The 64,056-nt window shown below is 45.7% G+C and overlaps 2 protein-coding genes and 2 pseudogenes across 4 annotated transcripts in view; 3 read left to right on the forward strand and 1 right to left on the reverse strand.

Annotated features, from left to right (window-relative positions):
- The first annotated feature begins 15,412 nt into the window (after positions 1-15,412).
- On the forward strand, positions 15,413-15,797 carry LOC100594352 (annotated as a pseudogene).
- An 8,150-nt stretch (positions 15,798-23,947) lies between these two features.
- On the forward strand, positions 23,948-24,989 carry LOC100594702 (olfactory receptor 13J1). Its single transcript, XM_012508859.2, is given in 3 exon segments — positions 23,948-24,586; positions 24,588-24,670; positions 24,673-24,989. Coding segments are annotated over 3 exon segments (924 nt in total). The 5' UTR covers positions 23,948-24,062.
- Positions 24,990-34,511: 9,522 nt separating this feature from the next.
- LOC100592078 lies at positions 34,512-35,526 on the forward strand (annotated as a pseudogene).
- Positions 35,527-38,270: 2,744 nt separating this feature from the next.
- Positions 38,271-64,056, reverse strand: part of TMEM8B (transmembrane protein 8B) — a 26,961-nt gene continuing 1,175 nt past the window's right edge. Inside the window, exons 2-13 of one of the 3 annotated variants that reach the window (XM_030817474.1) lie at positions 59,868-60,057; positions 59,260-59,467; positions 53,284-53,417; positions 52,757-53,025; positions 51,824-52,149; positions 48,436-48,529; positions 48,123-48,246; positions 47,893-48,035; positions 47,509-47,687; positions 41,544-41,690; positions 41,261-41,377; positions 38,271-41,013 (exon numbers count right to left, since the gene is read on the reverse strand). In XM_030817474.1, the coding sequence (XP_030673334.1) occupies positions 40,678-41,013; positions 41,261-41,377; positions 41,544-41,690; positions 47,509-47,687; positions 47,893-48,035; positions 48,123-48,246; positions 48,436-48,529; positions 51,824-52,149; positions 52,757-53,025; positions 53,284-53,417; positions 59,260-59,467; positions 59,868-60,057 (2,267 nt within the window). In that variant the 3' untranslated portion in view covers positions 38,271-40,677. Of the gene's footprint in view, positions 41,014-41,260; positions 41,378-41,543; positions 41,691-47,508; positions 47,688-47,892; positions 48,036-48,122; positions 48,247-48,435; positions 48,530-51,823; positions 52,150-52,756; positions 53,026-53,283; positions 53,418-59,259; positions 59,468-59,867; positions 60,058-64,056 lie in introns of those variants that run through there. The other 2 variants (XM_030817472.1, XM_030817475.1) reach the window with 2 other exon arrangements.

Here is a 64,056-nt window from a genome sequence, read left to right on the forward strand (position 1 = left end):
CTCAGGGGGCTGAGGTGGGAAGGTTGCTTGAACCCAGGAGGTCAAGGCTGCATGCCACTATACTCCAGTCTGGGTGACAGAGCAAGACTCTGTCTCAAAAGGAAAAAAAAAGAAAAGAAAAGAAAGAAAGAAAAAGAAAAAAGAAATATAAGGCAAATACTAATGAAAAGAAAACTGGTATAATTATATTAATAATAAACAAAGTAAATTTTAAGGCCAAATGAGATAAAGAGAGTCTGTATGTAAATATAAAAGATAATTTTCACCAGGAAGATATACCAGTTCTAGTCTCATATGCACCTACAACATAGTCTTAAAATATGTAAAGCAAACACTTATAGGACTATCAGGAGAATTTGACAAATTCACAATGAATAAAAAAATTCTAGCACATATCTTTAAGTAATTCAGAGCCAAAAAGTCAGTAGATATTTAGATTTAGGCAAATTAATTATAAAGTTTGATAAAATGAACATATACAGGAATATTACTCTCAACGAACAAGACACATGATTTTGAAGCACACAGAATATGTTTATGAAAAATGACCAGACAGCAAGTCATAAAGCAAGAATAAAAATGTTTTTTCCTATTGCTGCTGTAACCAATAACAAAAAGAAAAAAACTTTTTAAGCATGGATGTCACACAAACCACATTCTCTGACCACAAGGAAATTACATTAGAAATTCAGCTAAAATAAATTTTAAAAATTAAAAGGTTTACACAAAAATATTATTCGTTGAGAAGTTAAGAAATATACTTCTGAAATAATTAAAAGAAGTAATAATGGAAATTACAAATTACTTGGAACCTGACAGAAACAAAATACTATATATCAAAGCTCATAAAATTAAAATTAAATGAAAATACCATTTATATTGGGAAAAAAGAAAGTCTGGGATTTAATGAGTTTAAAAATTGAAAAAAGACCAACAGAATAAATACGGGAAGATAAAAGAAAGGAAATAATTAAAATAAGAGCAGTTAACAAAACCAAAAATTGATTCTTTGAAAAGACTAATAGAATTAAGAAAGTCTGGGAAATATTTATTAAGAAACAAAAAGAAACCAAGCACAGTGGCTCACACTGATAATACCAGCATCTTGGGAGATAGAGGTGGGAGAATCACCTGATCCCAAGAGTTCAAGACCAGCCTAGGCAACATAGTGAGACCCCATCTTCACAAAAAATTTAAAAAAAAAATTTTTTTTAATTAGTCAGGCATTGTGACACCTGCCTGCTGTCTCAACTACTAGGGAGGCGGGGGCAGGAGGATCATTTAAGCCCAGGAGTTTGAGTTTGCAGTGAACTGTGATCATGCCACTGCACTACAGCCTGGGTGAGAGAGCAAGACCCTGTCTCACAAGGAAGAAAATAAAATAAAATAAAGAAGGAAAGAAAAGAAACAAAAAGAGTGAAAGCACAAATAAAATTTTTTAAAAAGGATTTCACAGATACTTCATATATTTTAAAACAAATGAAAAGATATAGCAAGAGGAAGGAAGGAAATAACAAATATTGGAGTAGAAACTAATGAAATAGAGAACAGAAAAACAATAGAGAAAATTAACAAAACCACAAGTTGGATTTTTTTTCTTTTCTTTCTTTCTTTTTTCTTTTTTTTTTTTGAGACAGGGTCTCACTCTGTCACCCAGGCTGGAGCACAGTGGCACAATCTCAGTTTACTGTAACCTCCACCTCCCAGGCTCAAGTAATCCTCCCACCTCAGCCTCCCAAGGAGCTGGGACTATAGGCCTACAACACCATGCCCAGCTAATTTTTGTATTTTTAGTAGAGATGGAGTTTCACCATATTGGCCAGGCTGGTCTTGAACTCCTGACCTCAGGTGATCCACCCACCTCAGCCTCCCAAAGTGCTGGGGTTACAGGCGTGAGAAACCGTGCCCGGCCAAGTTGGATATTTTTAAAAGTCAACTAAATTTCAAATCTTTAGCTAGATTAACCAAGAAAAAAAGGAGAAGAGACTCAAACTACTAGAACCAGAAATGAGAGACATCACTACCAATCTTACAGATATAAAAAATAATTATAAAAAACACTATAACAATTGTGTGCCAAAAAATATAGATAACTTAGATGAAATGGACAACTTTCTAGGAAGGTAGAAATTACCAAAACCCACTCAAGAACAAATTAAAAATCTGAATAGACCTATAAAGAGATTAGATTAGTAATTTTTAAAACTACCCTACAAAGAAATGCACAGGCCTACATAGCTTCACTGGTGAATTTTACGAAACATTTAAAGCATTAATACGAATGTTTTACAAACTCTGCAAAAAATTAGAAGCAGATACCAAGAACATTTAATGCAAAAAGAATAGTGTTTTCAACAAATGGTGCTTGGACACCTGGATATGCAAATGCAAAAAATAAAGTTGGACACTTACCATATGCCAAATACAAAAATAGATTGAAGATCTAAATGTAATAGCTAAAACTATAAAATTCTGGGAATAAAACATAAGCATAAGTCTTTATGATCTTGACTTTGGCAATGGAATCTTAAATATGATACCAAATACACAAGCAATAAAAGAAAAACTAGATAAATTGGACTTCATTAAAAATAAAGTTTTGGCAGGGCGGGGTGGCTCACGCCTGTAATCCCAGCACTTTGGGAGGCCGGGGCGGACGGATCACGAGGTCAGGAGATCGAGACCATCCTGGCTAACACAATGAAACCCCGTCTCTACTTAAAATACAAAAAATTAGCCGGGCGTGGTGGCGGGCGCCTGTAGTCCCAGCTACTCGGGAGGCTGAGGCAGGAGAATGGCGTGAGCCCGGGAGGCGGAGCTTGCAGTGAGCCGAGATCGCGCCACCGCACTCCGGCCTGGGCGAAAGAGCGAGACGCCGTCTCAAAAAAAAATAAATAAATAAAAATAAAAATAAATAAAGTTTTATGCTCCAAATACACCAGTAAGAAGTGAGAAGAGGCCGGGCCTGGTGGCTCACGTCTGTAATCCCAGGAAGGGATATTTTGGGAGGCCGAGGCAGGTGGATCAACTGAGGTCAGGAGTTCAAGACCAGCCTGGGCAACATGGAGAAACCCCATCTCTACTAAAAATACAAAAATTAGACAGGCGAGGTGGCATGTGCCTGTAATCCCAGCTACTCGGGAGGCTGAGGCACAAGAATCACTTGAACCCGGGAGGTGGAGATTGCAGTCAGCCAAGATCGTGCCACTGCACTCCAGCCTGGGCAACAGAGTGAGACTCTGTCTAAAAAAAAAAAAAAAAGTAAGAAGAGAATCCAAAGAATGGAAGAAAATATTTGCAAATAATATATCTGATAAAGGACTTATATGTAGAATATATAACTCTTACAACTCATTAATAAGAATACAAACAACCCAACTTAAAAATAGGCAAAGGATTTGAATAGACATTTCTTCAAAGAAGATATAAAAATGACCAATAAGCACATGATAAGATGTTCAATGTCATTAAGCATCAGGATGCAAATCAAAACCACAATGAGATACCACTTCACACCCATTAGGATGACTAAAATCAAAAAGTCAGGTAATAGTTAAGTATTGACAAGGATGTGGACAAGTCAGAAACCTCATACGCTCCTGGTGGGAATGTAAAATTGTGCAGCTGCTTTGGAAAACAGCCTGGCAGTTTCTCAAAAGCTTAAACATAGAGTTACCACACAGCCCAACAATTCCACTCCTAGATGTACACCCAAGAGAAATGAGAAATGAAAATCTATGTTCACACAAAAACTTGTACACAAATATTTACAGCAGCACTATTGTAATCGCTAAAAGGTGGAGACAACCCAAATATCTATCAACTGATAAATACATAAATAAAATGTAGTATAGCCAGACAATGAAATATTATTCAGCCATAAAAGGAATGAAGTATTGATACATGCTAGAACATAGATGAACCTTAAAAACAGCATGCTAAGTAGAAAATCAATTACAAAAAATCATATATTATATGATTACATTTATATGAAAAGTGAAGAATAGGCAAATTTGTAGGGTCAGAAAGTAGGTTAGTGGTTGCTTGGAGGATGAGGGCACAGGAGGATAGCTACAGGGTACCAGATTTCTTTTTGAGGTGATGAAAATGTTCTAAAATTGCTTGTGGTGATGGCAGTTCGACTCTGTGAATATGCTAAAAGCCTTTGAATTATACTCTTTATTTATTTATTTATTTATTTGTTTGTTTTTGAGAAGGGGTCTTACTCTGTTGCCCAGGTTGGAGTGCAATGGTGCAATCTTGGCTCACTGCAACCTCCGCCTCCCGGATTCAAGCGATTTTCCCACCTCAGCCTCCTGAGCTGGGATTACAGACCACCATGCCTGGCTAATTTTTGTGTTTTTCATAGAGACAGGGTTTCACCATGTTGGCCAGGCTGGTCTCGAACTCGTGATCTCAGGTGATCTGCCCACCTCAGCCGCCCGAAGTGCTGGGATTACAGGTATGACCCACTGCGACCAGCCCTGAATTGTACATTTAAAACGGCTGAATTATATGGTATATCTAATAAAGCTGTTCCCAAAAAAAAACAAAAAAGAAAATATAACAAATTAACTTGAAAACCTAGATGAAGTAGAAAAAGTCCTAAAAATACGTAATTTGCCTAAACTGATTTGTGATATGATAGAAAACTTATAACCATTTAAAAAATTGTCAGTAGTTAAAATCCTCCCACAAGGTGAACACTAGTTGCAAATAGGTCCAACTTGCACAAACTATCCCAGTATAGAAAAATATTATAAGCTAGCATAACCTTGAAACCAAAACCTGACCAGACCCTACAGAAAAGGAAAATTATGACACAACAACCTTTATGAATATATATGTAAATCCTGAAAACATATTAACAAATTAAATCCAGACGTGTATGGAAAACCTTATAAATCATGACAAAGCCAGATTTCTTCTGGTAATACAAGGGTGATTTACCATTAGAAAATCAATTGACATAATTCATCATATTAAAAAAATTAAGAAGAAAGATTATATTATCATCCCAATAGATGTGAAAACTATTGGACAAAATTTAACATTCATTTTTGATTTTAAAACTCTTAGAGAAAAAAAATCAAATAAAGAACAGTAATATATTATGTCTTCATTTGGGTGAAAAATAAAGGGGGAATGTGTGTGTGTGTGTGTGTGTGCGCGATGACTGTCGTTACAGTATCCAGAGCAGAGAACTAGGTTATGAGGTGACATGAGTGGAAGGGAGAGTTTGTCTACATATCCTTTTCTGCCTTTTGAATATTATGCCGCAAAAATGAACAGACTATTAAAAATAAATTTTAACTTAACAATTAAATTACATTTGTAAAAAATGCTTAGCAAATTAGGAATAGAAAGAAACTTTCTTAATCTGATAAAGAATATCTAAAATCAAACATCATTCTTAATATTAATATTTGCAGCTGGGCATGCTGGCTCATGCCTGCAATCCCAGCACTTTGGGAGGCTGAGATGGAAGGATCCCTCAAGCCCAGGAGTTCAAGACCAGCCTGGACAACATCATAAGACCCTGTTTCTACCAAAAACAATTTTTTTTTAAATTATTGGGGCTTGATAGTGTGTGTCTGTAGTCCCTGCTGCTACTCAGGAAGCTGAGACAGGAGGATCACTTGAGCCAGGGAAATCAAAGCTGCAATGAACCATGATCATGCCACTGTACTCCAGCCGGGGTGACAGAGCAAGACCCTGTGTCAAATAAATAAATAAATAAAAGATACTTGAAAGCATTAAAGATCAAGAGCAAGACAAACCTGTAATCCCAGCACTTTGGGAGGCCGAGGCAGGTGGATCACCTGAGGTCAAGAGTTTGAGACCACCCTGGCCAACATGGTGAAACCTGGCTCCACTAAAAATACAAAAATTAGCCATGCATGATGGCACATGCCTGTAGTCCCAGCTACTCAGGAGGCTGAGGCAGGAGAATCACTTGAACATGGGAGGTGGAGGTTGCACTGAGCCGAGATCACACCATTGCACTCCAGCCTGGGTGACAGAGACTCCCGTCACATAAAAAAAAAAAAGCAAGACAAAGATGGCTGCTCTTACTGCTTCTTTTCAACATTATTCTCAAAGATCTTAGCCAGCACAGAAGCATAATAAAATACGTAAAAAGGAATAAGGATTGAAAAAGAAGAAACAAAACTGCCATTATTTGCAGATGATGTTTGTCTACAAGAATATCCAAAATAAACTATAGATAAATTACTACAATTAATGTGATAGTGGAGCAATATTCCAGGCCTTAAAATCAATAAACAAAAATAACAAAAATTAATTGCATTCCAGTATAACAACAAAAAACACTGAAAATGTTATTTCTAAAATTGATTCCATTTATAATAACATTAAAATATATAAAACAGCTGTTCCAAAAATAACAAATGTGAGCAATATACCATGTTTATAGACTGGAAGACTCAATATAATAAAGATACAAGTTATCTCAAAATTGCTTTATAGATTCAAAGAAATTCCAATCAAATTTCTGAAAACTTTTTTTAGAGTTTGTCAAGCTAATTTTAAAATTTGTATGAAATCATCAAAGCGTTCATGTAAAGAGAATACCAAAGCGGGGATACTTGCCTGACCAGATAACAAGAATTATTCTAAAGCTCTTGTAATCAAGACAGTACAACATTGCTGCAATGACAGACAAATCTCCCACAATAAAGAACTCAAGGGCCAGGCCCTATTCTTTCCATTCTATCCACCTGGAATTTCTATTATCTGGATTGGAAATGATGAATATATCTTTCACATTATCTAATATTTCTTTCCATATATTTGCCCTTTTATATCACATTCGGGAGTATTCTTCAGCTTGACCTTCTGGCTTGATAATCTGCTCCTCAAATGAACACATTTGTCATATATACATATATGAATATATATATAAATGAACACATTTGAGGAGCATATTATCATTAGAGGAACTAATTCACTGAGGTTTTTTGTTTGTTTTTTCTTTATTTCAACAATCAACAGAATCTCTAATTGGTTTTTGTTTTCACATAAACTTGTTATTGTTCCATGGATGAAAAATCCTTTCTTGTCCTTCCAATGATATAAATCACACTTCTTTCAAAGTCTCATTTACTTTATTCATGGTTTTCTTCAATGTTAGTTTCTCTTTGTTGGGTTTGGTTTCTCACTTTTATGATGTTAGTTTTCCTTCAGCATGTGCTTATTCTTATTGTCAGGCTTATCTTTTTATTTAAGATTCCATATTGGCCTGTCTGTGGATGTGGTTTTCATTGACTATTTCCAGAAATTATAATGGGAGGATATTGTCTGTGCTCCTCATTCCTTCAGAGATTTCTCTGAGTTTCAAGTTCAAGCATTGGCAATGACTGACTCCACTTAAAGGTCAATATCTCTGATGGTCACTGCTTCAACCTGCCCACTTGCTGCCAATTACAGCCCCTAACCAGTCATCGTGATGGTTGCCTCAGTTCCCTCCTTCATTTCCTTGTAACTGTTGCCTCTGAACTAAGAACGCCTCCAGAACCACTCCCCTTATTGCAGTAATCCCTTCCTTACTTTGTTTGGCTGTGGTTTCTTCCAACAATTCAACCTCATCTGTTACCATTTTTCAGGAATTCCTGAACATTTCTTGTTGGCCGGTAGCACTTTTTCTTGCTTTTCAGTACTGTTAAGAATTTATTTTCTAAAACACCTAGGAATAAATTTAGCCAAGAAGATAAAAAGATCTCTGCAAGGAAAACTATTAAACATTGATAAAATAAATTGAAGAGGACACACAAAAAATAGAAAAAAAACTCATGTTCATGGAAGGAAAGAATATTGTGAAAATGGCCATAGTACCAAAGTGACTTACATATTAAATGCAATCCCTATCAAAATACCAGAGATGCAAGATTTTACTTTCTGGACCATATTTGGGACATAGTTTCTGATTTATAAGTTCACTGATATGAAAAGACATCCACATTCATAAAAGTGAAACTATATTTGAGGGTTTCCCTTCATTGAAAATGACATAAAGGTAATTACAAAGCTTAGAGAAAGGGACAGGTCAGTGAATGGACTGTTGGATTCTGAGAGAGCAGATTCTTTTAACACAGATATGGTCTTTTTCCTCAGGGTCTCCTAGCAAAGAGAAACTAACAGAACCCAAGGAGGCAAAACAGATAGTTACATAACTCGGGCACACAGATTTCATGTCTACCAGATTCCTAGATCTGTGATCCTGCTGCCTGAGTCCTGGAGTCCAGGATTTCACAGCCATTCCAAACCCCATCCCCAAAGGTCATAGAGAAGGGCCTGATGGCCACCAGGGGGAGCCCAGGAGCCGAAGCAGATCAGCTCACCTGAAATCAATCCAGCATCCATGCGTGGCAAGGATAAAACGTAAGGAAGAAGGGTTTATCTCAGAAATACAAAGATAATTCAACATTAGGAAAAAAACACATTAATATAAATCACTTTATTAACATATTAAAAGCAGAGGAGCCATATGGAGCAGAGGAGTCATGACAAAGTAAAAGACCTGAATTGATGGAAAGACAAAAAGCAATGTTCTAGGATGAGAAAACTTGATTTTGTAGTGATGTCAATTCTATCCCAAACTAGGCAATAAATTAAAAGCAAAATCCCAGGAGAATTTTTGTGAAATGTGACCAGCTGATTGCAAAATTTTTCTGGAAAAGAAAATGTGCAAGAATAGCCAAGAAATGATTGAAAAAGGCTGGTAAGAGAGGATTTGGCCTAGCAGATACCATAAAGCTACAAATCACTATAAAGCTATAGTAATTAAAACAGTGTGACATGAGGACAGAAAAAGACAATAAAATTTCTTTAGAACGTAACACTGGGTCCAGAAAGAGACTAATAAATTTGTGAGAAATTTGTTTATGAAAAAGGTGGCATTTTTAAATCAATGAGAAAAGAATGACCTTCATAATAAATTTTATTGTGGCAAGTAAATAAGCTTACTTATCCTACCTCACTCACTCAATAAGTAAATTCCAGATAAAATAAAAGTTAAATCGAAAAGTAAAACTTTTAAATCATTAGAAGAAAATACAGAAAGGAGAATGTACTTAAAACCTTGGGGATGTTACACAAGAGACAAAAACGAAAATGAAATTTGCTACCCCAAATAATTAAACTTCTATATAACAAAAGATATCGTACACAAATAAAAAAGGCAGCTGACATAAAATGTTTGCCACATATATAATACACAAAGAAATACTGTAGAGAATATATAAAGAACTTCTAGAAATCATTATTTTCAAAATTAGAAAAATGAGCATAAAATATAAAGAGATAATCAACAGAAAAAAATTTTAATGGCAAAAAATGACAAATAGAATTATTCTTAACATTTTTAGTGATCAGGGAAATGTAAAATAAAACAGCAAGATATCCTTTTCACCCATTGTAATGCAAAATTTAAAAGACTGAGGCCAGGTGAGGTGGCTCAAGCCTGTAATCCCAGCACTTTGGGAGGCTGAGCGGGGAGGATCACTTGAGACCAGGCATTCAAGACCAGCCTAGGCAAATAACAAGACTCTGTCTCTACAAAAAAAATTAAAATAACCATCAGGGTGCGCTGGCACGCTCCTGTAGTCCTACTTACTCGGGAAGCTGAGACGAGAGGATCACTCGCGCCCAAGAGTTCAAGGTTACAGTGAGCTGTGATTGCACCACTGCGCTACAGCCTGGGCAACAAAGCAAAATTCCGCCTCTTTAAGAGTTTAATTTAATTTAATTTAGTTTAAATTTAAAAAATAAAAGACTGACAACACCCAGTATCAGTCAGGATATGGAAAAATGGGTACTGTTATATTCTTGGTGGAGATTTAAATTAAGACAACATTTCTGAGGGCGATTTAGGGCATCTTTCAACAATTTAAATAAACGTACCTTTGATCCAATAACTTCCTGTCAAAATATTTATCCTAGAGAAGTATTTGTACATGTGCCAAAGAGTCAGGTAAAATGATATGAGTTGCAGCATTGTTTGCATGGCCAAAGAAAAACATTAGATATAACCTAAATGTCTAACAACAGGAAATACTCAAATAAGCTATAATATATTCACACAATAGAATATTACATATAACTTTCAAAGAAACAATTACATAAAAATATCTACGGTCGGGCGTGGTGACCCACACCTGTAATCCCAGCACTTTGGGAGGCCAAGGCAGGTGGATCACCTGAGGTCAGGAGTTTGAGACCAGCCTGACCAGCATGGTGAAACCCTGTCTCTACCAAAAATACAAAAATTAGCCGGGTGTGGTGGTGCGTGCCTGTGGTTCCAGCTACTTGGGAGGCTGAGGAGAATCGCTTGAACCTGGGAGCCAGAGGTTGCAGTGAGCCGAGATCACGCCACTGCCCTCCAGCCTGGGCAACAAGAGCAAAACTCCATTTCTCTCTCTCTCTCTCTCTCTCTCTCTCTATATATATATATATATATGTATATGTATGTATGTATATATGTGTGTATATATATGTGTGTGTATATATATAGAGAGAGTGATATATATGTATATGTGTGTATATTATATATATATATATATACACAAGACTTGGTATATTGTTAAAAGCAAGCTCACATATTAAAGAAAGACACAGAAGATTTTTAAAGACCTAAATAAAACTTTTAAAAATAAAAAAATACAATTTTCAGATTAAAAAATCAAATGGATGAATGCAACATGATATCCTGGATTGGATCCAGGAACAGAAAATGATATTTGTGGGAAAACTGGGAAAATTTGAATAAAGCCTGTAGTTTAATTAATAGTGACAATTATGTTTAGTTGTGTCACTGCTAATTTCTGAGTTTTGATGAACATTTCATGGCCATATAAGATGTTCACATTAGGAGAAGCTGGTTGAAAGTTATACGGGAAATCTATATCCTATCTTTAGAACTCTTCTGCCAATCTAAAATTATTTCAAAATTTAAAACAAATTTCAAATACATTAGATGGAATTAATAGCAGACTAGAACCTGCAGCAGAAAATATTAGTAAACTTGATATCATAGCAATATACATTAACCAAAATAAAATAGAAAAAAAAATAAATAAATGAACAAAGTATCAGTGAGCTTTGGGACTTCAAGTAGCCTAATATGTGTACAACTAGAATCTCAGGAAAAGAAGCAATGGAGAGAAAAAAAAAAAGGAAAAAAAAATCAAAATTTTTCTACACTTAAAAAAAACCTACAAAATCATAGATCCAAGAATCTCAACAAAGCCCAAGCAGAAGAACATGAAGACAGCTACACCAAGGCATATTATAACATGATTGCTTTAATCAGTAGTAAAGAGAACATCTTAAAAGCAATCATAGAGAAAGACACGTTATATACAGAGGAACAAACAAGAACCACAGCAGTCATTCTCAGAAACAATGCAAGGCAGAAGACAGTAGCCAATATCTTCAAAATGGTAAAAGGAAAATTAAACTGTCAGAATTCTATACTAAGCAAAAGACCTCTCAAAACCGAAGTTAAATAAAAATATTTTCAGACATACAAAATTTGAGAGACTTTATTACCAACAGACCAGATCTATAAGAATGTTAAAAGAAGTCCTTCAGGTGGAAGAAAAATGTTATCAGAAGAAAATACCTAGCTATACCAGGCAATAAAGAGCCCTAGAAATGGTAAATATGTGAATAAGTATAAAATACTTTTACTCTAATTTTTAAACCTTTTAAAACATAGCTTGGATGTGGCCAATAGGAAGCTAATTTTTTTTTAAAAGGAAGGAATATATAACATAGTTGACTATTGGAAGCAAAAGTAATAGAATTTTAACAGATGTGGAATTACAATATATAACAACAATAGCTCAAAACCCAGAAGAGGGGAAGTGAAAGTGCATTGTTGCAACATTTATATACTATAAGTGAGGTGGTATTATATTAATTAAAGGTAGATTAAAAGAGGAACAACAGATGGAACAATAGAAAACAAACAGCCAGATGAAATATTTAAATCCAACTATGTCCCTGGTCATTTTTAATGTAATTGGTCTAAGCATCTAAATTAAAGAGCAGAGATTGTCTGATTAAATTTTTAAAGATCCGGCAGGGCACGGTGGCTCACGCCTGTAATCCCAGCACTTTGGGAGGCTGAGGCAGGCAGATCACGAGGTCAGGAGATCGAGACCATCCTGGCCAACATGGTGAAACCCTGTCTCTACTAAAAATACAAAAATTAGCTGGGCCTGGTGGCGCGTGCCTGTAATCCCAGCTACTCGGGAGGCTGAGGTGGGAGAATGGCGTGAACCCCGGGGGCAGAGCTTGCAGTGAGCCAAGATCACACCACTGCACTCCAGCCTGGTGACATAGCAAGACTCCATCTCAAAAAAAAAAAAAAAAAATTAAAGCTCCAACTCTATATTAATAGCAGACAAAGTAGATATTAGAGCAAAAATATTAACAGTGATAAAGAGGGTCATTTGAAAATGACAAAGATGGCAATTCATCAAGATAACATAACAGTCCTGAAAGCTTATATATCTAATGACAGAGCCTCAAAATACATAAAGTAAGACCTGACAGAACTGAAAGGAGGAATAGACAAATCTGTAATTGCAGCCAAAGATTTCAACATCCCTGTCCCTGTGGTTGAAAAATAAGTAGACAGAAAATTAGTAAGAATATGGGAGATTTGAATAATACTTTCATCCAACTTAATTGATATTTATAATACCCTTCACCCAATAACAGCAGAATACCATGGAAAAAGACAGCTAAGAAGAATCCTCCTGGGGTCAAAACAAACCTCAAAGACTGGCCTCAAAAATACTCCTCCCCAAATTTAATTGGATCAGACTGTGGCGCAGTGTATTCCCCAGCGCATGATCAAAAACAGTAAAGCAATCAGATTACAATTTGTGGAGCCTAACACTGGCTGTGATACCAGCAGAAGTAGATACTTTTATAAATAGATCAGGAAAAGCAACAGTCAAATGGCTCTGCTAAAACCACCGTTATCCCAGGGTGAATGTGCACATATCCAAGGCTACATACAGCCTCTGAGGAAAGACAGAGGCTTCATGCTGTGGGATAATAAACTAAATAAAATAGTCTAGCCAAGTCAGTAATAAAGAAGTAAAAAATAACAAAAGCAAGCTACAAAGTGGCTACCATATATTACCAAAAATATACAGTTTCAACAAAATATTATGAGTCATGCAAAGGAACAGGAAAGTATGCATACATGAAGGGGGAACAGAACGCAGGCAAGAGAAACTGCCTGCAAAAGGCCTCAAGTCATATTTAGCCAATGAAGATTTCAAGCATCCACCGTAACTATGTTCAAAGAATTAAAGGAATTCATGCCGAAAGAATTAAAGGACCTACATATTTAGTGCAATCCCTATCAAAATCCCAATGATGTTTTTGTAGAAATAGAAACATCCATCCTAAGATTCATATGGAATCTAAAGGGACCTTGAGTAGTCAAAACAACTTTAAAAAATAACAAAGCTGAAGGACTCACACTTCCAGATTTCAAAACTTACTACAAATCTACAGCAATCAAAACAGTGTGGTGCTGGCATAAAGACAGACACATAGACCAATGGAATAGAATGAAAAGCCCAGAAATAAACCCTCATATCAAGTGATTTTTGTCAAGAGCAATGAGACTATCTATTTAGGAAGGGACAGTTTTTTTCAATAAATCGTGCTGGGAAAATTAGATATCCACATGCAAAAGAGACTCTTTTATGCAGTGCCAAATACCAAAAAAAAAAATTCAAAATGGACCAAAGACCTCTCAAAAACTATCGAACTCTTAGAAGAAATCACAGGGCAAAAGCTTCATGAATTTGAATTTGGCAATAATTTCTTGGATATGACTCCAAAGGCAGAGGCAAAAAAAGAAAACAATCAACAAATTAGACTTCATGATAATATTAAAATTTTGTGCATCACAAGACTATGTCAACAGAGTAAGAAGGCAACCCACAGAATGGGAGAAAATATTTATAAATTATATATCTGATAAGGGATTAACATCCATAATATAGAGAGAACTCTAAAGACCCAAAACAAAAAAAAAACAAACAGTGCCATTAATAAAAGGGCAAATAACTTAAATAGACATTTCTCCAAAAATCTATACAAATGGACAATAGGCACATCAACTAATGTTTACCACTAAATCATTAAGGCAATGCAATCAAAACTACAATGAGATAGTCCATCTCACCCGTTAGAATGGCTGCTATAAAAAAAAAACAGAAAATAACAAGTGTTGGTGAGACTATGGAGCAATTGGAACCCTTGTGCACTGTTGGTGGAAATATAAAATGGAAAACAGTATGGTAGTTTCTCAAAAAAGTTAAAAATAAATTACCATATGATCCAGCAATTCTACCTCTGGTGAGGGGTGGGGGAGTAAAGGAAGCTATGATGACAATTTTTCATCAAATAGAGAATATTAATAAAGAGAAACTATTTTGAATGGAAATTCCAAAATTAAATGTACAATAACCAAAATGAAAAATTCACTTAGAGGTGTTCAACAGTAGATTTGAATTGGCAAAAGAATCATCAAACTTGAAGATAGATTGATAGAGATTATACAATCTGAAGAACAGAAAGAAAAAGGGATAAAGAAAAATGAACATAGCCTCAGGGAAATGTGAAACACCCTTAAGTGTACTAACATATGAGTGAGATAGGATTACCAGGAGAGGAGAGAAAGAAATGAACAGAAAAAGTATTAGAAGATATAATGATTGAAAAATTCCCAAATTTGTTGAAAAACATTACACATCCAAGAAGCCCAACAAACTCAAAGAAACTCACCCCAGACATATAATAGCAAAAGTGCTTGAAAGACAAAGAGAAAACATTGACAGCAGTGAGAGACAAATAACTCACCACACACAAGGGAATGATAATAAGATTAGCAGCTAATTTCCTGTCAGAAACAGTGGAAGTCAAAAGGCAGCAGGCTGACATATTCAAAGTGCTGAAAGAAAAGCCTGCCAACCTAAAATATTAAAAACAGAAAAACTATCTTTCAAAAACCAAGGCAAAATAAAGACACACCTACTACATAAACAAAAACTAAGAGAATTCACTGCTAGCAGATCCACTTTACAAGAAATACTAAAAGAAATCCTCTAGGCTGAAAGCAAGCAAATACAGATGGAAATTCAAATCCACATGATAGAACAAAAAGCACTGATAAAGGTAATTATATAATTATAAAAGGCAGTTTTAAGTGCATATTTCTTACTTCTTCTCCTATTTTTCAAAGAAATCATGTAAAACAATATGTGTATAATTATATTCTTGGAAAAAATGCATACTCTAAAAATTACAAAATATTGTGGAAAGAAATTAAAGAAGATCAGATTGGCTCATTGGCGCTGTCATGGCAGGTGTGCTGAAGAAGACCACTGGCTTCATGGGATTGGCTGCATGCAAGAGTCCGCACAGGACAACCAACTAAAATCAGTCTGCTAAAATGTAAAAGGCTAAGAATATTGTACACAAAGATCCTTGATGTTCTTAAGCAAACCCCTTAAAAAGCAGCATATAGAAAGTATACAGAACAGATTGCAAATGAGAAGCTGGCTATGGTTAAAGCAGAACCAGATGTTAAAAAATTAGAAGACCAACTTTAAGGTGTTCAAATAAAAGAGGTGATTCTTCAGGCTGAAAATGAACTAAGTCTGGCAAGAAAAATGATGCAGTGGAAACGATAGGAGATGTTCATGGAAGAGCCTCCTGCCAATCAATGGAAATTGCCAATGTAATTAATAAATGACTGGTGGGTTGATGGGAAACTGATATAATTAAATATTCTGTTATATTAAGAGCATGCCCATATTATTGACATTTTACAATCAAGAAAAGTAATATAGAAAATATTTAAGAGACTGTTAAAATTGGTGATTATGGTAATACAGTCTTGTGAATCAATTTTTGATTTGTAAAGTATTCACACAAATTATTACAAAGATTGTATTTCTTAGAACAGAGAGGTCATGGAAAGATTTGAAAATTAATTTTAAAAAATCCTACAGATCTTCAATGCAGAGGCCATAATCCAAAAGTAAAATTTCTTTAGTAGTATCTTCAATACATCATTAATTTTTTTTATCATCCTGAAGAAGAAAAGGTCCTTAATTATTATTGTCTAAACAAATTTATAGATCACTGTTTAAAGTAAATAGTAAGAGTGAATATTTTCAAATGTGATAAAATAGCACAAGTGGCTGGTAATACAATTTGAAATTATAGTTAACCTCCTTGGCTGTGATCTTACGTATGTAAAGTAAACTTTAAATATATAAATAGGTCAGGTGCAGTGGCTCACACCTGTAATCCTAGCACTTTGGGAGGCCAAGGCAGTTGGAACATTTGAGATCAGAAGTTTGAGACCAGCCTGGCCAACATGGTGAAACCTCATCTCTACCAAAAATACACAAAAATTACCTGGGTATGATGGCGTGTGCTTGTGATCCCGGTGACTCGGGAGGCTGAGGTGGGAGGATCACTTGAGCCCAAAAGGCAGAGGTTGCAGTGAGCCCAGGTCACACTACTGCACCCCAGCCTGGGTATCAGAGTGAAACCCCATCTCAAAGAAAAAAAATTAAAATTAAAATAGGCTAAAGAGCCTATTTTTTTCTCCAAAGAAGATATACAAATAGCCAATGAGCACTTGAAAATATGTTCAATGTCATTAGCCATTAGGGAAATGCAAATCAAAATCACAATAAGGTACCACTTCACTCTTACTATGATGGTTATATATATACACATTTTTTTTTTTGAGACAGGGTCTCACTCTGTCACCCAGGCTGGAGTAGGGTGGTGTGAACATGGCTCACTGCAGCCCTCAACCTTCTGGGCTCAAGCTATTCTCCTGCCTCAGTCTCCCAAGTAGCAGGGACTACAGGCACATGCCACCATGCCTGGCTCATTTTTGTATTTTTTGTAGAGATGAGGTTTCACCATGTTGCCCAGGCTGGTCTCGAACTCCTGGTCTAAAGTGATCTGCCCACCTCGGCCTCCCAAAGTGCTGAGATTACAGGCGTGAGCCACCACACCCGGCCAAGATGGCTATAATTTAAAAAGCAGGTAATAACAATTGTTGGTGAGGATGTGGAGAAATTGGAACCCTCATATACTGGGGAAATGTAAAATGGGAAAGTAAAATGATACTTTCCATTTTGGAAAATGGCAGTTCCCCAAAAATATACACATAGAGTTTCTATATGACCCAGAAATTCCACTCTGAAGAAAATATCCAAGAAAAACGAAAATATACATCCACACAAAAACTTGTACACAAATGTTCATAGCAGCACTATTCATAATAGTCAAAAAGTGGAATCAACTCAAATGTCTATCAACTGATGAATGGGCAAATAAAATGTGGTATATCCATACAATTAAATATTACTTAGCAATAAAAAGAAATTAAGTCCTGATACATGCTACAATATAGATGAACCTTGAAAACATTAAGCTAAGAGAAACCAGTCACAAAGGGAAACATATTTTATAATTTCATTTATGTAAAATGTCCAGAATAGGCAGCTCAATAGAGACAAAAAGTAGATCAATGGTTTCCTAAGACTGGAGGAGGCTGAGGAGAAAAGAGGAGTGACTGCTAAAGGGTATGGGCTTTCTTTTGGAAGTGATAAACACGTTGTAAAATCAACTGTGGTGATACTCAAAACTATTGCATTGTACACTTTAAATTCACCCATTGTACACTTTAAACTCGCCCATTTAAAGTGTACAATGCAATAGTTTTGTATTTGAATTGTACATTTTAAATGGGTGAATTTAAATGGGCGGCTGCATGGTGTTTGAATTATAGCTCAATAAAGATGCTATTTTTAAAAAGAACTAACCATTGATTCGCACAACATGGATGACTCTCAAAATAATCACGCTGAGTGAAAGAAGCCAGATTTTGAAAAGAGTACATTCTGCATAATTCCCTTTATGTAAAATGCTAGAAAATGAAAGTAATCCACAGTTACAGAGAGCAAATCAGTGACTGCCTGGTTGGGGAAGAAAGGAATGGATTACCAAGGGGCATGAGAAAAATTGTGGGTATATTAGATAAGTTCATTATCTTGATGGTGGTCATGGTTTCATGACTGTATATGTTAAAACTAATCAAATTATATGATTTAAATATAGTTGTACATCAATCATCCTTCAATAAAGCTGCAACAAAAAAGCATACTAAAAAGTCACAAGACCTATTTCTATGTATAGATATACATATGCAAATGGCCAGAAAAGTATCTGGATAGATATACACAAAACTAATAACAATAGTTACTTTTGGAAAAGTAAAAGCATAAATTTATTTTGTGTAAATAAATAAAATTCTAATAAAGTTACTTTTAATTTTAAAACAGTGAAATAAAAATCTAACAATGCCTAGTTCCAAAATAAAATGACCCTAATCTTTAAAGAGACCCTTGGCTGGGCGCAGTGGCTGATGCCTGTAATCCCAATACTTTAGGAGGCCGATGTGGGAAGATCACTCGAGGTCAGGAGTTTGAGACCAGCCTGGCCAACATGGTGAAACTCTGTCTCCACTAAAAATACAAAAGTTAGCCAGGCGTGGTGGCACATGCCCACATGCCTGTGGTCCCAGCTACTTGGGAGGTTGAGGCAGGAGAATCACTTGAACCCGGGAGGCAGAGGTTGCAGTGAGCCGAGAATGTGCCACTGCACTCCAGCCTAGGCAACAGAGCAAGGCCCTGTCTCTAAATAAATAAATAAATAAATATAAATAAATAAATAAAGAGACTGTTAAGCCTGCAGAGACATGGACTCTGAAAATTGTCGAGAACCTCACGGAGGAACCATCAAGATGGATGCTGTGAGCACAGGGAAGAAGGACCAAGTGGAGACGAGAGAAACCCAGTCACTGGCTACCTGGGCAGACAGGCTTTGCATTGACTGAGGGAGACAGGATTCAAGGGTGGACAAATCAGTGTCAGAGTCAACCCAGGGCCATGCTCCTGCCTCATTAAGTGGGGTTGAGCTAGCTCCTTCACTTCTCTAGGGCAGTTCTCCCACCTGGACAGTGAGCATGGGTTAAGATGGCCTGTAAGCACTTTCCTGCTCTGATAGTCTGTAATTCTGCTGCGCTTCTTCATCCAGTTCAGTTCACACCCCTATTCACTTTCCTAGATTTTGCACTTTTGTAAGATCCCTGTGAGAGTTGAGCCAAGACCTCTAGCTCCTCACCTGGAAAGCAAGTCTGCCTATCATTTGTTCACTCATTCATTCATTTATTTTTACATTTATTTATTCATTGAAAATTGCTTATGTGTTCATTTAATTCCTCATCATCCATTCACTTATTCATTCTGTAAACATTCCTGGATCAGCACTGGCTGGGGCCTGGCCTAAGAGGATGGTTCCTGCCCCTTAGCCACTTTCTCCAACTTTTCCACACTAATTAAGATTTCTAAATAGATTCTGTGTAATTGGGTCTTTGGGACATTATCCCTGAAGCACCCCAAAGTTTCTAAGCTGGGCACATTTCCTCTCTTTCCTCTAAATTTCCTCAGGGATCGCACAGTCCCTCGCTGCACAGAGCACTTTGAAAGGTGCTACCTCCATATGACCTACCTTCTCCCCCGGAGACTGTCGGCTGAGATGGAGCTGGGTGCTGCCAGGTCAGGGGGTCCCTGGCTGCTCACAGTAAACCACTGGCCTCTCCGTTTCCTAATTTTACCAAACCTGACACGTTGCCAAGAAACCCACTGAATTCTAAGCAGTTTGTATAATTCTGCCAAAGTCCAAAAGCTCCATTTAATTCTATCAAGTTGCAAACCCTTTGCTGAATTCTATGAAAGTTCAGGCATGTTTTCAGGGTTTGGAAAGCTGGGCTGGTGTGAAACCCCGTGTCCCGTCCACCAGGATTCTCTATGTTTAGGAGGCTCGGGCCTGCTTCTTTCAACTGTGTCCCCCTGGCTCCAGACAGAAAAGGTCCCCGGTCTCAAACCCTCTGAAACATCCTCCAGTGAGCCAAGGAAATGGATCCAGAGAGCCTGAAGGTGAGTGAGAAATGGGGATATGAAGGTAGAGGAGGGAGCGAAGAGCCTGAGAAGAACGGAGGCCTTGGCTTCCCCCTCCGATCGACTATGCAAAACTGGGCAAGTCTCTTCTCCTCACTGGGCCTCAGTTTCCCCGTGTATAATAGGGGGGCAGTCCAGCTGATCTGTGAGACCCCTCCCAGCTCTGCCAAGGTGTCACCTAGGCAGGGACCAGCCCGTGGTTGGCATCCAGCGGCTCACTCCCAGTTTGCCTTAGCCACAGGACGTCACAGCAAGACAGGAGGAAGTCAGCAGTGGCCAGGCTGGCGGTCTCAGCTTGGCCTTCAGAACCTGGGAGAGAAGAGGAAGGGTGACATCCCTGCAGGCTGGCTGGGATAGGAAGCAGGTAAGAAGTGAGAGAGAGAGGTGGGCGTTACCCAAGAGGTCCAAACACAGGGCCATGGAGTGAAAAGGAAAGAGGGCTCAGCGCAGCCTTGGGGTGGATACAGGAAGGCCCCCTGTGGAGGTACCATTTGAACTGATTTTTCCATAGCATTCTGCCAGGAGGGAGGTGGGGGCAGAAAGAACATCATGGGCTCTGCAGACAAAGCTTTCTGGCCCTGATTTGGGAACCAGAGTCCACAGCATGGGTCACGTTCCTCCTCCTCTCGCAGATCCCAACCCCCAGCTGAAGGGCAGAAGGAAGAGCCGGGGGCCCCAGGTCCTTTTGCAGCTTGCCCCTGCTCCGGGGCTGCCGTGTCCTTCTGGGTCATTGTAGGCAGAGATTGCTCCCTTCCCTCAGAGCCGCTCCTTCCTAGCGATGCCCCTGCTGCCCCTCCTTGCCGTGGTTTCCACACGCCTCCTCCCAGGGAATAAGGCATCTGCCCAGCCCTCTGAAGCACCCTGGCCCCAGGTTCAAGGGGATGCACTGCCAGAGCTGAGCATGTATGTGCACAAGTATGTGTAAGAGAGACTGAGTGGTACCTAATGTGTGTACGCTCATGTGAATGACAGCACAGGTACACACATGAGCCTATGTGTGGCTTATACTCACAGGCACACATTTTTGCACCTGTATGTCACATGGGTATTCGTGCATTCTCCGGTAGGTGAGTGCACGTGTGGTGGCCTGTATGTATATTCCAACAGGTAGCCAACGCTGCAGATGCTTCCTTGTGACTTTTGGGAATAAGCTGTAGTACGTGGAACCACGCAAAGAGGAGACGGTGCCTCGGCCAGTCACTGGGGCTGCATGATGCCATCTCTGTGTCTCACCCTAGCCATGGCACAGTGCTTGTTTCTGTTTGTGCTCTGTTAAGTGGGGGTCCCTCTCCAGGAACCCAGCCTCAGAGTTTCCCGGCTGGGAACTCCACAGTCTTGAAAGAAACTTCCTGCTCACATGCACCTGGGCCCATGGTGAGTCTGGACACAGTCAAGTGAAACAAGACTTTTTCTCTCAGGCCCTAGCACTGGATCAGATATCTTGCTGCAAGGCGCCCCCGAACTCCCTGAAGGAGGGCCTCCGTGTGTGGGGCTAAGCTCTGAACCTGCACTTACACTCTGGGAGAAGAAGTAGTCATAGGGGCCACCCACCTGGAAACCTCATGAGTGGTGAAGGCCCCGTGAGACCTAGAGAGACTCCACTTGTGACCCTTCAAGTAGCCTGACAGCAGAAAGAAAGGAAGAAAAATATGTACAGGAACAATGAGCTTCCTGTCACTAAAGGCAAGCACACAGAAGCAGGATGCGACTGGGTATGGAAAAGTGGGAGGAGGGTGAGGCTGGGTACGGGAGAGTGGGAGGAGGACAAGGACGAGGCTGGGTATGGAAGAATGGGGGAGGGGGAGGCTGGGTATGGAAGAATGGGGGAGGGGGAGGCTGGGTATGGAAGAATGGGGGAGGGTGAGGCTGGGTATGGAAGAATGGGGGAGGGTGAGGCTGGGTATGGGAGAGTGGGGGGAGGGTAAGGCTGGGTATGGGAGAGTTGGGGGAGGGTAAGGCTGGGTATGGGAGAGTGGGGGGAGGACAAGGACGAGGCTGGGTATGGAAGAATGGGGGAGGGGGAGGCTGGGTATGGAAGAATGGGGGAGGGGGAGGCTGGGTATGGAAGAATGGGGGAGGGGGAGGCTGGGTATGGAAGAATGGGGAAGGGTGAGGCTGGGTATGGGAGAGTGGGGGGAGGGTAAGGCTGGGTATGGGAGAGTTGGGGGGAGGGTAAGGCTGGGTATGGGAGAGTGGGGGGAGGGTAAGGCTGGGTATGGAAGAATGGGGGAGGGGGAGGCTGGGTACAGGAGAGTGGGGGGAGGACTAGGCTGGGTATGGAAGAATGGGGGAGGGGGAGGCTGGGTACGGGAGAGTGGGGGGAGGACAAGGCTGGGTATAGGAGAGTGGGAGGGGTGGGTGAGGCTGGGTACGGAAGAGGAGGGGGACGGTGAGGCTGGGTATGGAAGAGTTGGGGGTCCTCTCTGCCTAGGAAGGGTTTGCACTCAGCAGCCTGGGAGCACACCTGTCATCGGTGCTCCCTCGCATCTGGCACCACCTGGCATGTAGCAGGTCCTCAGTTACTTCTAGGTTCTGGAAGGAGTAAGTGAGGGTGGAATAAAAGACGGAAATGGTCTCCTGCAAGGAAGGCACTGAGAGGAACTGTGCTCCGCCCAGGCCCAGGATTTGGCATCGTGTCCCATGGGATTAATGACACCGTGCCAGATACCCTGGAACACTAAAGAGAGGTGACTCATGTTCTTTTGCTGGTGAGAGGATTGTGGCAGCCCCCGGAGCACAGATATCCATCTAGAATGGTAAAAGAACAAGCACTGTTTGAAACCTAAAAGAAGCATACACCTGCTCCGAGCACGGTGTAAGTGTCACACTGTTGGGAGGGCTGGATTCTAGCTTCACCTCACCAGAGACCTGTTGTGTGACCTCAGCATCCCCATCTATACAATGGGAGATCCAACAAGTTGGCCTCTGGTCATGTTCCATGCTAATACCCTAGGAGTTCATGAAGTCAAAGCAGTCATCGCTCTGGCCCACAGAACATAGGGGTTTGGAATTGGGCCAAGAGCTCCATCAGATTTTAGCTGGGAAACCCACAGGAAGGCAGATTGTGAAGGTCCAATCCACACAGGGTAGCTAACGAAACAGGCCCTGGGCAGGGGACAGGGGAACATGCCTAGTGATAGGCTTCAAGGTCAGCAGCCCTCTAACACACAGCACGGTGTATGCTTTGTTCATGGATACTAGAGTAGGCCTGAAGAGACAGGTGAGACCACTGCAGGCCGAGGACATTCCAGACAGAGGGAATAGCAAATGCGATGGCTCAGAGGCTTCCTTAAAGCCAGGAGAATCTCCACCTGCTCAGAGACCATCTAGCCCAATAGTTCCTCAAAGTGTGGTAACTGCGTCAGCAGCAGAAGCATCACCCAGACCCACCGACTCAGAAACTGGGTTTGGGGCCCAACAATCTGTTTTAACAAACTTTCCAGGTGATTCTGGTGCATGTTAAAGTTTGAGAACTGTTGATCTAGCCCACTGTTTCCCAGACTATGTTCATAGAACACTTACCTGCAGTAGGTTAATGGGTGTTCTGTAAAAGGGGATCCATGATCAAATAAGTTTGGGGTACACATGTTCTACATTGCTTTGCAGGAGTCATAGATCACATTAGCATATTAAAGGCTCTGAGAAGTCCTGCAGTAAAGAGCTTTATTTTTAATTAATCCAATGTTGTCTCAAATTGATTTTTCAGATTGCTTACTAATGTTCTCTTTAACATTTTCTCAGGGAATGCTGATCTAAATCAATCCTCATTTTTCACATGGATAAACTGAAGCCTCGAGAGGATAAAGGGATTCCCTGACGTCACAGAGCGTGAGTGTGGCAGTGCTGGAAAAGATCCTGACAGTCCACCTCGTCCCAAAAAGGGCTCTGTGAGCTTCCCCGTGCCCTGCACCCTCTCTCCTTCCATCCCAACTGTGGATCATCCCTTCAGAACTCTGCAGCATGGAGCCGCTCAACAGAACGGTGTCCGAGTTCTTTCTGAAAGGATTTTCTGGCTACCCAGCCCTAGAGCACCTGCTCTTCCCTCTGTGCTCAGCCATGTACCTGGTGACCCTGCTGGGGAACACAGCCATCATGGCGGTGAGCATGCTAGATGTCCACCTACACACGCCCATGTACTTCTTCCTGGGCAACCTCTCCACCCTGGACATCTGCTACACGTCCACCTTTGTGTCCCTGATGCTGGTCCACCTTCTGTCATCCCGGAAGACCATCTCCTTTACTGGCTGTGCCATCCAGATGTGTCTGAGCCTGCCCACAGGCTCTACGGAGTGCCTGCTCCTGGCCAACATGGCCTATGACGGCTACCTGGCCATCCGCCAGCCACTCAGTTACCGCGTGCTGATGAGCCACCGGCTCTGCGTGCTGCTGGCAGGAGCTGCCTGGGTCCTCTGCCTCCTCAAGTCGGTGAATGAGACGGTCATCTCCATAAGGCTGCCCTTCTGTGGCCACCACGTGGTCAGTCACCTGCGAGATCCTGGCGGTGCTGAAGCTGGCGTGCGGCAACACGTCAGTCAGCGAAGCCTTCCTGCTGGTGGGCTCCATCCTGCTGCTGTATCCCTGGCATTCATCTGCCTGTCTTACCTGCTCATCCTGGCCACCATCCTGAGGGTGCCCTCGGCCACCGGGTGCCGCAAAGCCTTGTCCACCTGCTCGGCACACCTGGCTGTGGTGCTGCTTTGCTATGGCACCATCGTCTTCATGTACATGAAGCCCAAGGGCAAGGAAGCCCACATCTCTGATGAGGTCTTCACGGTCCTCTACACCATGGTCACGCCCACGCTGAACCCCATCATCTACAGCCTGAGGAACAGGGAGGTGAAGGAGGCTGCCAGGAAGGTGTGGGGCAGGAGTCGGGCCTCCAGGTGAGGGAGGGTGGGGCTCTGTACAGACACAGGTCTCAGATTAGTAGCTGAGGCCATCGTATGCCAATGCCAGTGAGGACATGGCAGGGCTAGGGCTACAGGTCTGGTATCTTCATCCCAGCAAGGCAGCACCAAGTCCCGCTGATCCTGCCAGAGAACAGCCCCCATATCACCCTCTGCTCTCAGCATCACCTTGGCCTTCATGCCAGCCTCCTGGCTGGTCCCAAGACTTCAGTCCTGTTCCTCCCTCCAATTTCTCCTTCACGGGGCATCTTTTTGAAATGCACATGTGAACGCATCACTTTTCTCACTGAAATCCCTAGGTGGCTCCCCAGTGTTCTCAGAACAAAGTGGAAGCTCTTCAGTGGGGCATTTGAGGCCCTCACAAGCTGGCCCTGCCTGACTGGCTCCCCAGCCTTCCTCCCCTCCCACCCCATCTCCCTCCTCACAGCCACACACACCAGCCAGATGTGACCCCCACATGCCCTGCACTGCCCAGCTCCGTGCTCTCCTTTTTTCTCCCCACGAGGCAGCACCCCTCTCCCATCCCCAGCACACTTCTCCATATGTAAAAGGACTGACTGCCTGACCCTTCAGGCCCAGCTCAAACACCACCTCCACCAGGAAGCCACCCCGCCTTGCTCCTCTTGCTGTGCCCCTCTGTGTTTTCAGCATACTCCAAGAGCAGGGAGTGTCAGATTCTACTCTCTCCCAAGGTCCAGCCTTGCCCAACCCTAGGCCCTGCACAAGTTTCTTAAATAGAGATATTAACATGTCAATGTAGGGGTGACAATGGCAGAGCCTAGAGTTCTTCCCAAATCTGAGCAGAGCTGAGACGGAGTCCACAGATGACGGGAATGGCCCAGCTTCCCTGGTAGGTGACAGTAGAGGCAGCGATGAGACCTGTATTAGTCAAGGTTCTCTTAGAGGGACAGAACTAATAGGATATATATATATATATAAAGGGGAGTTTATTAAGTATTAACTTACACGATCACAAGGTTCCACAATAGGCCATCTGCAAGCTGAGGAGCAAGGAAAGCCAGTCCGAGTCCCCAGACTGAAGAACTTGGAGTCCAATGCTCAAGGGAAGGAAACATCCAGCACGGGAGAAAGATGTAGGCTCGGAGGCTAGGCCCATCTCTCCTTTTCACGTTTTTCTGCCTGCTTTATATTCACTGGAAACTGATTAGATCATGCCCACCAGATTAGGGTGGATCTGCCTTCTCCAGCCCACTGACTCAAATGTGAATCTCTTTTGGCAACACCCACACAGAACACACCCAGGATTCATACTTTGTGTCTCATGATCCAATTAAGTTGACACTCAGTATTAACCATCACAAGGCCCAAAAGTCCAAGATTCCAGACCTGTCAGGCCCTGGGACACCAATCATCCAGCCCAAAGCCTGAAGCCTCCCCATTCCTCCCACCTCATCCCGCCCAGCAGCAACAGCAGCAGCAGCAGCTTCCAGTGCCCCCTTTCCTGGGATCCAGGCCTCACCTGGCTTGAGGAGGCTTGTTTTACCCATCCTCACCTCATGCCCTGGGACCCCGCCATACCTGCCCCTGCCTGATGCTCAGCCTCTTCCAGCTTTTCTTTCTGATAACTCAGTGCACAGGCAGTGGACACCGACCTAGATTCACGGAGCATTTCCATTCCCTGCCTTGCCCTGGCCTCCATGATACCATCTGTACGATGGGAGCACTGGGCTTGCCCTGCAAGCAGCAGTCCACCTTTCCTGCCCCCGGCCACAGGTAAGCACAGCCCCTGCATGAGGCCTGAATCCCACCCCCCCAGGGCTTTCTCCCTGCTTCCTCTGCTGGCCAGAACAGAGGCACAGAGAAGCATGGCTGGAGGAGTGAGAGACACCCAAGCCTCTCTGACCACACCTGAGAGAAGGCTGTCAGTAGCCCAGTAGCCATGCCAGTGGCCATGCCATTCTGCTGGGCCTTGGATACATGACAGGAGTTTGGATTTTATTCTGTGGGCTCTGGGGGTTTACAATCAGGTTGACTTTTAGCAAGGTCACTGATTAGATACCATTCTCTCTTGTTTAACACGATGTCCACTGTTAGGTACCGTGCGGTGAAGTAGGCAGTGTCATACACTGCTGGTGGAGATGGGGATAATTTAATATGAACTTCCTAGAAAGTAAGTTGGAAATATGAATCAAGGGCCTTCAAAACTTCCAGACCCCTTAACCCAACACCTCTACTTCTAGGAATCTAGTCTAAGTAAATAATAAAAGGCACAAAGATTTAGACATAAGGATATTAATAACAGCATTATTTATAGTAACAAAAAAACTGTAATAAGCTTAAAGTTCAACCATAGAAGAATATGTACACAAATCTGGTGGAGTCCAATGAGAGTATGTGATACAGCTGTTAAGAATTTTTTTATTTTTTCAAGACAGGGTCTCACTCTGTTACCCAGGCTGGAATGTAATGGTACAATCTTGGCTCACTGCAGCCTCAACTTCCCGGGCCCAAGCAATTCTCCCACCTCAGCGGTCTGAGGAGCTGGGACGACATGCATGTGCCACCACGCCCAGCTAATTTATTTTTAATAGAGACGAGGTCTCGCTATGTTGCCCAGGCTGGTCTTGAACTCCTGGGCTCAACCGATCCTCCTGACTCGGTCTCCCAAAGTGCTGGGATTACAGGCATAAGCCACCATGCCTGGCCAGGAATCTTATTTTTTGAAGGGTATATGGTAATGGGCAATGCTCATAATGTAACTAGAAAAAAAAGCAGAACACATAACACTGTATTTCAGTATGATCTCAATTTTAACTTTTTAAGTATTTTTCTTACATATCTATAAATAAGTGGGTATCTAGGAAGTACTGGAAAATGATGACCAAATATTAACTAACAGTTGTTTCCTCTGGGTGACAGGGTTGTAGATAAGTACTGTTTTTTAAATTATTATTTTCAATATTATCCAATATTTCTATGATAACCATGACTTTGAACTTAAAAAATAGTGGCATGTGGAAGACCACCTTGCCCACAGTAGAGGACAGACGAGAAAGGCTTCCTCCTGAGGGCAGGGAAGGGAGTAAGCTGCTGCAGTCACCCAGGCCCTCAGTGAGGCATGAGCCGGCTGGGTAGCAAAGGACAGGGTGTCCCCAAGAAATATTGGGGAGATAGAGATGCGAAACAACATTTGGGAGCTAGAGATACAATATTTGGGATTACAGTTAACCCCTGAACAACACGGGGGTGAGGAGTGCCAACTCTCCTCACAGTAAAAAAATCCATGTATAACTTTCGACTCCCCCAAATTTTAACTACTAATAGCTTACTGTTGACTGGAAGCCTTATCAATAACATAGAAAGTCGATTAACACATAATTTGTATGTTATATGTTTTATATACTATATTCTTACAATAAAGCTAGAGAAAAGAGAATGTTATTAAGAAAATCATAAGGAAGAGAAATAGACTTCCTATCTATTAAATGGAAGTGGATCATCATAAAAGTCTTCATCATTGTCAACATCACGTTGAGTAGGCGGAGGAGGAGGAAGAGGAGGGGCTAGTCTTGCTGTCTCAGGGGTGGCGGTTCACCTGCAAGTTTTTTCAAACTGTAGCAAATCTCAAAAAAAATTCCCAATATATTATTTGAAAAATACAAGTATAAGTGAACTCGTGTAGTTCAAATCCATGTTATTCAAGGGTCAACTGTATATATATGTAAAATAATATTTGGGAGATATATTTGGGATTATAGAGGTGGAGGAGGGAGAGTGAGGACCGTGGGTTGGTCCCAGGTTTCTGGTTTATTTGGGGTGGGCTGAGACACTGAGTGAGGAGGAGGAGCACAGTAGATGGGGGAAGTGGGGAGATGGTGAGTTTGCCTTCGACCTGCTGAGTTCAGGGTATCTGTGGGGCAGCAAGAGGACAATATGCTATGAGCAGATAGAAAATAAACAGTAACTTCCTTTCCATTTTATACTTCAAACTACGTTCTTGATAAAAAACTCCAGAAGACAAACCATAGCATCATAAGAAACTTTGCAACTTCTGCTGCTTTATTGAAGGATGATTTTTAGTCTCTAAACTGTGTCAAGTTGTTATTCTTTATTGTGAAAGGACAGGAAAGGGAGGGGAGGGAACAGGAATAAAGAAATCTGTAAAAACTCAGATGCCTGATTAAATCCCTGACCTAATAAAGTCCCTCGCCTGTACTTGGTGTCTCCCACCTTACAAAGCAATTTACTTTAAGCTTTGATGAATCCAGGTCCTTATAGCAATCCTGGAAGGAGACACCCCATTTCACAACCCAGACACCCAGGCCTAGTGAAGCCGGGCTCATGGGCCTGCAGCCTATGGCATCCAAGGAGCAGAACTGCAACGTGACCCAGTCTTCAGATTCTCTGTCCACTCTCTCTCCTATGCCCACTTCATCTCAGCAGGGCCCTCCTGGGGGAGGCTGAGGAACCTGGAGTCTCTGAAGCCCAGGTCCCACAGCTGCCAAGCCTGCGACTTTGTGTAGTTCAAAGTTTGAACTTTAAATTGGGCAGAGACCATGAGGTCCCTGAGAGCAGGGAGCAAGCAGACTGTCTACGTGGCAGGGGAGCAAGAGGCAGGTCCTGGGAGGCAGTGGCGGGGCGAGGTGGGGGGAACCTAGCCCATCCCAGCACCATGCACTTGCTCGTAATGAACTTGGCACTTCCCAAACCTCAGCTCCCCTTACCTGGCTCCAGCTCGCTGCAGACATTTAGACGATGGCCAGTAGGTGGGAGGTAAGGAGAATTCATCTGACCCATTGCTTATTGTCATGAAATCATTTAAAACATTTAAAAGCCAAAATATTTGCTGGGGGACAGGGACAGGCTGGTAATAATATCATCTACCGCTCACTGACTATTTACCAGTGCCAGGCTCTGTTCTAAGAGCTTCGCATCCTTCCTCTCACTGGATCCTTAAAACAAGCCCACAAGGAAATACTGCCGTCTCCATGGTACAGGTAAGGAAGCTGAGGCTGAGAACATTGTTAACAAGTGGAAGAGCTGGGGCTTGGACCCTGGTCCCGTCTGACTCCAGGGCCATCCTCATCTTCTCTGCCACACAGCCAGGAAGCGGTGAAGCAGGAATCCCAGATCCAGGCATTTCGAGGAAATTGTAACTGAAGCTTTCTTCTTGTTATGCCCCTTTCTTTTCTTTTAAAATAATTTGTGAAGCCTAAAATAAGTATTAAGTGGTTAAAATTAGATGTACCAGACAATGAGACTGATATGTCAGTTAGCTTGCCAAGTAACCCTGGGTCTATCAGACCTCAGGTTGGAAGTTGCTAGAAACATGTGAGGAAATGTTTCAGAGATGACAGCATACCGGAGATCGCTTAATTGGCTCCACTTCTCAGGAGGAGAAATCTGACCAAAGTCATACAGCAGAAGAGGAACAAAGGCCCCGATTCAAACCTGGGACAGGCCCTCCCAGTCCAGGGCTCATTCTAGGCATCACTCTGCCTCTCAAGAGATGTAAAACCGGGGAGTGAAAGCAGGCAGTTATTTTCAGAGACACTCCAGGTCCTATCCCTCTGTGACTCTGATCTTCCACGCCATGACCGAGCATGACACTGCGTGACACTGGTAGATGGCCGCTAGAGTAGCTTTCTGAGAGTCATAAGACGCCATTGCATCCACATGCAGAGGGGCTGCTCAGCAGTCATTCTGGTTCTCTTCCTTCTGAGCAGGTGGTAGGATGCCGCAGGGCCAGTGGGCTGTGGGCAGATAGGACAAATGTCTCCTGTGGCTCAGAGCAGCAAGAGGCTCCAGTGTGTGCTTCCCCAGCTGTAACAACTGGTGACGTCCCACAGGGTGAAGCCTCCATCTGCCAGGGGCTCTGAGAACTCTGAGCCAGCTGGAAAGCCACAGTAGACATGTAGCATGAGAAATAAAACTTTGTCATGCTAGCCACTAAAATGACGAGGTTGTATGTTACTGCAACATAACTTAGCCCATCCCAACCCCACCACCATGGGAACCAGCTCCTCTCTGATGTCCCAGCCTGTGCCCATGTTACAGGCAAGACTGTTGGCAACCTGGTAACATGGCATTTTCTGGACACAGAGTTATTTCTTTAGGGCCATAAGCCAATGGTTTCGTGTGCTGGTTCTAGTTTCCATGAATGTGTTACCATCAGACTTTTAAGTTGTGAGGAAAACCCACCACGTTACTGATGTAGCTCTTCAGAAAGAGCAGGTGTTACTGCAAATAGGAGACTGGCACCCCCCAAAGCCCTTCTCCTAGCAATCACAATAGCTGCATCATTCTGTTGCGGTGTATGTGTTGGAGGGGGAAGGGGGAATTGATTTTGAGGCAAGACCTTGGGTTCAGCGTTCTTCATTTGCTTTTTTAGAGAAAGGGTCTCACTCTGTTGCCCAGGCTGGAGTGCAGTGGCACGATCATAGTTCACTGCAACCTCAAACTCCTGGGCTCAAGTGCTCCTCCCACCTCAGCCTTCTGAGTAGCTGGGACCACAGGTGCAAACCACCGTGCCTAGGATCAGGATTTTTGGCAGAACAACACTGGATGTCAATAAACAGTTCAACTGAAATGGCAATCACTGACAGCTCCTGGCTGCGGGTCACTAGAGGTTGACAGTGATGAAGGACACAGCCCTTTCACTGCAATAGCTCATAGTCTAGTCAGAGAGAGATATACAAGAAAAAGGAACTATAATGAAGGCAGAATGAACTTAACCTCCACTAATAGCTGTGTGACCATCCTGTTGTCCGGGTGGTCAGTTTTATGAAGCCATCTGAGAGAAGGCTGCACGAGACAGTGGTGTGTGAACTGAGCCTTGAAGGATGAGTAGAAAAGAAAGGCACTCCAGCCTGAAGAAACTGCCCAAGAAGAGCGACGGGACTGGAGCACACAGGCTTTGTCCAAAAGACAGGGAGTGGTCTGGTGAGGCTGCAGCAGGTGTGCGTGAGGGATGCGGCAGAGGCAAGGCAGGAGGACAGGCCAGAGCCTGTACACACAAAAGCCCTCCAATGCCTCCGCCATGCCCACTTGGTCTTACTGTTAGAGGTGTGAGTGATGAAGAAAAATGCAGTCAGGTGGTTTCCCACCCTTCACCTGCTTGAAACCCCCACACCTGTGTCCAGTGTCAGAATTTGAGATGAACATAGTTCTTTCTGCAACAACACCCCCATCAAAAACAAAGCTCTTATAGTTCTGCTTTCCAGATTTCAGGTTTTACTTCGTCTTTACATCCCAGACTCAGAGAGAATCTCAGAGATCTAAAGCCAGGAGAGCGGGGGGGAGGTGTCCAAAGTCACCGAGTGAGTGAATGAACGACCGCAAATTCCATGAGGGCAGGAGCCAGGTCTGCCTCTGCTGTATTCCCAGCACCTGGCCCAGGGCCTAACATATAGTAGGTGCTCAATAACTATTTGTTGAATAAGTGAATGAATGAGGCTTCACACTTGGGGAATTCTTTACTTTTTGCCAAACCTCGCCAAGAAAAACCCTAACTGTAGATGTTCACATGGATGATAGTTAAAGGTCAGTTACTGACCAAGATTGCCCGAGTGCCCCTATATGTTCCTGAAACTGTCCTTTAAGAATCACCCTGATTCAGGGTAGGGGAAGGAAACCCTGCACAGGCTCTGGAGAAAGCTAGTGTCATGGAGGACACTGGAGCCCTTGTCCAGGAGGTGGCTAGTATAGATGGATCAGGCAACTGTAGATAGAGCAGGCACCTGTAGCTGATGATGGATGCCGTCCTCCATCCAGCCTCAGTAACAGGTCATTGCACCCCCGAGGGCAGCACCTTCAGGTGTATGTTTCCTCTGAGCTACACAGCATCCCAGTCTTCAAGGAGGAAGCTGAGTCTGAGAGAGGTCAAGTGTCTTGGTCAGTATCACACAACTAGTCTGAACTACAGCCAGGAGGCAAAGCTGCGTTTTGGAGTCGTGCATTCGCAATCTGCTGGGTGCCTGCTGTTGGCAGCACTTGCTGTATGAGGTGCTGGTAGGAAGGAGGCAGAGTCCTGCTCTTAAGGTGTAGTAGGGAAGACAGGTGCACCACACAGCGCACAATGACACAGAGGGATGGCCAAGGGCGGTGGGAGCACAAGAAGGGAGCAGGTAACAGCAAGGGGAAGGAGAGGGAGGAAAAGAGACGGAGCAGTGCTGGGCTCTGGAGAATGGGCAGAACACCCCCCACTGGGGATGGGAGGGAGGACACGCCTCTATCTCAGACAAAGGTGCAGAGCTGGGAAAAGAGATGGTTTCTTCAGGAAAGGGTGAGCCCTGCAACTCGACAAATGGTGGATACAACAAAACAGGAGGAATAAGAGAAGAAGAAATCTAGCCCGGAAGGACAGACAGGGCTCCATCGCTGTCACAAAGCACTGTCCTCACAACCAATCCAGGAGCGAAGGGTGGGAGGGGAGAGGTGGATTATATCTTCTGAGTGATAGAAGTTCACACTCAGCTCCTATTTTTCCTTCAGACCAGGGGCCACCTGGCCATAAGACAGTTTTCCAGTCCTAACAAGACTACTGTTCTCTGGGCACACCTGGGCTTCCTCCTATGAATACCTGACGCTGGCCTTTCCCGAGGAGAAGTGAGAGCAGCTCTGCATGGCAATGGAGGTCACCTGGGAGAGACCACAGCCTCGCCCACTGCCCCCTTTGCAAAGCTGGTCACAACTGACCGCACCTCCACCAGATTCGTGCCTGGCTTCCCTCCTCATGTGACATGATTGTCGGTATCATTTCTCCTACAAAGCAATATGGAGGCCAGAAAGTAAGTCACTGGCTTTCATGACCACAGTTCAATCCTGTGACCAGTAACTCTATTGAGACATGTATGTTCTTCTGTGTCCTTTTAAAAAAAAAAATGAATGGTCCATGATTCCTTAAGGAGAGATGACCAGAAATCAAGCTTACACATCCTGTGGGGCTGAAATATTTGATCTTCATGGCCCAAAGGAACACTAGGTGAGCATCATCCATTACCCACCTGCCTTCCGGAGCTCATCTCACCTGACTCAGGGAGTGGGGCAGCACCTGTGACAGGTGTGGAATCCTTTTGTCCACTGATTTTCCTTACTGCTGTAGCCCCAGCACCTGCATAGAATAGGTACTTAATAAATACTTAGTGGATGAATAAATCTGAAATACTATGGCCATAATTTGGTCACATGAAGTCGTAATGTAGAAAAGATGCTTCCTGTTAATGAGCAAAAACACTTTGGATTCCAAAGGATCATTTTAAACATGAATTCTTCTCTGTTGTCTCCTCTGATCCCACCCTGGGGAGAGCAGAGAGGAGCCTAGGGGACTAGAATGTGCCCCATCCTCCCCTCAGTGACGTCCACAGAACTGCAGCGCTGAGAAGGCCAGCTTGCAGATCTGAAGTCCAACTCCCTCGTTATACAGATGGTGAAACTAAATTCCAGAGAGGGAGGCTGACCTGCTGCAGCTCAGACATCAGGTCACTGGGGTCCCAGGCCAGTTGGAGCTTTTTCCAAAAAGCTGGGTGGTCCAGATGGAAAAGGAGAGAGAATGAAATGAAGGGGGCAAACCAGACAGCTGTGACGGAATACGTCCTGATCGGGCTACACGAGCACTGTAACCTGGAGGTGGTCCTGTTTGTGTTCTGCCTGGGCATCTACTCCATGAATGTGCTGGGGAACGCCCTCCTCATAGGGCTGAACGTGCTGCACCCTCACCTGCACAACCCCACGTACTTCTTTCTCAGCAACCTCTCCCTCATGGACATCTGTGGCACCTCCTCCTTTGTGCCTCTCATGCTAGTCAATTTCCTGGAAGCCCAGAGGACCATCTCCTTCCCTGGCTGTGCCCTGCAGATGTACCTGAACCTGGCGCTGGGATCAACGGAGTGCCTGCTGCTGGCTGTGATGGCATATGACCGTTATGTGGCTATCTGCCAGCGGCTTAGGTATCCAGAGCTCATGAGTGGGCAGACCTGCATGCAAATGGCAGCGCTGAGCTGGGGGACAGGCTTTCCCAACTCACTGCTACAGTCCATCCTTGTCTGGCGCCTCCCCTTCTGTGGCCACAACGTCATCAACCACTTTTTCTGTGAGATCTTGGCAGTGCTAAAACTGGCCTGTGGGGACATCTCCCTCAATGCGCTGGCATTAATGGTGGCCACAGCTGTCCTGACACTGGCCCCCCTCTTGCTCATCTGCCTGTCTTTTCATCCTGTCTGCCATCCTTAGGGTACCCTCTGCTGCAGGCCAGTGCAAAGCCTTCTCCACCTGCTCAGCCCACCTCACAGTGGTGGTGGTTTTTTATGGGACAATCTCCTTCATGTACCTCAAACCCAAGGCCAAGGACCCCAACGTGGATAAGATTGTCGCATTGTTCTATGGGGTTGTGACACCCTCGCTGAACCCCATCATTTACAGCCTGAGGAATGCAGAGGTGAAAGCTGCCGTCCTAGCTCTTCTGAGAGGAGGTTTGCTCTCCAGGAAAGCATCCCACTGCTACTGCTGCCCTCTGCCCCTGTCAGCCGGCATGGGCTAGGTTGTGCTGTGGTCACGACCTCAAACCTTCAGAGGCTTAAAGCCATTAACGTTTGTTTCTTGCTCCTGATGCAGGTCCACCAGAGGCTGGTGGGGCTTCTGCTCCGCATCATGGTCTTCACCCCTCTGGGACTCAGGATGACAAAGCAGCTACCATTGGGAACACTGCTGGTCACCATGACAAAAAGAAAAGGGAAAGTAACAAAGCCTACACTGACTCTTAAAGCTTCTACTCAGAAGTGGCTGTGTTGCCTCCACCTACATTTCAGTGGCCAACACAATGGCAACAGGAAGGCACAGGACCACACCTATCGTTAAGGGGGAAAAGCACGCTGTCGTGTATCTGGATGGCAAACGAGAGGGACAGAGAGATTTGTGAATGGCCTAATGACTACCACACCAGCTGACAGTGTCAACCCAAGAGCTATTGGAGGTTTGGCTTTCTTCATCCTGACCATCTATTCTTCACAGGCTGCTGCCAGGTTAATCGTCCCAAGAAAGCTCTGGTTAGCTCACTTGTGGTAGCTTTACACTGAGTCAACCAAACTAGGTTAGAGGGTCTGGGTTAGTGTTGGCCACAGAGAATTTTGCATGTGATTTGCAAGGCAAAAGTGGGCCAGGTGTGGTGGCTCATACCTGTAATTCCAGCACTTTGGGAGACCAAGGTGGGCAGATCACCTGAGGCCAGGAGTTCAAGACCAGCCTGGGCAACATGATGAAACCCTGCCTCTACTAAAAACACAAAAAATTAGCCGGGTGTGGTGGTGCACCTGTAGTCCCAGCTACTAGAGAGGATTGCTTGAACTTGGGAGGTGGAGGCTGCAGTGAACTGAGATGGCGCCACTGCACTCCAGCCTGGGCGACAGAGTGAGACTCTGTCTCAAAAAAAAAAAAAAAAAAAAAAAAAAAAAAAAAATAGAACAGCACCAGACACAGTGACGGCACTCACATGTTGCTAATCTGATGACTCCCCATTAGCACAGCCTGTCCAGTCCCCACCAGGTCATCTCCTTCCACTGTGCTGAGTGCTGGGCCAAGTGCAAGCTCCATGGCAAAGGTGACAGCTTCTCCTGCAGGTCACCAGCCACTGAGATTGAAGGCACAAGAGCCAGGCACAAGTTCCAGTTTGTCTTTCTGGATTCTAGTGTGCCCTTACTGCCCCTCACTTCACACTCAGCCTTCTTTCCTAACTGCTGGCCCAGCTGAGCTGTAACAGCTTCAGGCCCAACACCAAATGCAGAGGTAACAGTTTTGCACAGATTTCTCCAACTGCTCCCATGACTGGAAAGGTCTAATCTTTTTATCATAGTGGTTCTGTTACTTTGGTGAAACCTGGATTGATTCATCACTCTTCTGATCAAGGACTTTTGACAGCTCCCATTACCATTAAGTCCAAATTCTTCAGTTGAGTCCTCAAGGCCCTCCAGAATATGCCCCCATCTGCTTCTTCAGCCTGATTTTCCACTACACCCTTCACATGGCTGTCCCCTCGCTACATTGTCTGGACTGCTGCACCCCCATGTCTTTGCACCCTTGTATGTATTGTGCTGTTCTCTGATAATACCTGGGACTAGTTTTCAAAGCTAGGTTAGACACCACCTCTTTCATGCACCCTTTCCCATTGCACTTTGAGATCACTCTCTTTACATCCTACAGCACTTTGTCAGGATCTTCCACTTCACACATGTCCCATCTAAGTCGCATTCATGACACTTCGCCACCGTGTGAGCTCCTTCAGGGCAGGATTCAGTCAGGTCTGGCTCATCTCTGTAGCTCCCACAGCATGTTCCCTATGGAAGGTTTGCGGGACTGAATTGTCACTCAGAAGCTTTCAGAACATCACCCTGTGGGGATTGAGCCCTGTGCTGCTGAACATGCCCCAGGCAGCTGCAAGTGCTCAGGGGTCTCAGTCCAGTCATATGTACAGATATGTGCAAGGGTGCAGCAATATCTGCCAGCCACAGCCCTGTATTCAAGGCAAGGAAGGGCTGTTTGAATCTTGGGATCTCCCCAACTGAGACAAGTCAGGAGACAACCAAGGATCCCCATTTTGGGAGCCTGGAGACAGGCCTGGTTCAGTGGCTATGTCCAGCACTGTCATATTGCTGGCCCACTTCCCTCCAGGAATCCCACATGCACCTCAAACTGTCCAAAGTGGAGCTCATCTTCCCCCCACCCAAAGTGGTGTCACCATCTCAGGGAACGGCACCACCACCCCCAAATCAGAATATCACCATCATCCTAGGCTCTCTCATACCTCACCACCCCACACACCCAATCAGTCACCAAGTCCTAAAGAGTTCACTCCTAACAGCTCTTAAATTGGTCCCCCTTTCCACCGACATTGCATTAAGAAGGCTTCACCATTTCTCTCTCAAATGTTCCAACAGCTGTGGTCACTGCACTTTGTCTTCCAAGGTCTCCCAAAGTCCATCCTCTACCCCAGCCATCAAAACCCCAATCTGATGTCCCTCTCCTGCTTAAATCTCTCCAACGGCTCCTCATTTCCCATAGAATAAAGACCCAACCTCCACTTATCTATCCAATCATATCATTGGCTGCTTATCTCCACCACCCCACTCCACACACAAAAGCATGCGCACATGCCCCGGCCCAGGCACGCTGAACTATTCAGTGCCCGGAGTAAATATCAGTCTTTCCTGCCTCTGCATTCCCCCTTGCTGTTCCCTCTCCATGTCCAAACACTTGGTGACCTTAAGGTAACACATATTGGACCACATCACATACCAGACTAGGCACTATACAAGTGTTCTAAGAGCTTTACTGACTGAAGACCACATGGAATGATGAAAATCTCAGGGGAGGGATGCCATATGGACACTGGTGACCACAAAGAACACTCTCCCATTATCTTGGCATCATGGCAACTCAGCTAATCCTAGTTCAAATGTTCTTCTTCCCGGACACCCCTTATGACCCCTCCTCACTGGGTGGGATGCACCCCAGCTCCGTCTCCCACTTCAGAGCCTTCTGTACTCTGCTGACTCTGTCCAGAATCCCAGTGACCTGGCTCTATACATCTTAATGTGGTATTTCTGATGTAGGAACAGTATTTTCTAAAATAGGAACAGACACCTAGTTCACACCCCCTCACTGCTTCTTACTACTCACTTGGCCATACCATTCTCTGCTCAGTGCCCCATGGAAGAGACGTGATTGCAGAAAGCAGATAACAAAGGCATGTTTTCCTGGCTTTTGGGCTTCAAAAGTCTAGGTCCTGAAGGGAACAGAAAAGGCTTAAGGCATGGATAAAAGATTCAGGAGAGGCCGGGCGCAGTGGCTCACGACTGTAATCCCAGCACTTTGGGACGCCGAGGCGGGTGGATCACCTGAGGTCAGGAGTTCAAGAGCAGCCTGACCAACATGGAGAAACCCCATCTCTACTAAAAATACAAAAATTAGCTGGGCATGGTGGTGCACGCCTCTAATCCCAGCTACTCGGGAGGCTGAGGCAGGAGAATCGCTTGAACCTGGGAGGCAGAAGTTGCGATGAGCTGAGATCGCACCATTGCATTCCAGCCTGGGCAACAAGAGCAAAACTCCATTGCAAAAAAAAAAAAAAAAAGATTCAGGAGAAAACATTAAGTAAGGCTTCCTCACCTCCAATATTAACAAAAAGGGGAAAGAAGAGAGAGGAGGAGAGAATGTATTGAGAATACTGACACAGAAGGTCCCAAAAGGAAGAGTCCCTGAGCCCCACATCCCAGGCCAAGATAGATTTGCAGGTTTTAAAAGATGCGGCAACTCATGCCTTGTCTGTCAAAACCCAGAGCAGAAACAACTTCAAGGTGTGTCTGCATAGCCAAGGCCTTAGACAACTTCACAGGTCTCCACATAGCCCAGAAGTGGCAGAGAGAACCTTAGGACTGACAGAGTTATGTAAATGGGAACAAGAAATCTCTCTGCATCCCAGATGAACTGTCTGGACCTCTGACTGGGGACCAGATGGAATGATGGAAATCCCGGGGATGGATGAAGTATGGACACTGGTGATCAGTGAGAATGCTCTCCCAACTTCTTGGCATTATGTAAGACCTCAGAACTCAGCTATGACCCTCATGGAAAAAGAAGGAATCCCGAATGGACAAACGATCTTTTCTGGCACTCAGAAAAAATGAGGGCTCAAAACAGAAGTTACATTCTTGATTCTTGTGATATTTCTTGCACATCTGAGATGTGTACCTGCTATTCCAATTTCCTGGGACCTCGGCTTCCTTCTGTGTTGGGTGTGGGCATCATAAGGAAAGTCTGTCTCACTGATTTAAATCATCTCAGCGTACATACACACACACACACACCACACACACACACACACACACACACACACACACACACACCTTTCAGCTACTGCAAACTGGGCTGAATAGCAATTGGGGAATAGGCATTAGAAAGTGTTTAGAAATGAATGCAGGGCCCAGATGAGCGGGATCAGACGGTGTACATGGCTTGACAAAAGCCTCCAGCAGTAGCTCCCATCAGCCCTGCTGATTCCCTGAGGGGCCCTCTTTCCCCCCTTCCCCACACCCCTGACCCCAGGGGGAAAAAAGGCAGCACAGAACCATTCTGAACCAATCAATCATTGGAGACACACAGACTCCACCTGTATCAAACGAGGATACCAGCCACCCAGACAGCCCCAGTCCCAGCTCCATCCATCCTGCAATCCCTCCTCTGCAGCACAGCACAGCCCAGACGCTGCTTCTGGGAAGGAAGCCTGAGGCCAGAGTTGCTGAGCCTCTGGGAAAATCTGGAAATTTGGTTTCCCCAAGATAGACTCCACCTCCTCTGGAATGATGCTGTGCTCCTGACAGGGCTTTGTCTCCCTGGGAAGGAATCCATATCTTGGGAAGGCTCTGCATCCCAGGAAAGGCTCCACACCTGCAGGAGGGACTCCTTGGTCCTGAGGGGCTCTGTGCCTGCATAGGCTCCAGTCCTTAAGAAGGACTCCATGATGCAAGGGGACTCCAGGCCCTCGGGAAGTTCTCCATGTCCTGGGAAGGGCTCCAGGTCCCTGGAAGAGTTCTGTGTCCTTGAGAAAGACTCCATGTCCTCAAGAAATACAGCCTGTCTCCTTCTAAGAGGGCTCCACGCCCCCAGAAAGAACTCTATGAAGCGTTCATGTCCCCCCAGGGCCAGGCCCAAAGCCCCTCTCAGCTGGCACAGATGCTGCTGACGGTGGCCCCTCCTGGGCCCACGAGGCCCAGCTCCTCCTGCTCGTTGATGCATAGCTGGTAACCACAGCCCCGGGCCCGGGCTCCAGATGGGACCCGGTGGTCAGTCTTGGCACGAGGGGGCAGCAGGAAGCCCACACTGCCCGCAATGAGCATATGCCAAATGCTGTGAATGTAGAAGTAGTTGTCCCGGGTCTCCACAAAAGCATAAAGCAGGACGGCACTGCCTGCAATAAGGCTTCCAGGACACAAGTAGAAAAGCCAGCGGCGCCACGTGGGTGGGTAGCAGTGCCGGCGGCGGACGCTGCGTACTGTCTGGGGGAGACAGAGAAGTGGGGCTCAGGAATGCCAAGCCCTGGAACTCAAGCCAGAGCTGGTCACTCTCCGGCTTCCTCTGAGCCCTGGTTGTGACCTAAAGACATCTGCCAAGACTGGAGCGGACACTGCCAGCAGCAGGTGATGACGACAGAGCCAAGCCCACCTTAAACTGGGGACCAGATACCTGGGGCCCAGCAACCAAGTCCTGCTGGGACCCTCCCCCCACATCCCTCCCCACCCTTACCCAGGCTGTGGCCAAGATCCCCAGGGCGAAGAGACTGGGTCCAAGCAGGTTCCAGAGTCCATGTCGGTCAAGCTGCAGAGCCATGGACAGCAGCATAGCTCCCAGCAAATACAGCACCTAGAGAAAGAGACTCCAGGGCTGGGCCAGGGCCAGGTGACAGACGGCACTCCAGGGGCTGGGTCAGAATCATGAGAGGTACTTGGAAATGCCCCCAGGGAAAGGTCAGGAGTGGATTTCAAGGAGACTTGGCATGGTTGTTCCCCAGGGCCCACTCCGGACTGACCTGCTTGACCACGGGCTGTAAACGAGCCATGGCAATGACAGTGACCCACACGGACATTAAGGAGCCCAGGAAATCACAGAACTGCAGCACATCGTAGTCCATGATGCAGAAAACCACGATGCCTGGCTGGTCACAGGCATGATAGAACTGAAGGAAGAAATGACAGGCATTGAGAGAACTTGAGGCAGAGGTCCAAGTCTACAAAACTGGTGGGGGTGGGCCCAGGGGTGGTGTGCTGCTGTCAGAGCAGCAGAGGTGAGAGGTCACAGATGAGAAGATCTGGGAAATGCCTGAATCCCCAAATCCTGAGAAGAATGTGGTAAGGAGGTCCAGTCTGCTACATAACTAATATGTATCTGGCAGCCCTGACCCTGGTCCTGAGCTTCCTAATCTTCCTGCTTCTGGAAGGTGCTGTGGAGAGTGCCCTGCCAGGGGGTTCTGATATCCTCAAGCTGAGGCCAATCCTGTCCCTGTCTCCTCATGCTCACCATGGATCCCACCTATAATCCCCATCCCTGGCCCAAGCTCTGGGCTACTCAGAACCCAAATCTCCCCGCTATGTCCCAGTTTCCCCTGCTAGCTCAGACTCTGAACTGGGCTTCACTCTCAGGGCTTCCACCAACTGACCCTCTTCATCCCTTCCCAACAAATGCGGGGAGTGTGTGGCAGGTAAGAAAAAAGGCAGTCCCTAAGGCCATGGAGAGAGGCATGGCACTTCACACCATGGGGAAGAACATGGAGAGGGGACAGCGTCCACCCATCCTACACTCTGGAGAACATAGTGAAGAGTGGACTATTGAGGAGGTTCAAAGGGGATGCAGGGAACAGAAGTGGAATCGGATCAGGCTCAACTGGACATCCTGATTAAGGAACCAAGCAAAGTCTGCCATTAGCTCCCTTGTCTGTAGTTCCAACCCATGTCCAGATTGTCTCTCTGGACAATGCCATGGCTTCCAGCATCCTGTGTTCCCTTATTTGTGAAAAAAGTTTTCTAGGGATAACTCTTTAGTGGCAGAGATGCCACCAAAAGAACTGGAAAACATACTCTAAAGTCAGTCTCTAGAGACAAAAGATGAAAAAGAAATCGCTAATGTTTCCTTTGACCCTACTGAAGATGTCATCCAGTCACTTAAATTGCAAAAATTACAACTTCAACAGACAAATTTGGAAAGGAAGAAGCTAGGATCTTAGAAAAAGAAAACAAAATGAAGACGAAAACCTGGGATGTGAATTGGCATCAGGAAACTTTGGGTTTGATTCCTTTAAATTTTAAGCTGCAAGACTCAAGCTTGTATACCTATCTTCTTTCTTTTCCTTCACTTTGGAGGTAAAGAATTTTGCTCCTGCAAGAAGAGACTGCCTAAGGATGAACATGTTTTAAGTGGGTGTTCCAGGCTTTCGAAAGGGCTTGTTATTTTGGGGACATGGTTCCCTCTTACTATACTGTTAAATTGAAAAAGTGAGTTCTTACTGGGAAATTTTCAGACTTTTCATGTAGGTCCATATCAACATTAGAATGAATTTTTTTAGGTTGGGTGCAGTGGCTCACACCTGTTAATCCCAGCACCTTGGGAGGATGAAGTGGGCAGATCACTTGAGCCCAGGAGTTCAAGACCAGCCTGGGCGACATGGTGAAACCCCCATCTCTACAAAACATACAAAAATTAGCTGGGCGTGGTGGCGTGTGCCTATAGTCCCAGCTACTTGGTGGGGAACAGGGAATTGGTGGGGGCGGGGGGCAGAAGGGGCTGAGGTGGGAGGATTGCTTGAACCCAGAAGGTCAAGACTGCACTGAGCTGTGATCATGCCACTGCACTCCACCCTGGGTGACAGAATGAGACCCTCAAAAATAAATAAATAAAAATGGTTAAGTAATTAATGTTTGAATATGTCTAAGAGACTGGTTTATTTTTCAACTATTTATATATGCTGATTCATTGGCAGTTAATTTAAACAAATCAATATATTGGTCTTTTTCTATTTTAGCTATGGGACATTGATTATTCTCTGCCTCCAAGACCAGACATAAGTACTATAGGCCACTAAATTACCCAATACTGTTTTATGACTTGGATTTTATCTTAAAGCACTAATTTTACATCCAGCCTTAACCAAGCACTGGCTCCACATGCTTCACTTTCAAGTATATAGAAAGAAATGCACAGAAGTTTCTGGAAAAGGGATTTGTACTATATGTCAGACAATGGAAGATATATATCAGCAGAAAAAAGGCAAAGCTGAATCACTAAACATTGAAGACACATCTGGGGGAATAATTGAGGGCTGACTTTCTCCTAGAAATTTGCACTAAAAGAAGAATAAAGAAAAATGGAGATATTATCTCGAGTGGAGAGGATTTGAAGAAATCATTTCACTAATATTTTACCACTGATTATTTCCAGGTATACTAAAAGGTCAAAGAGATTGTTTAAGGTTGTGAAAAATCTACAGGGGTAGAGTTAAATTAAAATTCTAGTGTGAGGGAATTAGTCCACTAAAAATTGTGGACTAATTTTTAGATTGGCATTCCTTTTGTCAACAACAATAAAAAGAAGTGACATCGAAAAATCAGGGAATTTAAGAAAAAAATTAGACTACAAACTGACTTCTATTAATATAATTCTAATCTAAGTTGATAACTTTCTCAGATTTGGACATTATTTATGAAGCAATGCAGGGAAATTATCCTGAAAGTTTTTTCTGTGGAATTTTACATTTTTATAACAGTGCATCTAATGCTCCAAAATGGGCTATCCAGGCACTGAAGAATGTGGACTATAAATGCAAACATAGTTAATCCATGCCCAGATTGGAATATAATGGAACTTGCTGTTACTCTCTTATTTCCTGTTTTCTGCTTTCATTTTCTCTTGCAAACAGTTACAGGATTTTGCCAAGGGACACTGAGAATGACCTGGGATGGTCTGAGGGATATAAGGGGTAATGAGAAGGTGGGCTTGTAGCCAGGATGCCGGCAATCAGCAAGGACACCTGCACAGCCCCAGAATGCCAGCTCTGTCTGGGTCTTCTGAGATCTAATTATAAGGATTCAAGGAGCACTGTAACGGATACACAGTTTGAACAGTATGGGTTCAAGTTGCACAATTAAAATGTTTGATATCTTTGCCCTGATGGTTTCTTATATTTATTTGGCTTAGTTGTATTTTCAGATCTCTTGATCAGCTCTTAAGAATTTGGTGAGAACAACTAAACTGAGGCCATGCCTTTTTCTACATACTCCAGGACTTAGGAGAAACTGAAGTCACGTTAAAAGCATATCAATGCATGCTCACTGCCCTGGTGCAAAGGGAGCAATACAGCTCATCTGTTACATGTGAAGGATCTGGAGTGAGGCTCACCCAGATTCTAAAGTAGATACTCACCTTCTACCTCAGGCAAAATATTTAACTTTCCCTTATCTACAAAAAAAGGATGACAAGAATGAAAGCATGTTTCAACTATTACAGTACTATTGTGAAGATTAAATTAGCAGTGTCTGAAACAGCACATATTCAGTATATGTCATTTTGTTGTAATCATTATCTGAATTGTTTGCCTATATACAAAAATCAAATGCTAAGTTTGTGGCCTGTTTTCGTTTTTTCAAAACATATTTTACTTCTGTAAACTCCTGATTTATAAACCTACTGTCTGCTCCTATGTCCCAGATAAGAATGGATTCCTACTCCCAAGTGTAGACTGTCCTGGATTATTTGAAGACAAGGAAGATGACTGTCATCTCCTGTCCTAGTACTGACAACTGCAATTTGACCAATGGGTCCTTAAATGGACACTGCTGCAGAATGAAATAAGTCTAAGAATGGCAAGGAGGGACCACAGAGAACCTGCAGGGAAAAGAGTAAACATAGCTTTATGTTCTGGCCCATGTGGAAAAGAACAGGAGTTAGAGCAGGACTTTAGGCAACACCTCAAAGCCAGTAGCTTTTCCTTATTGCCTTATTCAAGAAAATATGAGATTTTGGCCTGGCACAGTGGCTCACGCCTGTAATCCCAGCACTTTGGGAGGCCAAGGCGGGTGGTTCATGAGGTCAGGAGATCGAGACCAACTTGACCAACATGGTGAAATCCTGTCTCTACTAAAAATACAAAAATTAGCTAGGTGTGGTGGCATGCACCTGTAGTCCCAGCTACTCAGGAGGCTGAGGCAGGAGAATCGCTTGAACCTGGGAGGCAGAGGTTGCAGTGAGCTAAGATCGTGCCACTGCAATCCAGCCTGGGTGACAGGGTGAGACTCTGTCTCAAGAAAAAAAAGAAAAAGAAAAAGAAAAAAGAAAGAAAGAAAGAAAGCGGGAGCTTTTAATGTGGTGCCAGACACTTGAGGCTCTCCCAGTGCTCCTGCTACAGGGAAGGTCTTTTCAGGCTGACAGCCACTGTATCCAGATAAGGAAGAGTCATCTAGCACTGAACACTCTGGAGCCAATCAGGATGCTTGTGTCAAGTCCAGAGAATGAATATGCTCTCCCTACATGCTTCAGGCTCCTGACACACTTAGGTACTCCTACTAATTATGAATCACATTCAATCTGCATGTAGCAGAGAGTGGGCTGGTAGAACAGCTGTTGCTGGAGGATTTGGTGAGCCACAGTAGAAAGGGCATCTGGCAATACGAAAGAGAAACAGTGTCTAACATAAAAATAGAATGAGGCACTGTGGGGGCAGGCCTAAAAAGGGGCCAATCAAGAAAAACTGGGGTATGTGCTCCTCATCCAGCTTAAAGGGCCAAGATCTCTCTCTGCAGCATGGTTTCAGCCTCTTCTTCATCATCTCTGGATGAATCTCCAGGAGGACCCAGGCCCCTCAGTTTCAGCACATTTGCCCCTGCTTTCTCCCGGATGAGAGGTATGATTTTTCTAATTTAGACATATGCCTGACCTAGTAATGCAGGACACCAGGAAGGCCTGTCTTGCTTTCTGTGATATCCTGGCTGCCAAGGCCTGAGCAGAGTCTGAAACCATCTTAAGAGTTTTTGCAGCGCTCACGTGCATGTCACATGGTGCCAAGAGCCTAGAGATGAGTTGAAGAGATTCCCAGATGCAACACTTCAGGGTGTAAAAAGTCTACTTGGGGGTTAAGCCACATTAGCAGGATCACTTCTCTAGCTTTCCTTATAGTTTCTGGATGCTTGCTTATAACGAACTTTTCTGATTATGGAGGAGTGAGGAAAACACAGGAAAGAGATTGTGGTGATTCTGCAATGGGAATGGAAGGGTTTTAAACTATATTAATCTTCATCAAAATGCACTCCTTTGAGCTGGGATGTGATATGATACTGCCACTTCCGACAATGCCTCAGGACATAGTTGAGTCTGTAAAGCTTCTCAGGACTCTGAGAGTCAGATTGTCCTATAATCCCCCAATAGAGAGATCCCCTCTATCTTTCCAAAGTTCCCATGAGAAATCAAGGTGACATGGTGACTGAATGGGGACACCATTTCAGACCACAGGAACGAACGTGCTAACGATGTAGAAGTCCCCAGTGCGACGGAGAATGGGAGCTCAGAGTAGCTAGCTCTTGTATCATGGAAGAATGTGGTGAAGATGAAGACACTCCGTGCAGAGGTGTGGGGGAAAGCATAGATTTCCTGCCCCATACAGAGAACATGGTGACTGTGTAGACACAAATCCATACTGTAGGCCAGTTTCTTGGCCCATGATTTGAGTAAAGGTCCCCTCAGCCCTCAGGGTGGACAGAGTGTGGAACAGCCGGAGGCCCAAACTTACTTTATTAAGTTGCAAACAGTTTTGTTCATTTACTCCAACGTGCCTTACAAAAATGACCATTTTCTATGCATGATAGGTTGGGAAGCACTGCTGTCTCTGTCTATAGAAGACACAGTGAAGGCAAAGACATTCCCAAACCCTCGGAGAACGTGGTGGAAATACAGACTGTGACCCACCACCGTGCACAAGCACCCAGTGATAAGACGCAGACACCACCGCATACCGTGGAGAAGAACATGGTGAAGGTGTAGACTGCAGCTTCCAGCACATATCGACTCCGAATGGCCAGGACCACAGGTGGCAGAAACATGAGGTTGCTCAGACACAGCAGGAGTGTGGACAGCAGCTGGAATCCATAGGTGAGCGCATCTGCACTGTCGGTGCAGCCCCAGCCTCTCCACCCTGCGGGTGGGGAAGGCATAGAATGGAAGAGAACAGACGGCAGCTATGGGCCTACGCCACAGCCCCTGGAGGGTGGTCTCACCCCAGCTCTGCCAAACCCGTCCCCAGTTCAGGCTGCGCACTCCCCTACTCCCACCGCCTGCCCACAGGCCCAGCAGGTCCACCTCCAGTCCACCGCAGCCCGCTCCCTCGCCAGCCCGCTCACCGGCCTTGCACTCGCAGGCTGCGTACAGATAGTTGTGTGTGCGCAGCAGCTTGCACTGGCCGTATGGCCCGCAGTCGTCCACGCATGGGGACAGGAAGGTGCGCATCCGCACCTCGGCCGTCGCGTTGCGGCACCGCACGAACCTGCGCACACACTCGCAGTCACCTGGGGCCGCGGGCCACCCCCGCCAAGTCCCAGTCCCAGCCCTGGCCCTGCCCCGCACCGCTCACCGAGGCCCCACCCCGCACAGGGAGCGGAGGGCCAGGAACCAGGTCCCCGTCTGCGGGAATGGGATTCGCAGCCTGGCAACCCTGGTGGTGGCACTGACGGAGAGGAGGAAGCCGGCCAGGGACTCTGAAGGGAGAAGGAAGGGGTCAGTGAGAGGGAGGAGGGGTCAGGACCCAAGAACCCTCACCCACCTGCTCCCACTTCCCGGAACCCTAGCCTATCATTCCTCCATTCCATCCCTCCCCACCTTCACCTCTGCCCGCCACCACCACCCCCACACTGCAGCTTCCTCTCCTCCCCCATTCCTCACCCCACCTTTGGAACAGGTCACTGCTGCATCCCCCAGGCTCAAGGGCACCTCGTGAGTCAAGCATCCAAACACCGTCACGTTTTCCTGGCGCACGGAGCTCTGGGGAGGGCAGGTATGGAGGTGAGGCCGCCACATCCTCCAGCTCCACCCACCGCCACTCTCAGACTCCCACCCCTGTTAACCCACACCTTCCAAGGACAGCCCATTCCTCCCAGCGCTTTCCATGCCAAAAGTGCTCTCTCACCTCCATTCTCAGAACAGAAAAACTTAAAAACAACAGATCCTCCACAGCAGAAATCTTTCAAGGACTAATGAGACGGCAAGGCCCAATTCTGAATCTGTTCTTTGGGCACAAGTGTTTCAATTCTGTCCAAGCAAGAGAGAACACCCTCTTTTTCAGTCCTATCTAGCTCATTGAGGGGAAGGAGGGCTGTTGCCAGTTACAGAAACTAATTGTGGACAAAGGCAATTGTAAGGTTTTCCATCATCTTCACCTGGACCCCAAGACAGGTGGAGCATGAAGACACTCACTCCAACTCAGGTGAAATGATCCTAGGTACTGAACGGTGGTAACAAAATGCCCAAGAGATTAAATGTAGCAACCTGGCTGGGATTAAAAGAAACCAGATTTCCGCAAGAGTAAATGTAAGGGGTTGTCTACAAGAATAAAGGTAACAGGATGCCATAAGCTCACCTCATTCAAGAAGGATTTGAGGCAGCTTACATAAAATAGAATACAATAAATGCCTGAGGGAAACTTAAAAATCAGGACAGGAAAATAAAGTCTGTCCCTAATGTAGGCCATATATTTGATACTGACTTCCAAGCAACCAAAGCAAAGGAAGTATCATGAGTTACCAGATTTGCAACTAAATAATATAAAAGCTAATCAGAGTCTCTGGAGAATCACAGCATCCAAAGGGGAAGTTCTGAGATAAATTCTCATCAAAGCAGCACTGTGTGTTGTCATGCATCCTGTCCTCAGCCACAAGAGTGAGTTTCATACAACTTGCTTATATAACTTCCTTCAATGCAAGCCCGGGGCAATATGCCAAAGTATTACTCAGGGAAAGTCTTTCTAGGAGGGAGCCAAAGAAAAAAGTATATGCAGTTCTCTGATCCAAATGTCCAGTTCTTGATCCAAGGGGAGAAAAAAAAAATCAAAATATTTGGAGGAAATACCTTTCAGAATAAACAGAACAGGCTGAGGTGCGTAGCACGCGTCATAGAATGCAGATGGATGGAATGTAAACAGATGCTCATGAAAGTGAATGGATGGGAATGCAGGGAGGGAAGGGGTGAGGGGCTGCAGGAGGGCTAGGCTTCTATTCTCAGGGTACTGAGGAAGAAAGAACAAGTCTGGGCGAGGCTGTCCTCTAATTCAGGGTCTACACTTTCAAGGTCAAATCAAGATCTCACTGTCATTGCCCAGAGGCATGGCAATAAGCAAACACAAAATACATACAGTGTTAGCTAGAACAAAGAGAGAATTTGATTATGTAAATAAGAAATATCTTCAGGTTGAATAAATGGCTCTAACAGGACCCCTAGACAGTTCTAAGCCATGTCCCATAAAAGGCCACATGAAGCCACAGACCAGGCCTCAGGTTGGCTGATGGGAAAGTGGTCCCTGCTGTCAGGGCTGGAGGAAAGTAGAGTTAAAAGCATCCCTGGCTCAGGGAACAGTATGTAAGTTATTGGATCAAAGCTAAGCTGAAGATATTCTCTAATGGGCCAACATAGGGCTCCGCCCTCATCTCAGTCTTAATGCTGACAGTAATGACCAAGAAGTACAAAAAGTTGGCTTTGCAAGTGTGTGAATTACACAAAGTGGAGAAGGCCCGAGTCCCAAACCAGTATTAGGCAATGCCTCAAGGAGGGACATAAATTCTTCCATTCAGGTTCAAAAATTCACTGCAAAAATACAAGATGTGAACTGGCACCAAAATGTATATGCCCCTTGATTACAACTAGATAAACAAAGTAATTAATGTGGAAAAGAAATGGGAGGACATAAACCAAAAACAGCCGTGGGCCAGGCACAGTGGCTCACACTTGTAATCCCAACATGTTGGGCGGCCGACGCAGGCGGATCAGTTGAGTCCAGGAGTTTGAGACCAGCCTGGGCAACATGGTGAAACCCAGTTTCTACTAAAAATACAAAAAATTAGCTGGGTGTGGTGGTGCACTCCTGTAATCCCAGCTACTCTGGAGGCTGAGGCACAAGAATTGCTTGAACCCAGGAAGTGAAGGTTGCAGTGAGCCGAGATCACACCCCTACACTCCAGCCTGGGCAAAAGAATGAGACTCTGTCTCAAAAAAAATAAATAAATAAAAATAAAAATAAAGTTGAACAGTTGCATTAGGGAGATATTTTTCCCCTATTTTCTGAAGTTTTTATGTGATCCTATTACTCTTATAATAAAAAAGTAAATGTATACAACTGGTTTGAAGCAAACACAAAGGAAGTAAAGGAAAAAGACCCAGGTATCTCAGTTCACCACAAGCCCTAGGTGATCCCACAGTGTAATGCAGCCACTGAAAAAGGTAACTCAATCTCAGGCAGCACAAATGCAAGTCTTGTTACCTGATACCTCAGTCCAACCACCTCAGATCACTTATTTCAGAGACACAGTGACCACTAGAAGTATGACCAGGTGAGATAGTGAAGGAAGGGGAGAGATCCAAATACTAAGACCCCTAAGACACTGAGGTTCTTCAGCTTTTGGGTGGTTGGAGGTAACATCTGTAAAAATAGGACTGGGATGTAATAAATGTATCATATTAATGTAAGGTATTAATAATAGGGGAAACGTGACAGAGTGGGTATATGAGAACTTTGTGCTTTCTGCTCAACCTAAAACTGCTCTAAAAAAAATTAAGTCTATTGCTTTAAAAAAAGATCAGGACAGAGACAGATTTACTGGAAATGGCCTCTGGATATGGCTTTTACCCACTGAATCAAAGATGAGTGAGTAAAAAATTCATGGAGACAGATTTTGATGGGATGTCAGGAATGCCTTTGGCAATCAGCACTATCCAAACATGAACTGTGTGGCCTCAAGAGGTGGTCAACTCCCCATCAAAGGAGATTTGCAAGAAAAGGTTAACAACTACCAGAGTGAAAGGCCAGTAATGAGCAGGAGGTGAGCCTACAAAACTGGGAAACCCCAGACACTGAGTGGACCTGGTTGACCCGCCCATCTGTAGCAGAGTGAGTACTCAGGACATGTTTGTTGAACAGAATTGGGCTGAGCCATGGTCCCTAATCATCAGGATGGGTGGGAGCAACCTGGACAGGCTTCCTGGAGGAGGTAAAGACCCCAACACCCCTGACACCTTCCCCTTCAAGCTCCCCGGCAGGGCAACTTTCCCACTCTCCATAAAGAGTACCGCATTGAGCTGGAGCTCCAGGCTGAGGACGCCTCCACTGTCCAGCACTGGCAACAGCCTCATGGCGAACACAGCTGGGCGCTCAGGGGGAAGGGCCACACTCGGGCCAAAGAAGATGTAGAAGTGGACAGAGAACGTGTCCAGCTCGTTGCGCAGAGTCGGGCGCACTGGCCAGCAGTGCTCAGGTGGGGACGTGGTCCCAGGCCCCTCCGCAGGGGTTCCAAGGGATGGAGGCTCTGGGGGCAGTGGCTGGTTGCCCAGTGACTGGGGCATGTTCATGGCAGCTCCAGGGACCAGGGCTCGGAGCAGGCTGGGCTGTGGGCACTCTGTGGGGCAGAGGAAACCAGAGCTTGGGCCTGCAGCCTTTACAGTCCTGAACTTACTCATAAACAGATCTGAGCTAGACAGGATTTCACAAAGAGTGGGGAAGGATGAGAACTAGAATGCAATGTCCCTTGGGAGTGTGGGGCATCCAGGGTCATAGGGGTTTCCTAATGGTGACAGCTAATGCAATACCACACTGGAGGCAACCGAGGTCATCTATCCCTCCCTAAAGGCAGTGAAGAGGCTATTGAAACAGATACTAAGTATGACAGGCTGTCTCACTGACTTGCAAGGGCTTTGGCAAGGACAGTGTCCCAGAGGTCCTGGATGTCCCTGCCTACCCCAGGAAACTGAGAGATTAAATCAAAGAAAGGAATGAGGTCCTTTAGTTGTCTCAAGTCAGATGCAAAAAAAAAAAAAAAAAAAATTATCTAAAGGCCTTCCAATAACTTGGAGCTCCAAGTGGGATGGCTTCAGAGAGCATGAAGGAGCCTGGGTTGGGGAGGGGAGGTTGTAGTGATGTGGCAGAGGGCCACTGAACACAGCCACCCAAGTCACTTCCCAACCACGGATGTCTGCACAGACTGGGGCAAATGCAGGGGTTCTGACCTTGCAACCGCACACACAGCTGGAAGCGGATGGTCCTACCAGGGCCCCGGGATGATGTTTCCACACGCACGTAGACCCAGTGCCCCCAGGGGGGCAGTGCCAGCTCCAGCTGGCATCCTGAGGCACCTCCACAGGCCACAGAGCTTGAGTTGTGCAGGGGTGGGGCTTTGGGACGCAGACGCAGTGACAGGGGGCAGGCAGATACCCCACGGCCCCCCACACACGCCAGCTGTGCTGAAACCCTGTAAGTGAAGCTGGGCACAAAGACCCTGGGCAGAGGAGAGGTTGGGGGTAAGAAGGCACAAACAGAGGCGAGCGGAACACAGGGCAAGGGAAGCACTAGGAAGGAGGGGGCGTAGGGTGGGAAGGAGGCCTGTTCAGGTCTCCCGCTCTGTGCTGGGAGGGAGGGAGGCAGGGATCCCGCCCAGAGACCAGGCAGGTAGGCGGAGAAGCTAAGAGAGAACCCTGCAGCCTGTTTGAGGCCAGAGAAGAGGGAAAGGACCAGGTGTGGGGAGTCTTTGACTTACTTGTACAGGGCTGAGCGATTGTGTGGGGAGAGGGTTTGCTCTGAGGGCCGGCCAGGAACCAGCACAGCGACGTCCAGCAAACGCCGGACAATCAGCTGCGGCTGAAGGAGGTACTGACACTCATCCTGGAGACCCTGGGACAAAAGCAGGGGTGGCAGGAGAGGGAGAGACAGCAGGGGTGTGACTAAACCAAGGTAAACAGAACCTGCTGGGCGGGCTGGGGAGAAACCCATTTCTGGTCATCTCTGTCCCACCTCAGTCTGCAAGGTCTGCTGGGATCCTCAGCACTGGCTGAGGTTTTGGGATTCAAACCCAGGCCCTCCTGATAATCAGGCCTGGCTTGCCCCTTCTCCCAATCTAACCCCTCCCCCTGAGCATTCTGGGCCAGCCCAGCAGCACTGTGATCTCCAACCAGCCCATTCCCCGAGCAGGCTCAGGAACTTAGAACCCTGGCTCTTTTAGGCAAAGTGGGGTGGGGTGGAAAGCTCCTTCAAGGCCTCCAATCCAGCCCCCTCACTCTCCCCGCCACCAATCTCAACCTTTAATTTCCTTTAGTCTTCACCCTGCCCTGCTCCCATGTGCTTGTCCAGCCTCTGCTTTCACACTCATTACACACAGGTAATGAGTGCAGGGCCACTCATTACCTCCCAGGCAACCTCCAGACTATAAGCAGCTTGAGAACAGGAACCCCGTCCTATTTGATTTTTGTTCCTCCAGACACAGGGCCTCACATAGAACACATACCTCACAGATGAATGTTTGCCGAATTAATGAATCAATAAATGGATCATCCCACCTGGGGGAAGTGCTGACCTTGCTGAAGCCAAATCCTGTCATCTTTGATGCCCCTGCCCCAACTCTGCCTTCAGGGGACCCACTGACCCGTCTGGTCCCTCAGCCTCAGACTGTGTTTCTTCTGCTGCTAAAGGAGATCGACCACATCTTCCCCTGCTTCTCTTCTGGAGAAAAGCCCCAGCTCCTTCTCTGTTGACACCCCCTGGCTCGCATAGCCTCATCACTCTCCAGTGAGCTCAGTCCCATTTGTCGCAGTTCCTCTTCTGCAGCACATGCAGCTATATGAGCCCTACAGACCTCACAGTTAAGGGGAGGTGGGGGCTCCTAATTAGGACATACCTTCAAACTCTGTTCTGGGACAAAAGTTCCAGGCCCTGACATCCCACTGAGTTCCATGGCTCAGAACAAGACAGCCAAGGCACTGACTTCCAGCAAAGCTCCAAAAGGCTGGAAGGTCTGTGCCTTTTGCATCCCCAGTGTCTAGCACACCATCTGGCACATACTAGGTGCTAAAATAGCTGTTAAAGAATGAGTGTCAAAAAGGAGGTCCCTTCAGAGAGCTCCTGAACCAACCTAGATGCTCAGGTTTGGTGTCAAACCCTAAGAACCAAAAGACTCTCACAAGTCACTGCATTGACCCCACCTCCTATGGCAAGAATCACCACCACAATAATCTTTTAGTGAATGAGTCCCAAGGGTGGGGGCTCATGCTCCAGTAGTGGCCCATTTCCTTGCTAGACAGTCCAGGGAAGGAACACTTTGCTCCACATTTTGGAGTTTTACTTGTGTTTGATTCAATGAAAGATCAGTGGACATGACCTGTTTGGTTAAGACGTGCTCCTTCCTTCAACTGTGTAACGTGCACAGCCAGTCCCCCCTCTTCATGCGGAGGGACTGTTTAGTCAGTGGAGACCAGGGAAGATGCAGGGAACCGTCACCCAGTGATGGGGCCAGAGAAAGAGCACCAGAAGTCAGGTCCTCAAGAGCTGCCAGGGCAGACGCCAGGTGAGAGAGTCCCAACTGAGCCAAGAGGCCAGAAGAACATCAGCAGTCGGGGAGGCCCAGGGCACAGGCAAGGAAGCTCAAGAAACTAGCAGAGGCAAAAGTGAGACGTGGATGGGCTACAGGCTGAAAGATCCTGGAGTCGAAGGCATGGTAGGTAGATTCCTAGAATGTCCTCATATGTATGGGATGGGTTTCTTCAGAAAGGCCTGAGCGGGGTGGCCAGTGCCAGGCTCTGGGTGGGGCTTGCAGACTGAAGATGCCCAAAGACACTTAGCCTTCTCTGCGGGAATAGTGAGTGCACAGCTGAGCCCATGCCCAGAGGCAGAAAGCACCAATCGGTGTAGAAGCAAACGAGTGCTGGACAGACTTCAGGGGGCAAGGGTGAAAGCAGGAAGACCTCTTATGAGGCTACTGTGGTAGCCCTGGAGAAAGCAGAGAAGCTGTGCTAGAAGTGGAAATGAAGAGCTGTAGATGCATTCAGGGCATGCCTCAGAAGTAGCATCAACAAGACTTTTTCTTTACAGATTGGTTGTGAGGAATAAGGAGAAAAGAAAAATCAAGGATTTGGGGCATTTAATTTGGGGCTTGAGCAATGGGTGGATGACAGTGCAGTTTCCTGAGGAAGATCACAATGACTAGAGAAAGCAGCAGCATGGACTGGGAGCAGTGAAATGGAAATTACAGAGTTTTAGACTTTTAGCTTCACTTTGATTTGATTTTACTAAATACTCTTTGAGACATTTCTTAGACATCCAATTGGAGATGTCAAGTAAGCAGCGAGATATAAAGTCTGAAATTCAAAAGGAATTAGGACTGGTTGAATACTCTTGGAAGCATTAACATATAGATGGTATTTTAAACTATTGTGCTGGAACACCAAGCAAGAGAATAGAAAAGTAAAAAAGGAGTTGTTCCAGGACCAAGCATTGGGCCACTACAACATGGAGATCAAGCAGAGGAGAGGCCAGGAAAGGAGACAGAGGAGTGGGCAGTGGGAAAACCAGGACAGTTCTGTAAAGTCACAGAGGCCAAGAAGGGAAGGTGTTTCAAAAAGGAAAGAGTAATATAGGGAACTAATTAACAGCTAGTTACTAGTTAACTCTGGGGAGGGGAATTGGAAACTGGAAGAAGGGAAGAGGAAAACTTACTTTCCACTGTGTATCTTTTGTACCTTTTGAATGTTGTACCAGGTGCACAGATTGCCTATTCAAAAAATGAATAAAATAATTTAGGAGGAGGACAAGCAGCTGCACTATTAGCAGATTCTAACCACCTCAACTGAGATATTGAGTCACATGTGGTCCTAGTTGGTGGATTCAACAGAATCCTTTCTCCTGTACAGTCAACTTCTTCACTTTCCTCGTAGTTGCTTTCAATATTTTACCCACTTTTTCAAATCTTAGACACAGGAAGAGGAAGGATTAGAAGAGAACCTGTGCTCTGGACATTTGGGAGTACTTTCCCCTCATGAACCATTTGGGTGCCAAATGGTATCTACAACCCAAAGGCCAGCCCCTCAGAGCAGACTGGCAACTGGGCACCTTAGAATGAACACATGATCCAAAACAGGAAAGGCAAGGAGATGGAGGCCGGGGACAAGACAGAAGTGGCTGGTAGGAAGAAGGGGACAAGGAAAGGAGGTGAAAAGGCATCATGTGCCAGACTCTGCACTGGAGGCTAGGAATACGTAGTAAATAACACAGACACAGGGTCTGGCAGAAGTGTGGGACTAGAGCTCACGAGGGTGGCCCGGACCAGGTAAGTTGCTTCTTTTTTACAACCTTTCAGGGCTCCCTATCACGCTCAGGATACAGTTCAAATGTCAAGGCCCTTCGTGATCTGGCCTCTGCTCACCCCTCTACCTTCCTCACCACCCCAACACCAGCCCACACTGAACCACTTCAGTTCGTTCTAAACTTTGGGCCATGCTACTCCCACCACGTGGAATGCCTTTCCCTGCCTTCTCAACCTCAGACCTCACCGCTTAACAGTTTCCAATACCACCTCCACCACGCTAGCAAGCTGAGTTAGCCATCTCTCCTTTATCCTCCTAAAACATTTCCTGTATCTAACATGCATCTTATTTTTCTGTGTCCCCAGCACACAACCTAACGCCTGGCACAAAGCAGGTACTAAAGGACTAAGGCTAAAGGGAGATCTGAGCTCATCCCCAAAGCTGAGAAGGGCCCTAGAAACAGCACTGCCTTCTTATCGCTGGGACTCTTCAGTTCCCACCAAAGGATATCCCTAAACCCACATAATTCCTGTGTTCAAGCCTCACAGGAAGCATGCCATAGTAGGGGGAGGAAACAAGTTGAGAAGATGGAGGAACGCTCTAGACAATGAACCCACAGGCTGGAATCCTGGAAATTAACCAGGATCTGGAGAGCTGAAGAACCCTTTGAGGACCATATAAGACTACAGAAGTTAATCTAATTCTTAGAAGGACCAGACACAAGATCCTTGCCCCATCAACCTCTCAAACAGGGCTGACGGAAGCACTACATCTCTCATGGCGTCCAGACCCACTGCCACTCGTGGGCATGGTGGGATGGTCCTCTTCTGTCTAGCCTCACCACACACCTGGGGAAGCTCTGACCAGAGTTCCAGTTTGGTACCAAGTTCCCCAGGCCCCACTTCCCATGTCTAGATGCAAATGCACATGTCAGACCTAGTTATTTGCTCACTGCCCAACTCCCCCTTGGTCTGGACACTTGAATCACCCTTTAGGGTCTGAGCAGCTCTTCTCTGCACTACTACCATTGTAGCCCATATGGCTACCATTGTCCCAATCTGGTAGCCATAAGCAATCCTGACCACTTCTAACTGGGCCTCAGCTCCCACAATCCCAGCCCAGGCCTAGGCCCTAGGTTCCTGCTCACCTAGAAAGGTTTTTGGATAACTAGAGCCAGGCTTCAGGAGGATTTTCCCTGTCAGTTCTTACAAAGTGGGTCAAGGATCAGAGTTGGGATAAGGAACATCGCTGTTGGGATTTTGCCAAAGACCTAAGAAGACATTCCTTCTAACAGAAGAACCCTCAGTTCTGATGAGAGTCAAGGCCGACCTAGAACCTAGGGCCCTTTCCAAGCCAGCTCCCAACATGCTGTCCTTCAGCAGGCTCACAGGCCTTGATGGGGAGTTCTCTTGCACATCCACATCACTCTCAGGAAAAATGGCCCTGTCACTGAGGCCTAGAGACACTACCTCAGCCCTACTTCCCATCTCTGACAATAGCAGTGCCAGCACCCTCGTCCTTATGTGAGTCTCAGCTCATTCAAAGGCACTATTCACCCCATTTCTGAGTGCTAGAGTCCTGTTCTTTAAATCCTTGCTCTGTTTTTGCTCGTTTCTTCACCCTCACCACAGGCCCCATGCACAGGGCCATCCCACTCTGACAACAGCCAGCTCAGTACACCCCTTGCTTCTCCTCCAGTGAACAGGAGTAGGAGACCTGTCTGGCCTAATCCATGAGAGTGGCAGGAAAACACTGCAGCATTTCTTTCCACTCCAAACCAGAGAGACATCTGACCTTTGAACCTGCCCTTCAGTCTTTAACAACCTCTGTGAAATAAGTGCTTGGGGTGGCTGATATTTGGAGAAAAGTGAGGCAACGGCCAGGATGGACACCAGCTGCCCAAAGTTTCCTTTTAGCAGGAAAGAGCTTCTCTTGTGGTCTTCTGAAGGATGTAGGAAGCTGTCTGAAATTATGATGCAAGAGGAACGCATTCTCCCAGATGGATTAAATACTGGGCCGTGGCTTAACAGAGTCTTCAGGACTATTGTCAATCAACATGTAGAATAAAACCAGTCCTGGGTGTGTGCAGCAGATTGGACCAGCCCATAGTTGGCTTCTGTTCACCTTGATTAACACTTGTGCCTTCCACTAGGAAGTGGCGCTACTCCCCCGTGCCAAAGCCTCTGACTCCAGATTCTCAACTTTCCCTTCAGCTTACCTGGACCCAGCATGTCCTCCTGGGGCTCCCAAGTTGCCTCCTCCAGATCATGGCCTCTGACCCACTGGGTGACCTGCTGGCCTTTAGCCATGCCCCACCCCAGCCACCCTTGTGCTGCTGCCCACCCTGACACAAGGCTGGCGTGCCAGGGAGCCTGTGGGGGGAATTCAGCAGAGATGCAAGTGCAGTTCTGGACCCCCGAGCCTGGGGAACATCAACCCACCTTGACAGAGATGTGGCCGTGGGCCTGGGGAAGGTGGGCAGCCAAGAACCAGTCCCCAGGTAAGGGGCTGCTGACGTTAAAGATGCCTGAGGTGCGGTTGGGCAGTGTCCAGCTGAGGGTCAGTGAGAAAACCCCAGGCACAGCTGTGTCCCCTGGGAAGTGTGTATGCAGGGGATTGATGACAGGGGGTGCCCCGGACCGGAAATACCTGGGGGACCAGAATTAGGAGAAGAGAAAAGCAGGCAATGGGGTGGGAGGCAGGAAATGAAAGAAAGAAAGAAAGAAAGAAAGAAAGAAAGAAAGAAAGAAAGAAAGAAAGAAAGAAACTGTCACTCATCACCAGTAAAACAAATAGATTCCCTATACTGACACATTCAACAAAGTGGTTCCAGGTCAGGGTCCACGGGTGAGAGATCAGCTCAAGCACTTGCACAGTCATACAGTAGTCCGGAAGTGGTCATGTGACAGAGGTCATGGCCCTCACTCAGTTACACTTCAATCTGGACATGGGTTGGGGTCAGGGTCGGGAGGTCAGTTAAAGTCACACTTTAGTCTGGAAAGTGGTCAGGGGTTGGAAGTGGGGTTGGGAAATTAACTCAGACACTCACACAGTCACACTTTGGTCTGGGCAGTGGTCCCCAAAGGTTCCCCCTTGCTCCTTGAAGATGATGAGGTTCCAAACAGCCAGGAATGTGTCCTCAGGAACATGGAAGTGGAAGAGCTCGGTGCTGGCAAAGGAGCGGAAAGGACTCAGCTTGCGGGGTGAGCAGGTGGAGTAATCAGTCAGGAAGAGGCCTCCTGGGAAGCAGGAGAGAGAGAAAGGAGCAGGGCAGGACAGAGGGCATTTCCATTAACCAACAGGCATGCCAGTCTTCCTCACCAATAGCACCAACTCCACAAATGCTCTCCTCTGAGCCAGGAACTGGGTTTCAGGCTGCAGATCTGAAACCTAGCCATCATCTGGTTTAATCCTTATGTTAATCTTATTTAAAAGAAAAAAAAAACCCTCCTTTTACAGATAAGGAAATTGAGGCTCAAACCTAGACCAAACTGAGGCTGGAAACCTAGCTCTAAGTCCAAAACTAAGACCCTTTCTTTGACTTCACAGCTGCCCCCTCACATAGGAGCCATTTTCTCCACTTACCAAACCTAAAAAAAACAGATGTGTGGAAGGTGTGTGTGGTGTGTGTGTGTGTGGTGTGTATTTTGGCATGGGGTCTTAAGCCACTGAGCAGGCTGGAACTCCACCTGTGGGGCTTGGGAGTCAGCATGGAACTGTGTAACTTCCTTGTTGATTTTCTTCCCCTTTCTGTTCCCCTGTGGTTAGAAGCAGTAAAAACCCTCAGCAGCCTCACAAGCGCTGCCTGTATACTGGCTCAGGGCAGGAGAGGGGAGGGGAAAGTGTGGTACGGCCGCCAGGGGCCTGCTTGGGTGGCAAAAGCAAGGACAGGAGCTGGCAGGCCACCATGAGAGTCCCCAGGAAAGGAGAGTCATCCGGCCTCCCAGGTCAGAATGCACAGCTAGTAGGTAGGGGCCAGGGGAATGCTCCCCCAAAGGGAGGCCCAGTGAGGCAGTTAGTTAGTGACCCAGTGGATTTCAAGCCCCTTGGGAATATTCAGAGCAGGCCGAGTTGGGAGGTGGGGAGGAAGTGGTCATCCCTCATTAAAATGCCAAGATACTTGATCATGATTGTCAGGAGCAGAGCCAAGGTGAGCAGAAGTTGTGTCAGCAGCTAGCCAGGCAAGGGACTAGAACAGCTGTCACAGTGGAGGCAACCGGTAGCGGACAGGGGAAGAGCGTCCCAAATGGCAGGCAAGGTCTCTCAAAGTAAATCTCTGGAGAATCTGACTGCTCTGGAGACTTCGGACCAGCCAGAAAAGAAGCCCAAGATGACACCTCCAGGACAGGTGAGAAGGTGGGGAACTCAGCAGCCTCAGGACAGACCTGGGGCTGGGATAAGGACTACTCTGGAGGGGTATTTTCAGCCAAGCAGGAAATACCCTCAGGGCTAACCTAATCCAATCATCTCCCTCTCTGGAGACGGGAGAGATTAACTCCAAAAATGAGGTGTTTTTGAAATAACAAAGAAAGGGAAGGGGAGGCTGCTGAAGGAGGAACACTGAACCAGAGCAACCCCAGGAGTCACCCCAGAGAGCTGCCCTACATAGGTGGGGGCCATTGGAGGCCATGGTTACACTCAAGGACTAGTCTGTCCAGTTCAGACCACATGATCAGTCTCATCTGTCAAGAAGGAAAACCTGTCATCTTGCAAGCTGAGCACTGCCCAGGAACCCAGAGAGGCTACCAGTGCAGCATTCAGAGAGTGACAGAGATGCAGCCGAGAGGGATAAAGGGAAATGGAACCAACTGATGGGGGAGACAGGTTTCCTAGGAACCCTAGCTGTGCTAAGTAGGAGGCAGAAGGCTAAGAGGTGAACAGCCTGGATACTATTGTTAGAAGAAATCAGAACTCTAGTGCACCTTCTGCTGGGGTTAGGGAAGGGCTGATCCTCCTCAAAGCTGGTACCAGGGATGGGTCATCTGATCAACCATTGCTACTGTTAGGAGAAATGTTGGTCAGTCCCTTGGTGCAGACCCTCAGATGAGGGCTAGTGGTGAAAAGCAGCTTAATGACCTCTGGGAAACATGGACAGACAAGCACAAAGATCCTTGTAATTCAAAAGACCACAGTATAGCCTGGAGAACTGGAGAACTAGCTAAGCCATCCCCACAGTGGCCAGGGGCTACAGAGGTCACAGAATAGGCCGGTGAGATAAAGGAGTGAGCAGCAGCTGGGAATGCTAGGAGGAACTTGGAAGAAGTTCTGAGGGCAGATGCTTCAGAAAGGGTCCACAGCCCCATTCACTCCAAACTTTGGTTTGCGGTTTGAACAGGGCCTACCAGAGCTGTGTCCAGAGGAAGCATGAGTAAGGCCCTTACTGAGTTCAGATGAACTTATTCTGGATTCCCCAATATTTCTATGATGAAGCTAGGGTAATTCCAACCATCACCCACCCCATACACACACACACACACACACACACACACACACACACACACACACACACACAGGCTGAGGCTGGCCCTGCTAGTAACAGCACTAGGTAGAATAAAAGCCCATCTTTTTGAATAGCAAGGCATGTGTGGGTCCTCAACTAAGCCCAAGGAAAAGATCCAAGGATCAGGAGTGGGACCACTAGACCCAAGAGACAACTTCCATTCCTGAAATGAAACCGAAGCAACCGATAAGCACTGTGCGGCCCTGTGCCATGATGGTCCTATGACAATGCCAGCCTCTCCTCAGACAAAACCCATCACCACCATTAGGTCACAGAGCACCCTGTACTTTGGTCCAAAATTGCCAAGGCATTCACTATTAACAGCACTAAAGGCAGCCCTGCCTCCATTTGGGCGTATTGGTACTCTTTTCCAACTTCATTACAATTCTCCCCAAAGCACCTGAACCCGCTTCTGGGCAACAGTGTTTTTATCCACAACTTTCAGCTGTATATGCTCTGTGGCTGTCAGTCACCCTGCTCCCCTCAACAGCCCAATGCTTGCTCAACGGGCGCATGAAGAAGCCATGATGGCAGAGGATGGAAGCTAGGAACTTGGCCCAACAGCATAAACTCCCCCTTACCAAAACTGAAAACCTGACTGGCTACTGCCTCTACCCAGTGCTCAACTTGCCAGCAGCAGTAATCAACACAGAGTGCCTCCACGGCTCCTTCCTTCAAAGGCACTGGTTGGGGGTGGATGGATAACTTATATTCATTATGAGAGGCACCCAACACTGCCCTCACCCTTGGAACTGCTGAGGATTCACAGCTTCAGTGATCTGTCCATATGAGGAGCAGGCAGAGCTGAAGAGGAATGTACATGGGCCACAACATGTCCACTCCCCTTCATACCGTAACACAGGCGCTCAGAAGATACACTGGCTCACATGCACCCCACACACATGCATGTGTCTACACTCTCCAACACACAAGCATGTACACATGCTGCCAGCCTCCCCACAATCCTTCAGTTACACACATAGACACATAAATGACCAGACATCTCTGCAGGGGCTGTGACCTTTCACATGCATTCATCTCCTTAAGTCTGTACACTGAACCAGGCCCCCAGAGCTCACTGATACCCACTCTCCACCCCCAGCTGCTCTGTTGGCTGTTATTTCCAAAGACTCCATCGGGCACATCTCCATCCTATCTAGAGTGACACCCACCAGAGGTGGCTACAGACTTGGGCCATGAAGACTACAGTCACTTCATGATGGAGCCATCTTCATGACACATCCCCTAGACCAGGACACCCCCTCCTCCTCCCACATTCCACCCATTAAAAAATTGCATCTCTCACTCTTCTGTCCAAGTCACTTCCCCACCGGAGGGTGGCCCTTGGCTGACGCCCGGCAAATAAGGAACAGTTTGTGGATAAAGCCCCCTTGTGGGCAGACCAGGGAGAAGGGAGGTTATGCTTTGAGCCTTTCCCCACTTGGGTCTGTTTTTCTATTAAGTATACATTGCAGTGGATTAAAAAAAAACAACACTAGTATGAGATAGGAATTAGGAAACCTTTTTTCTAGCCCCAGCACACTGCCATTCACAAGCTGTCTGACCTTGGACAAATTGCTCCCTCCCTGAGCCTCAGTTTCCCCATCTGTAAAATAGCCTCCGAGTTTCAGCCCTGCTCTAAAAGTATCAGGAATTATTCCCAGGCAAATCAATCTTCTCTGGAACAAGAATCACTACAAGAAGAAAACTTATTATAATGGCAACTAATCCATATTCA

The sequence above is a fragment of the Nomascus leucogenys genome, chromosome 8 (genome assembly GCF_006542625.1).
Source record: "Nomascus leucogenys isolate Asia chromosome 8, Asia_NLE_v1, whole genome shotgun sequence".
NCBI lineage: Eukaryota > Metazoa > Chordata > Mammalia > Primates > Hylobatidae > Nomascus > Nomascus leucogenys.